This window comes from Brassica napus, unplaced genomic scaffold (assembly GCF_020379485.1).
Source record: "Brassica napus cultivar Da-Ae unplaced genomic scaffold, Da-Ae ScsIHWf_1459;HRSCAF=2050, whole genome shotgun sequence".
Lineage (NCBI taxonomy): Eukaryota > Viridiplantae > Streptophyta > Magnoliopsida > Brassicales > Brassicaceae > Brassica > Brassica napus.
Window position 1 is genome coordinate 301,430 of NW_026014872.1, and position 72,089 is coordinate 373,518.

Genomic DNA, 72,089 nt, shown 5'->3' on the forward strand with positions numbered 1-72,089 from the left:
ATCGTAATAGACAATGATTTCGTACATGACTCTATGTCTACGGATGATGTTTTTCCTTACAAAACTTTCGACTTGTGTGTCTTTAATGTTGGGGTAAGAATCCGCTTCAATCCACTTCGAGAAGAAGTATGTGAGGACCTGTAGAAACCTTTTCTGTTTTGATTTATGCAGAGATACGACAATATCCATTGACCAGCCCATATTGACGAAAGAACCTCTGCTGGTTGATGTATCGTTGGTGCGTGTCTTTGGCATTTTTCACATTTTTGTGCGAACTTCTGATCCTGTGGTTGCTAGTGCATGGAAAGACAAGTCTGACGCTTCTGGATCACTGGGTGAGCTTCCTGAATGTCTAGATTTATCTCACGGTCTCCAATGTCTGGTTTGAATCTGATTGAACCGGTTAGCTTCCAATTGCCAATTGAGGCAAGTGTAGAACTGGTCTGGCCGGTGTTGGAGAATGGATCATAAATTCATAATTCCGTGGACTTTTCTCCTTGTTCTTGGCTTATTGGAAATCTAAGAGATCCATCTTGATGACTGTGGTTGGGATTTGTGAATGCCGCTTCATGGATAGGCTTGAATCCTCTTCAACAGGTTGATACTAGCAGATGGACAGGCTGGGCAATCTCTGATTTGTAAAATTCATATCTTTCTGGTCCGGGTATCTTTTTTGGTACTTCCAAGCCTCGGTGATTCCTTGATAAGTTAGATTTCTTGTCAAATTGGTTTCCTACCAAAATATTTTCTGGTTGTTGAGATATTTGCCTTGGACTGAGCTTCTACCGCTGGTACCTCCTAGGTGGCTAGTGAGGGAGGTTTGATGAGGCTCTGGTCGAGCCACAGATTTAATGCCCACAACATGAACTGAACTTACGCGTTTGGTGGGGGACCGCTTAGACGAGCTGATGTCTCTGGTTGGCTTGGCAGGCCAAACCTTCTATTCTATGGGCCTTGCGGAGGGATGCAATCTATTTGCTACCCGAACTTGTATTTCTAGCTTCAGTCTTACATGTTCAGGGTCTCTTCGTCTCTGAACTTTCTCGATATGATAGCCATTACACTATCGCGAAAGGCGATCAGATTATAACTAAACCAGATATAATCCGAACATTATGCCACCATCTTACGGCTTCCTGGTCCATTATGAACAAAAAATCCTTGTGAGCGATTTTACATCTCTCGGTTTGAAGAAGAAACTACTACACCAACGAATGATGATCAAGTCTAGAGATCTAAAATAAAAACATTTCAAGTCCGTTGTACAAAGATGTTAGACGGCTCATAATAACCATAATCCAAATTATTTCACCCTTCTCCTCTCTTGTGCTCCTGCTTCTTATTTTGATCCTAGAAAAAAAAAAAGCTCTCAGTAACTAGCATTACTTTTTTTTATTCTTTCAGTAACCAGCTGCATTACGAAACAGCCATTCCTTTGTATCCTCTAAACTCTCTTAAAGATCCTTCAGTTGATAAACTCTTCTTCTCTTTGTTGAAACAATACACCGGCGCTTGCCATTTCTCATCCTCAAGAACCGCGCCAACCTCAAACGTCATCACATGAGCCTCCCTCCCTGCAAGTATTTATTCACACCGTTACAGAAGAATTTTGCTAGAACAAAAACAACCTAAAAAGTCGAACACAGTGGCATCGATCACCACCTGTATAGAAGATCCATTGAACGGGTCTCTTGGTTTCGACATCCTCATAGTACCATATAAAGTCTACTTTCTCCCATACATTGCAGTAAAACCCATTCACAAGTTGTTGGCCTAGATAGTTGGCTCCATCTAGCCAGTTTGGTCGCAGGATTCCAACCTTATTCAAACAAAAAAATAATTGTTAGCCTAGTTAATTATTACATGTTCATACAAGAACACTCTAGCCTCTGGGTGGGCTTGACTTGACTATAATCGAAATCAAACAACCAAGTCTAAGCAAGACACTGAGCTAACACAACAGTCTAGTCCTAGCAAATAATATAACCGTCAAAAAACTGGTTTTCTAACTTCATTTATGATGCAAAGTACAGAGATTAAGATACAAAAAAAAAAGGTTCAAACTCCAAATCTGCAAGAGTTTTTAATCTTCATCAAATAAACATTCTTAGTTTCGTTAGGGCCTAAGGAGTTTCAAATTCACACTCAAATCTTAATCATATTATAAGATCTGTGACAGAATAATGTCTAGAAGATAAAAACTGACCTCAAGTTGAGCTGAGCGGCACGATTTAGAGCTGTCGAGGGTGTAGAAGAAGGAGGTGCCGTTGTTCCATTCGAGGTCGTAGGTGATGCCACCGAGCTGCTCCTGGATGATATTGAAATTACGACCGTTGGGCCAGTCGTACCAAAGGTCAATCATCGAGAGGTCTCCGGAGTAATTCATGAACAGTAGTGCATGAAATTGGTGTGGCCATGGCGCAGGGACCGGCTCATCAGCGGTAGCGATTTGGGCGCCGGAGATAAAGACGAGGAAGATGAGGATTACCATCGGTGGTGGTCGTCTGATAGCCATTTCGATTTCTGGCCGCCTTGCCCATTCATCCGCATATTATCTTTTTCTTTTCATTTCTATTATCCTTTTTTTTTGTCAAAATTTCTTTTATTAAAGCATAACAAAAGTGTGAGTACAAATTAATAGGCTAGAAAACGCATGGATACAAAACACATGGAATATTACAAATTAAACCTAAACCACTGCGTTAAAATAGAAGCATGCAAATCGGATGACTCTTCAGCTCTACCGCCGGTGAAGATTTCGACCATGATCACCGACGAACCACTGCCGACTAATCTTCAATTAGATCACCAGCAAAATCTTCGTTCTGCTACGTTTCCATCCTCTTTAACTTGCACTCACTACAAGGGACTCTTCCACGCCGGTACATGGAAATCTTTAATCGCTGGTTGTTACTTCAGGGACTGCTCCATCAAACAGAATTAGATCCTTTATTGGATCGTTCATAAAAACGCCAAATTCTACTAAACCTTTTCTGCATCAACTTAGTTTCATCCATCATCCTCATCCTCCTTTCCGTAAGAAAGCTTTAGCCAAAAGCCGATTCACCGGCCAAGCTAAACTCGGGTGAAGACTGATTTCTAGTAGAAAGGACTTTGAGCCTAACCATGTATAGAAGCATATAATCCAAACACTCAACAATCGGGATTGTTTATAGACCCACAAAAGAGACACCCAAACTAAACTAGTTACGCGCCAGAGCGAAGAACAAAATCAGCTAAAACAGAAGGACTATTGATCAAAATCAAGTATTAAACAACAAAATAGAGATCTCACAAAATATTCTATTGCCTAGCTTAATCGTGATTGAATTGTGTTTATTATGTGCCCACGCTCCCTGATGGCTAAGTAATACAACCAAATCTTTTGTAAAGTATTGCTTTCTCACCCTCTAATTATATTTTTATTGGTATGCAGAATGTTTCTGCAGAAATACTACATCCTCAAACTTGGGTGAAGATTATAGAACCACTCATCACGTTTCATATGACATAAACATTTTTATCTCTTAGGCATCTCTTTCATGAGTCCAGTGAATCATCTGAATGGTTCTATCATCAAAATAAGTGGTGTTTTTTTGTTCAAATCAGTGAACATCTATCTCTCCAACATGTTTTTGACATTCCTGAATTTAAACTAAATCTTCTCAGCATCAATGACTTGACCTATGACATTGGATTTCGTGTTATTTCTGATCCGTTTTCTTTTCTGATTCAGGATAATACCAAGGCATTGACGATTGGTAAGGGTAGGAGAATAGGAAATATCTATGTGTTGGATACAAGTTCTTCTCAAATGTCAGTGAATGCAGTCATTGATGTTGGTGTATGGCACAAGAGACTTGGTCATCTTTTTTTCACCAGATTGGATTCCATCTCAGAATCTTTGGGAACTACAAGATACAAGAATAAAGGATCTTATTACTGTCATATTTTCCTTTTGGCTAAGAATAAGAAGTTGCCATACTCTTCCTTTAATAATATATATGTAATGAGTTTAATTGTTACACATCGACATTTGGGGTCCATTTTCAGTAGAAACAATGGAAGGTTTTCAATATTTCCTAACTTTGGATGATGATCATTCAATAGCCACTTGGATATGTTTACTCCGGAACAAAAATGAATTACTTAGTATATTTCTTCAATTCATTCAACAAGTTGAGACACAGTTTAACACAAGAGTGAATTATATGAAATCAGATAATCCACCCCGAATTGCGATTCACCTAGTACTTTCAGAAGAAAGTCATATCGTCTCTTTTCATTCATGTCCAGAAACGGAACAAAATTCTGTGGTAGAGCGGAAGCACCAACATATTCTCAATATTTCTCATGATCTCATGTTTCATTCAGGTGTTCTTTGCCCTTTTGGGGAGATTGTGTGTTGACTGCTGTTTTCTTGATCAACAAAAACCGCATCACATCTTATCTTGGACCAAAAAAACTTTTGTTAAGCTGACAATAAAACCTCCGGATTACTCTCAGTTAAGAATCTTTGGATGGTAATGTTAAGATTTTTTCTTCACCAAAATGGAAACATAAATTTCTTCCAAGAGCAAAGGAGTGTTTTTTGGGGCGTCCTTTGAATTATAAGGGATATAAGTTGATGGATTCGGAGAGTAACAACATTTTCATATCTCAGAATGTTGTTTTTCATGAATAAGTCTTTCCTTTGGCCAAGAAGAATCTATCAACAAAATTAGTTGATCTCTTCACACCATTGGATTCTGAGTATTCAGGTAATATTCATCCCTCGTATAATATTCCTTTTCAATCTATTCCCTCTAACATTCTTACTTCTCCACATATTCATACTTCTGCTTCTCACCCTCGTACAAAGAGAACCCCCATACAGTTACAAGAATATCATTGTTATTCCACAAACACGTACATATATCAGCATATTTCATCTTCTATTTCATACTCAAAACTATATCCTCATACCTTTCTTACATAAACATTACACAAATTTCTATTCCTACTTCTTTTTTTGAGGCTCAGAAATCCAACAAATGGCGTGAAGCAGCTGATGTTGAAATTGGAGCTATGGAATCAACAAAAATATGGGATGTTACTAGTCTTCCTCTTGTACGAAAATATGTAGGTTGTGTGTGTATTTATACTTTAATATTCAACGCTAATGGAGCTCTTGAGAGACACAAGAATATATGCAGAACGAGAGTCAAGATTACAATGAACTATTTTCCCATGTAGCTAAAATGGCAAAAGTCAAACTTCTTCTCAAAGTTTCCGCAACTAAGAAATGAGGATTTAGATGAAGAAATCTTCATGAAGATACCATAGGGATGCCGAGAGAAAAGGCATTACTCTACCACCAAGAGCTGTTTTACGATTCAAGAAATCTATATGTGGGTTAAAACAAGTTTTAAGACAGTGGTTTAGAAAGTTTTCTTCTGCTCTTTTTGGATTTGAAATTGACTAACGATCATGGTGATCATTCTTTGTTTGTACGCAGAAGAAAAGATGATTACGTTATGGTGCTTGTGTATGTAGATGACATCATTTTCACAAAAAGCTACAGATGAGTTTCCATCTTTTAAATTTAACATTCATTATAAAAAAAAGTATTACTGGGTAAAAAGCATTAAAAATGAAAGAAAACAAAATCATAACAAAGTGATATCTGAACCTGGTAATTTAAACAAACTTCAAACACAAAACTAAATAAAATATATTCGTAAAAAGATCATGTCCGCATTTGAGGGCAAAACACATAGTTCATAATAAAGGGCTTTGTTTTTCGACCCAGGGAGTCCCGTTCAGTTACGATTATATATAGGATTTTCATTAGTCTTCTCAACTCAATGTACAAAAAAGTATTTTATATAGTTGAAGCACTTTTCTAATCTACAGTCACCAATCTATTTTATACAAAACTCGCAACATGTAAAACGATGAAGTTATAAATCAGGGAGAAGAGTGTCGGTTCAATATGAACCATCTAACCAACAATCTTTAAAAATCATAGCACAAATGAATTATGATATATTTTCAAAAGAAACCAAAAGCCAAAAAAAAAAGCTACACTTGCATGACTCAATATAAATGTATTATCTTTACCCCACTAAACTTTCACCATACTCCTACTTAATACCTAGATGCATCATCTCCAATTTCATACCATTCCTACTCATAACACAATCTGATCACAATTAACACCTTGCGAACCAAACAAAAAAAGACATGCACTACAAGAAAACGTAAGTTTAACGAGGATAATTAACGAGGAAAAATAATCCTCGTAAAAGTACGTTGATTTTGCGAGGAAAGTACGTGAAAAAAGAGAAGCATCGTTATTTCGTCGTAAGGTAACGACAAAACAATTTCGTCGTAAAGACGATGTAAATTGACGTGGCTTTTACGAGGAAACACTATTTCCTCGTAAATACCACGTAAACTTTGCGAGTTCTTTACGACGAAATACTTTACGTGTACTTAACGAGGAAATTTTGAATCCACCAACTTGGTAGGTAGCTCACGTTTTTTTTGGCCATCCAATTAATTTTCGTCGTAATTTCACACGAGGCTATACTTTTCACACATATGAGTATGGTAGACAGCGGGCGACCAGTAACTATGGAATATGTGTGAAAGGGGAAATAGATTTCTACGGGATCTTGACGGAGATTATTGAAGTCGAATTTCCAGGGATATTGAAGCTGAAATGCGTCCTCTTCAAATGTGAATGGTTCGATCCCGTCGTCAACAGAGGTGTTCGGTCTAACAAATTCAGTGTAGTTGATGCCAACGGTGGACGAAGGTACAACAAATTCGAGCCTTTCATCTTAGCTTCACAAGCAGACCAAGTTAGCTTCCTTCCATACCCTCGAATGAGAGATTCGGGTATAAATTGGTTAGCTGTGATCAAAGTTACACCTCGAGGACGAATTATCAGTGGAGAAGAACCACCATTGCAAGAAGAACAGATAAATGAAGTCGAGGAACCTGAACAAGAAATTGATGACATCCTTCTCATTGATCCGCATAATCACGAGTACGAAGATCTTACCAACGATGCCACAGACGAAGCTGTTGAAGACGAGTTTAATGAAAATGATGATGTTTCTAGTGATGACGAGAATGTTGATGTATCCGATTGATGTATTTGATTTTATGTAGTTTGTTTTATGAATAAGATAATGTGGGAGTTTGATTTATGAATAAGGTAATGTGAAAGTTTATTTTAATTATGAATAAGGACTTGTGGTTTGGGGTTTGGAATATATTATAAATAAGGTTTGAGGTGAAAGAATAGATTGAGGTTCAAGGGTAGATGGGTTTGGGGTTTGGAATATATGAAGTAGAAGATAAGAAAGATGGGGTTTGGGGTTTCGGATTTTAGGGATTTAAACGTAATACTCGTTAATTCCTCGTAAGCCAAAATCGTCGTAAGGTTGTCGTAAGGCCACGAGGAGTTTACGACGAAATTAAAAAATAAAGAAAGCGGGCCACGCTAATTCCACGCAAGCCAAAATCGTCGTAAGGTTGTCGTAAGGCCACGAGGAGTTTACGACGAAATTAAAAAAATAAAGAAAGCGGGGCACGCTAATTCCACGTAAGACTCTCTGAGTGAATGAAAATAAGGAATTGTGGTTTGGAATGAAAATAAAGATAGGGTTTGGAATATATGAAGTAGAAGATAAGGAATATGGGGTTTGGGGTTTGGGGTTTCGGATTTTAGGGATTTAAACGGAATACTCGTTAATTCCTCGTATGTTAACGTCGAACTTACGACGAATTCCTCGTAAATACCACGTAGGACAGATTCGTCGTAAATACCACGTAGGAGAGATTCGTCGTAAATACCACGTAAAGTAAATGATGAACGCGGCCCACTTTAATTCCACGTAGGACGGAATCGTCGTAAACACCTCGTAACCAAAATCGTCGTAAACACCTCGTACCGTAAAAACTAGAAAAAAAAAAGAAAAAGAAGAAATATACTGGATTTACATGTGGCAAGACTTCCAGCAATTATATTACTTAAGTCTCACCAACATAAATTCCAATATCTTCTTCTCTTCCTTTTTTCTCTAATTTTTATAATTTGAATAGGATTGGATTTGAGAGTATGAAGTGAGATAGGGTGTGATTTGGGAGTTTGGGTGTGGGTTGAGAAGGAGAGTTACGGGTATATTTATAGGGAAGCTTTCCTCGGTAATTCCACGTAAGCAAAATCGTCGTAACGTCGTCGTACCTAAAAAATACGGGCCTTTGTAATTCCTCGTAACTTCCTCGTATAATAAAACGCGGGCTTTTGTAATATCTCGCTGTTTCGTCGTAAAAAAAACACGGGCCTCTGTAATTCGTCGTAAAATTACGAGGAATTTGCGACGGAATGTAATCTTATATATACACCCCGAGCGCTCACTCTTTCTTTCCTCTCTACTTCCTCTCCACTTCCTCCCTGTTTCGTTGCAATGGTAAGCCTCTCTAATTCCTCTCTAATTTGGTTAGTTTAGGTAGATTAGGTGGTTAGTATAGGGAATTTAGATAAGTTTACGGATCTTATGTTATTTAGTGTTGATTAGGTGGATAATGTTGGAAAATATACTGTTGACGGAAATTTAAAAAATTAAATTTTTTTTCTCAGGTTCGAAAAGGTAGACTTACTGCCCATTACAGAGAGATGTTCGGTGAGCCGGGTAGTCACCAACCAACGACTCACATGCCGAGGCGGATGTAACGGCGAGGAGTGATGAATTCTACCGGGCGATTAACGACCCTTAGTTCTTTTTAATTTCAGTTCTTGTATTATGAATTCAAAACTTATTTACATATAAAATATTTTGGTTTTGATTTTTTTAGAATTTTAATTTTATTAATAATTTAAATTATTTTTTTAATTATAATTTTTTTATTTCTGTAAAATAACGAAACGAAGTAAATTCGTAGTTATTTTGCGACTTCTTTAAGTGGAAGCTTAACGAGGTTTTTACGAGGAAATATTTACAAGGAAATGACGTGGAAAATTCACGTGGTCTTTACGAGGAAAGCTATCAAGGTATTTACGTTTACTTTACGAGTATTTACTTTCGAGTTATTTACGTGGCTTTAACGAGGAATGGCTTTCGAGGTATTTACGAGGAAATTTAGCGACGTCCTTACGTGGAAGCTTTACGTGGTCTTTACGACGAAATATTCTTCTTCGCTTTTACGACGAAATTATTTCCTCGCTACGTTACGACGAATTAGCGAGGATATATGCGTTACGACAAACGTATAACGACGAAACAGGTTTCCTCGCTAATTCCTCGTAACACTGCTTTTACGACGAAGTCACGAGGAAAACTGCCCTCGTAAAACTTGTGTTTTCTTGTAGTGATGGCTCTTCTTGCTTTCTTCCTCTTCACCCTCCTCGTCTTTTCAAGTAAGCCATCTTCTCCATCAGAGAATCATATGCATAGTGCACCATGATGCTTACATTTTCGATTCATATTGAACATAATTTTTTTTGATTTTACAGGTTCAAGTTGCTCAGCGATTTGGTTCCAACATCCGCACAGGTATATACAGAAAAAAACGATGCTGGAGTTAGCCAGCAAGATTGGTATTAATTATGGTAGACAAGGAAACAACCTACCATCTCCTTACCAATCCATCAATTTCATCAAACTCATCAAAGCCGGTCATGTCAAGCTCTACGACGCCGATCCTGAGAGTCTAACTCTCCTCTCTCAAACCAATCTCTACGTCACCATAGCGGTGCCAAACCACCAGATCACTTCCTTCAGCGCCAACCAAACTACAGCTGACGATTGGGTCAGAACCAATATCCTCCCTTACTACCCACAAACGCAAATACGATTTGTCCTTGTTGGAAACGAAATCCTCTCCGTCCAAGATAGGAACATAACCGCCAATGTCGTACCGGCAATGCGAAAAATAGTGAACTCTCTCAGAGCCCATGGGATTCACAACATCAAAGTCGGTACACCTTTAGCTATGGATTCTCTTCGATCAACGTTTCCGCCGTCAAACTCAACATTCCGGGAAGATATTGCCTTACCGTTAATGTTACCGTTGCTCAAGTTTCTCAACGGAACAAACTCTTACTTCTTTATCAATCTTCAACCTTACTTCCGTTGGTCAAGAAACACTAATCACACCACGTTGGATTTCGCTCTGTTTCAAGGAAATTCAACTTATACCGATCCTCATACCGGTTTGGTTTACCATAATCTTGTAGACCAAATGTTGGATTCGGTTATCTTCGCCATGACCAAGCTCGGTTATCCATACATCCGTATCGCAATCTCTGAAACCGGATGGCCTCACTCCGGCGACATCGACGAAACCGGAGCTAACGTTTTCAACGCCGCGACGTATAACCGGAATTTGATCAAGAAAATGACCGCAATTCCACCAATCGGTACACCAGCTAGACCCGGTTCACCTATACCGACATTTGTTTTCTCCTTATTTAACGAAAACAAGAAACCCGGTTCGGGAACACAAAGACATTGGGGAATCTTGCATCCGGACGGTACACCAATCTACGACATTGATTTTACCGGTCAAAAACCCTTAACCGGTTTTAACCCTCTGCCTAAACCGACCAATAACGTTCCTTACAAGGGTCAAGTGTGGTGCGTACTGGTCGAAGGAGCCAACGAGGCTGAGCTTGAGGAAGCTTTGAGGATGGCTTGTGCCCGAAGCAACACGACGTGTGCGGCTTTGGCTCCTGGCAGAGAATGTTACGAGCCGGTCTCTGTTTATTCGCACGCAAGCTACGCGCTTAACTCGTACTGGGCTCAGTTCCGTAGCCAAAACGTCCAATGTTACTTTAATGGATTGGCTCATGAGACCACGACTAACCCTGGTGAGTCATTTATTTATTTTTCTCCAAAATTGGATATAAATAAACCTTTGTATAGTCACGGATCATGTGACAGTGTAAGGGTATTTGTGGAATATATTGTAAATAATAAAGCCTTTTCACAGGAAATGATCGCTGCAAGTTCCCGAGCGTTACTCTGTGAGCAAGAACGCCTGAAAGAGATTTAAGATGATCAAAGCTGGATTATTCGTATTTACTCACTCTAGATTTTCTGGTTTCTGTTTCGTGTGGCTTAATGTTGAGAAAAACATCAAATAACTATTAAATATATAATTTTTTTTTGTTTACAAAACATGAAGATTACATTCTCTAGCAGTTATATGACGAGAAAATTTGCAAAGTGGATCGTGGTCAAGTTGCCAATTTGGGCTTTGGGTCGTGGCGAGTTGTAATTTGCAAAATGGGTCGCGATTCTTTTTGTCTCTGTGTAAGAGTCACTTCACACCCTTTGCGGTTTACAAATTCACTGAAATTTCATTCCCTCGTTAGATGGTCTTTGCACGTGAGTCTCTCTCTCTTCCTGAGATCAATGGCCCAATAACTTGCAGTAATAATCCCCTATATATTATTTGAGAAGCATTGCAACATTTTTTGTAGCCACATGTCATCACTATAATAATTCTTAGAATCCTTAGAGAAATAGGTTGGTCCATCTAAATATATAATAAACTTTTTATTAAACCATAATAAATACATTATTAATGTATTTCATTATTTCCTTAAATAAGATTACGGAATTGCCTAATGTGGCTAAAATATATATGACAATTAATGATTTTGAATAATAAAGATTTGATAAAAATAAGTGTTTATTATAATTATATTTGTTTAATTTTAAACTATTAAAATCAATTAAACAATCATAGTAACCTTATAATAAAAATTTAAAAAATTATTTATATATTATATTTTGAATTTTTAAAAACGAGTATAAATTACTAAAACTGTTAAAAGTTTTACATTCAAATTTTGTTGAAAGATTTCGTTGAAATTGTTCGTTTGGAAATTTCATATATGATTTAAAACTTTTGTTATGACATGATACAAATAATTAAAAAATAATATAAGTTGAAAGTCTCATTTAATAAGTATCAAAAATAAAAGATATATAAATATATGTATCATTTTAAATTAAACTATATGCCATATAAAAATACATAAATATCTTAATTTTGAAATTTACTTTGAACATTATTTTGATAAAAAAATTTGAAAAAATATTGACAACTTAATTTTTTAAAATATTATAAATTACTTAAACCATTAGTCCCACACTGAAAATTTTGTTATCACTAATTTAGACTTTTTGTTATAGCAGATACAAATGATAAAAAAAAATATGAGCAAAAAGCATAATCTAATAAATATTAATATTAAAATATATCATATATATGTTACTATCATTTAAATTTAATTATATATCATATCAAATAGAAAAAATATTTTTTTAATTTATAAAATTTATTTATATGCTCGCACCAATTTAATTATATAAGTAGTAGGTAATGACCTTTTAATTATTCAATATATATTTAATATTTCATAATGTGTTATAAACATACAATATATAAAATAATTTATATATATAATGTTCATCCCGCGCAAGGCGCGGATCTTAACTAGTTATGGAGAAAATTGGGGAAGTTCTAAGACTTCTCGGGGCAAGTTAACACGAAAATTGTAACCTTAAATTGGTTTTCAATTGTAAACAATTCTCTCTAATTTCGCATCAGAACTTAACAAGAGTCCCGATATTGGAATCGCGAAGACTCGATAATGGTTTGTCAATTGCGTAGTCAAAAGGCGACGAGAGGGTAACCCGTAGTCAAGCTCGCGTTGCAAAACCCGCAAAACCTGCAATAACTCCCAAACCTCCACATGGATGTGCATGTATAGCTTTCTTCTAATCATCTAATGAAATATAATGTAGGGCTATGCTTCCTTGTTGATTTGGAGAGTTTTCATGGTTACTGTAGGGGCAGGGCCGGCCCTGGGCTAAAGCCCATAAAGCTAAGGCTTTGGGCGCCATAAATAATAGATAATTTAAGGGCACCGAAATTGTAAATGTTGCTTCTAGTCTAGTGGTTGTAGAGTTCTCCCTATGTCCTTCACCTCACAGGTTCTATTTGTGCCCTTTTAGAACTTCTACACTTTTTTTATAGTAAAAGCATTTTCCTTTTCTGAAGATAACTACAAAAGAATTCTTCATTCAATGACATGAAATGTTTGGTTACATGTTCCAACGACCCATATGTTATTAGATAAATAATTTAATCAACAAAACTTAATTATATCTTTTATTTTTTTAAAACAATTATTCGTCTCTGCTTCTTTTTTTTTCTGTTTTGCTAGACTACCTTTGTAACCAAAAAAAATATCATAAAAGATAATATTAACTTAAAATATCAGTTGCTCATGTTTCACTCTTCCATTGTGATTAAATTTGAAATATCTCAATGGGAATCTCAATAGGTCTTTTTCTTTATTTCTTTTTTTTTCAAGTGTTTGTAATTTTCTTAGAAACTTTTGAATTTTTAAAAAAAATCTTAACATCATAGGGTTTCATTATTATGTGAAAACAATAAAATTTGTGAAGTTGATGTTAGCATACTTTATTATATGTTTTATTTATCTATAAATTATATTTTTGTTCTTTTTGAATTTGTAAAAAATGCTGCTGAAATAATATTAAAAATTAACCAAATAATAAAAAACAGACTTGAAATGTTTATTCAAAAATAAGGAAAAAACAGACAATATAAATTAAAAATAATGTTTTAATGTTTTTTTTTGAAAAAAAATTCTAATTTTAACACTATCTAGCATTATTTTAATTATATACATAAAAGTATAATAAATGTAGTTATAATAAAAGGGCAACATTTTTTTGATCCGCTTTAGGCGGCCGACAAGTCCGGACCGGCACTGTGTAGGGGCAGTGTGTGACATGGAGACAAACAAGCTGTGTATGTCATTCGTAGATAAGGGTGTTTTCTATGGCTCTGTCCAACTGTTCATAGGGCACACATCCTATGTTGGGTTTCATATTTTTTGTTTCAAAGTTTCCTTCTTACTCATTGGCCTCTTTTTCTCACAGGGCATTAATGTGATGAACGAGGCCCTTGAAGCGAGTTGTTCAAAAATTCAGATTTCCCTTGCGAGAGCCCATGAAGCTGGGAAGGAAATCACCTGTTTGAAGAGCGAGGCTGAAGCTGAGAAGAATGTGTGCTCTGTTCGTGAGGCTAATATGGCGAAGAAGCATGACTCGAGAAAGGCGGGAGGTGGACTCGATTTGCCAGAACCACTCGGTTCTGATCGCGACAGAGTTGGAAGAGATGATTCGAGTTCAAACAACTTCCGGAGATTTCCACGAGGCAAATTTGCCGTCAGTGCTTTGAAGTTTATGAAGACCACGAGGTTCAAATACAACAAAGAATTAGAAATGTACTATGGTTTTCAAGGCAAGTATGCCTACACGGATACTTTTCTGCCTCAGGTTGAGGGAAGGCTTCAAGAGAGATTGTCCCGATTCGGTTTCTCCCTATTCCGAGGATGTCGTGACTGGAACTCCGCATGAGGAGGGTGAGGTCGATCATCCTCAGGCTATGCCTAGTGACAGCGATCATGGGTTTGCAAACTTGTGCACCGATTTTTATTACTACTTTCATGAAGAGTTTCATATTTGAAGGGAGTATGTTCCCTGTTTAAAATAAATGTGTTTTGAGTTTGCGATGTACTAGCCCCTTATTTTTGAATATATCTCTGTTTCAGAGCTTTTCTTTACGAAGAATAAAGCGTCAACGAGGTGGAGAGAGTGTGAGTAAGCTTCTCATTTCTTACGCCCTGGCGGATCGTAATACTCGGAGTTTCATTAAGATAAGAATACTCGAGGGCTAACACTTGCGGAGACTCATAAACGTCTAAGTATTAACGAAGAGACAAATTTTTGTATCTCGTATCAATGATACTATGCATTTGAGAGATGAGAGTGAAGTTAGGGAAAGACCTAGGTTTACTTTCATGTTTTGAGTATGTGGGGTTGACCTCAGCTTACTTAAATTGTTGTGATTTCTTCCTGATTTCATCTGATATTGAAATCTGCAAAAAGTTCTCTGCTTATGTGACTTGCATCGATTGGGAACCAAGCATCTCTCTGAAGACAAATCCCAGACCCGAGACAAGTTCCCAGAAGATACTGACCAAAATTTTGGATTTCTATAACGGGCTTATCCTTGTGTCTGATGTATGAGAACCAATTCTATGACAAGAGCAGGTTACGCTAAGTGTTAGTTTTGAAAACAGTTCTTTTGTCCGTCGGGGCCAGTCGACGAACGTAATGTAAGAGCAAGTACTTGTTTTTTCTAACTTGAGTTAGTTGTTGATTTATTGTCGTGACTGTTTTCAGAAGTTTTTGAGTCTGAAAGTATACTTTCAAAAGTCTGCGAGGTCTTGCTTATTTTTGAAAATATGTTTTTGCTTAAAGTAAAAGTGATTTTACGTAGTAAGAATATGTTGGGAGACTTTTTCCGCGTTTTGGTCGAAGGTCTTGTTTGACCTTGCGACCGGGAAATGTTTGTTTGTAGCAGTTTTCTCAAAAGTGTTTTTCTTGTTTAGATGTTTTTCTTTTGTATACCGCGTTTCTGTCTGAAACGTTTGCGGGTTTCAGAGATGTTTAGCGTTCAAAATTTGATAAACTTATGATAAGTTGATTTTTTCGTTAACCATTTGGTTGTTAGGACTTATATTTGTTATGAAACTTTTTCGTATGATTTCCTTTTTTGGGTTATATGATGATTGTTTGTTTTTACCAGGGCATTTTTAAGCGAATCGTGGATTGCTGTTTCAGCTGTAAAGTAATTTTACGATATCAGGTGTTTCTATGACAAAAGAGATTGGCACGACGTTTATAAGTCATATTGCAATTTTTATTGCCGACATTTTAAAAAAAATATCGAACACAAGAAAATGAATATGTTAAAATGCGGGAATATAAAAAATACGTACCCACTCGCCCCTCCCTTTTAGAGAATGGGGGCAGCTGAATTCGTCCTGCGATGAGTTACCTACATACCCATTTCGAAGATCAAGCCGTCTCATAGTTCAGTTTGTTGTTGTAAGTGTTTTACTCGCTTGGCACAGTTGCGTTGAATATCTTAGTCGCGATGACCGTTCCTGGACCGATGGATTTTTCCGAGTTGTCTGAAGCGTTGGGCTCAGAAGCTTTCTTGCTTTCTTCGTTTGAAATCATTGCTTCAGTGGAAAATACTTGGTCGTCTATTTCTGAAGCTTCTTCAGTCAAGAGCTGTGTTTTCTTCGTATGCTTGGGTTTTACCATGGAGGTTGTCGTGATTTTCCGCAGCTTATGTCTAGCTAGGAAATAGAGTCGCGACTGTTTTTGGTATCTCAAGATTATAGCAGTTCCGTTGGGAGTTGGGAACTTGATGCATAAGTGATAGGTTGACGGAATGGCCTTCATGGATTTTATCCAAGGCATTCCCATGATTACGTTGAATATAGCTGGGTGGTCTACGACGGAAAAGTTGGCGATCTTTGTAACACCTTTAGCCAGAACATGAAGCTTAATCGATCCAAGAGTGACATTGTGCTGGAGAAACCAATAAGTGGTTTCGGAGTTGGTGTTCGAGCAAATCGAAGTTCATCCTTTGGAGAGTTTCGCGGAAGATAATGTGTGTGGTACTCCTTGTATCTATGAGAATCTTGTAAACTTCGAGATTGCTGATCACGAGCTCGATCACGAGTGGATCGCTATGAGGTTTGTCAATTCTAACGGTTTCATATTCCTCGAATGTGATCATATTGTTTGGGAGGTTGAGAGGTGGAGACCAGTTTGGGCTTTTATCAGCCTTACGCAAATAAGCTTTTATCGATGAAACGGTGTCGTGGCATTACTGCGATCCTCCGATGATCATGTTGACCCACCGGCTTGGTTTCCTTGAGGAACGTTTTCCATTGGTGGCATTTGATCAGGATTTCCTTGGACGGTCCCAAATGAGATCCTTTATACTTGTCACATCAGAGATTTTGCATGCGAGTTGTTTTGCTGTTAGCCTTGCGCCAAGAAATTTTTAGTTTGTGGTGGAGTGGCCTCTGGTTTGGTGGAACTTGCAGAAGGTGTTCTCGTTGTAAGGTATTTTTCGGGTCCATGTATTTCCTGACGTTTTTCCTTGTTCTGATCTGGAATCGATGGCATAGTTATGTGTTCCTTGAACATCTTCACACTCGTGATGGACGTACTTGTCGTTACGAGGAGCCTTTTTAGGAAAGATTTATGTATCCTCAAAACTCTTTCTTAATTGAAATGAAGTCTTACTAGAAAATATATACTACAAGAAATCCAGCAATACACATATACACAAACTTACTAGGTATGAGCATAATCTCAAATTGATGCTTGTTCTATTAACTTAATGTCTTTTGCCACCAAGGTCATCTTCGGCCTGTCTTCATTCCTCTCCTCACAGCATCTAAGTGCCAGGTCGAGACACATTCTCATCTGACCAGGCCTCATGTCGTTCGAACCACCCCTGAACTCAACAGGTTCTCCTCTCTCCTGCAGATCCTTCACATGTTTACTAGTACAAAAACCTCTGATAGGGTTTGACATGCCGTTACAGTCGGCTATAAGTTGCTCAAGAAACATGCTTCCATTTCTTAGAAACCACTTTCTCGCCTTGCCCTTCTCCTTCTTCCTTCTCCAGAATTCCATCGCCGTTGTGAGTGAGAGAGAGACGATCTTACAGTTTCCTTTTTCTTGATGAGATTGTTCAAATGACAAAGGGAAAGTGTTGTGGGAAATAATAAACATATGTTAAAACGAAATATCTAATATTTTATATTTCAGTTATTATTCCTTATGACTCTCAACTTGTGTTCCGACAGCACTTTCCCTTTGAACCATCCTCTTTTTCTCCGAAAGAAGTCATCTCCAGTTAAGTTATTTTTAATTGTACTCATGGTATTGATCATAAGATGAATTGCTTGATAAACAAGACAAAGAAAAAGAACTCAGAAGCAAATCAACCGCTAAGATCGTTTCAAGAGACTGGAAATGTCTCCTTGGAAGATCTCATCGAGCTTTGCAATGACAAATCAAAATCTGCTAACCAGATCATATAATCCACCAACAAACTTCAGCAATCACATGTTTCTCGTGGAGTTTATGTACAAAACAGAAATATGCTCAAAAACCACCTTTGATATATTAGTAAAGATCTGATGACAGAGCGGTTTCAATAAATGGTGAATTACAAGAACTTCCTCAAATTGTAAGGATGTTGTCTTTAGTTTGAGAATATCCGGTTTAGTTTTGTGAGTATGCTGAAGTAAGATGGCAAAAGAGATAGCTATAGCGATTTCTTAGCTCCAAACCGTCTTCTCATGAACTACAACCTTCTGAAATTTTCTTGGATTCAAATGGGAACACTACAAAGCTAAGCGATGTTTATGTGTGTTAAGAATTGAACTGTTTTTGGCGGGTTGAGCCAGGCCCGTGCAGTAGTGCAACGCATGGGCGACTCATGAAGGTTCAGATAGCAAGCTATTTTAGTGGGCTTTCTCCCTTAGAAAAAATAGAGTTAATATCATGTGGACCGATGGCCCACATATCAGATATTAAACTGATAAGAACAGATACTACACTTGATCTTAGCCAAAAGGCCGAGAAAGGTATGATTAGGAAGTGGGGTTAGGCTTTCTTTTTATAGTGTGAAGTATATGACTAATGACTTTCTGTCTTACGATGTGGGACTTTTATAAATATCCTTTTTCTATCTTATGACCAATGTCTCTCTAGTCTACAGGTTATTTTTCAACTGTCGGTTCTTTCCCATTAGTCACAGAAGCTTCACAAACCTAGAAGAACGATGGAAACTTCACAAAAGTTATTCATACGCAGAAACAGATGAACTTGGTTTGTTCAGGAAACTCACGCTGGTTACATTGAGTTCATACAAAAGTATAAAACACTAAAACAGTCAGAAATATTCAAATTTAAGTTCATTCTTCCTCCTCCAATGGTTCTCCATCTTTGTTTTCTACTTTTTGGCGTTTCTGTATCAGACTGTTGTTAAAAGAGTTTATTTCTTCAGACGCTGAATACAGTTTTTCTCTAAGAGCATATTCATTAAAATCCTTACAGCTACATATAATAACTTGAAAAGAGTTTGTTTGTTTTGTTTGTTTCAGAAGTAACAAGAGCTTCACTAAAAATCTCAACATGTTATGCTTCAAATCACTCCCATAGACCACACTTCCCTACGACGATTTATGTCTTACATTTTCTACAACTTCACCTACTTTTCTCATCTTGCTGCTTCACCTTTCTATTGTGTCCCGAACTTAGTGATGCAGACACTTTGTCAATAACAAAGGTAAGAAGAGAATCCAATCAGTCACCTTCACCTCCTCTTTTTGCCTCAGTAAAGAAATGCTTTTGCAGTCTTAAAAATGTTAATGGCAGTCAAATTTGCCTCCTCGTGAAGATATTGTTGAATCTGAAGCCATCAGAGTTTCAGAAAGTCAACGCTTGTCCGAAAATGAAAACCATCTCACATGTTCTGCTTGCTTTTAGAACCCAAAGATAGATGTATGTACCCTCAAAACTCTTTTTTAAACAGAATGAAAGTTTTACTCAGAAAATTAAACCTTACAAAATATTAATGGTCAGAAATGGGAGAGCAATACACAATACACAACCCAACTAGGTATAAGCAATCGCAAATCTTAAATCTGACTATCCTAGAGTGATGCTTGTTCTATAAGCTTAATCTCTTTTGCAACCAAGATCATCTTTGGCCTGTCTTCATTCCTCACCTCGCAGCATCTAAGTGCCAGGTCGAGAAACATATTCATCTGACCAGGCCTCATGTCTTTCGAATCACCCCCGAATTCAACAGGTTCTCCTCTCTCTCGCAGATCCTTCACATAATCAAGAAGCCTAGTACGAAAATCCGAGTCCCCATAAGGATTCCAAAACTGAACACATCTGAATATTCTGTCACTATGCCCGTGGCCAAATAATAAGAATCTACGTATCACATAGTTCCCAACACAATCCCTTGAATCCACGACTTGCCCTCAGGGAGTGTCACGGCGCTAGAGAAATCTGTGAGGCTAGCTTTCCAGTTCTTGTCCAAGAAAACATTAGTTGCCTTGATATCTCTATGTAGAATGATTCTAGAGAAAGCAGTGTGAAGATAAGTTATAGCAGTCACAACCTCCTTTGCAATCTTCAATCGTACATTCCAAGGCAGCAACGGCCCGTCCTCGGAACCAACACTTCCTCGAATGTTCAAAGCTCTATATTCTAGGTCTTCAAAATACCAGCACCGGAAGAGGAAATTCGAGACAAGAACCAATGAGTTCGAGGAAACCACTGTGATTATTACTTACCCTAGCAGACAAGGCAATATCACTGTAAGCTCTCTCTTCTTCTCCAACCACTGGATCTATAAATCTCTTGATCACGTAAGATCTGCCCTCGATGATCCCCTTGTACCAGGTGAAGTATGACGAAATATGCTGGAGAGAACACATGGGATCGAACTGATTCGTGGCTTCGGAAATTTGGTCGGAAGAGAACATTCGGATAGGGTTTGATATGCCGTTACAGTCGGCGATAAGTTGCTCGAGAAACATGCTTCTGTTTTCTAGGAAGCATTTTCTCGCCTTGTCCTTGTCCTTCTCTCTTCTCCAGCATTTCATCGCCGAATGATGACGACTCTGATAACGTTGTGAGGGAGAGAGAGAAGATCGTACAGTTTCCTTTTCTTGACAAGAGAAATAAAGATCAGATGGTTCAAAGGGAAAGTTTTGTCGGAAATATAATAATCAACATATTTTGATAGAATATCGAATTTTATATTCAATTATTCTTCCTTTTGACTCAACTTGTGTTCCGACAACACTTTCCCTTTGAACCATCCTCGTCTTTTCTCCGAAAGAAGTGATCTCCTGTCAAGTTTTTTTTGTACTGAAATCAGAAGATAGATTGCTTGATGAACAAGACAAAGAAGAAGAAAACTCAGAAACAAATCAACGGCTATTGTACCATCTTAGAAAATCTCATCTAACTTTCTCTGCTTACCAAATCATCTTATCATAGTCCACCAACTACTTCAGCTAGAGCGGTCACATGTTTCTCTTGGAGTGTTTATGTACAAAACAGAGGTGTGCTCGAAAACCTGCATGTCCTAATCAAAAGATCCATAAGGAATTTATACACATCTGTTCCGACAGAGCGCTCTCATCAATGGTGAGATAAGAACTTCCTCAAACTGTGAGTATGCTGAACGCGTACATTACAACAGTTCAAGTTTGGGAATGTTACAGCCTTCTCAAGAACTACAACTTCTACAAAGCTAAGTGGGTTTGTCTATCTCTGTCTCACTTCCACACACCAATTGACAAAAGGTATCAGTTAAGAGTTGAACTTTGTTTGGTGGGTTGAGCCAAGCCCGTGCAGTAGTGCAAGGCATGGGAGACTCTTGAAAACTCAGATAGCAAGATATCTTAGTGGACTTACTTCCTTAAAAAATAGAATTAATATCGAGCGGGCCGATGGCCCACATATCAGATATTAAACTGATAAGAACAGATACTACACTTGATCTTAGCCAAAAGGCCGAGAAAGGTATGATTTGGAACAAAGGCTCAGCTTCCTTTTTATATGTGAAGTTTATGACTAATGCATATCTATCTTACCGATGTGGGACGTTAGAAGTATCCTTCTGTAGTGTCCAAGCCATAAGCAAAGAGCCAAAGACGCTAAATACAGTTCTCTTGTGACGATGTTGTTAAATAGAGTTTTATTGCCTCTTAAGACGCTAAATACAGTTTTCTCTAACAACATATTCATTAAAATCCTTACAGCTAATATAATCACTTCTGACAAGACTTGGTTGTTTCAGTAGTAACAAGAGCCTCACCAAAGTCCCAACATGTTTGGCTTCAGATCACTCACATAGACCACACTTCCCTAAGAAGCTCATATCTTACATTCTCTACCACTTCACCTACTTGCTCGTCTTGCTGCTTCACCTTCCCATTGTGTCCTGAATTTAGTGATACATAGACTTTGTCAATAACAAACGTAAGAGGAGAATCCAGCTCATCAAGCTCCTCGTCGCTCGTGTATCCTTTCCTTTGTATCACAGACGCGTTCCTAGACATGTCTCCTCCTACCTCTGAAATTTGCTACATTGGTTGATGTTGGAGGAATGTATGTAACAGGTGGAGCTGCATAAGGGAAGGTAACTCCTGATAACTTCTGATCCGAAATGCTCTGATGAAAACCAAACAACAAAGATTATAGTGTCACCTGTAAGGAATTTATATGTCAAAAAAACTTCCTCAAATTAGTGAATATCAGGTCTTTAGTTTGTGAATATGCAGAACGTATATTTACTATATTCCAAATTTGTGAATGTTTTGTAAATTAAGATTGTGAAATAGATTTCTATAGCGGTTTCTTACCTTCACAACAGCTGTTGCTCGAGCTACAACCTTCAAACAATTTATTGAATTCAAACGGAACTGCAAAGCTAAGTGGATTGTCTATGTGTTTCATACATTTCCCCACAGCGTTTGGCAAGAGCTACTGGGTAAGAGATAAACTGTGATTGGCGCCAGCCCGTGCAGTAGTGCAACGCATGGGCGACTCGCGAAAGCCCAGATACAAGCTATCTTGGTGGACTTTCTCCCTTAATAAATAGAGTTAATATCGAGCGGGCCGATGACCCACATATCAAATATTAAACTGATAAGAACAGATATTAAACTGATAAGAACAGATACTACACTTGATCTTAGCCAAAAGCGGAGAAAGGTATGATTTGGAAGTGACGCTCGACTTTCTTTTTTACCATCTAGCTTATGACCCATGCCTCTCTATCTTACCTATGTGGGAATTAATATCGTTTTCTATCCTATGACCAATGCCTCTCTACTAGTTAATTCATTACTCAAGCAAAAAAATTATATAAAGATATTTTCTAAACTATTTCTAAGATATGAGTGTTTTAAAAAAAATTAACACAATAATAAGTATATATTTTGATAAAAAATATTTGACATATATAAATACTTTGATGTTTGATTTAACTATTTAAAACCATAAATAATAACTTATTATATTAGTTTTAGATTAATAAAACATAAACTAATAAGTATTTATAAGAAGTTTATGCCCGCATATGCGGGCAAAACACCTAGTTCAAATAAAGAAAGTAACTTTTGGAGCTTCAAGGATGCTACTGGATCACAAATATATCACTTACTAAGAAATAAAGGGGTTCATTCAATTAGGAGTTATTAACCTGCAATATTCGAAGCTAACGCAAACTAATAGAAAAGGCCGTATTTAGATGCACTTTAGTGGGGGCGACAAAGTATCAATCCAAGACGTTAATCGAAAAAACGATGAATGGCTAACGAGGTTCAAGTTGTAACACAAGATTCAATCAAAGAAACCCAACTAAACAAAAACCATCAAATCTTTTCACAAGAAACTCTTCTCTGTTTAGTAACCGCCACCATCACCACCACCTGCTCCATAGCTACCTCCACCGTAGCCACCACCACCGTAGCCACCACCACCACCGTAGCCACCACCTCCGCCATACCGGGGAGTACTTGGTCTTTCGTTAGCAACATTCACCCGAATGCTCCGTCCATTCAGATCCTGAAATTACAAAACCAAAAGGCATCAAAGACACAAACAAAAAGGATTTTAAAAGAATGAATACTAACAGAAGACTCAAATACTAACCTTTCCATCCATCTCTGAAATGGCAGTATTAGCAGCGGTCTCATCAGTAAAGTTGACAAATCCAAAACCTCTTGACCTTCCTGTTTCTCTATCAACAATGACTTTAGCTGCACATCAATAAAAACAATCAACTTTTGTTATCACCAAAACCACAATGTCATAAACTCTCATCAATGTAACAAAAGTTTAACTTTAACTTACCATCGACCACTTCACCAAAGTTTGCAAAAGCCTCCCTCAAGGACTGGTCATCAGTTCCCCATGACAGACCTGAAAAAAATGAATCAATACCATACATTTTAAAGCACTAAGAAACCCAATCTCTTAAGAAACGAACGCAACATTATTACCTCCAACGAAAAGCTTGGTAGACATGTACCGGAGAGAACCGAGCACAGACGTAACCGGAATATTTCCGGTCTGAGAAACCACACCTTGTCTGAGTAGACCACCGAGACTTTTGCAGAAAGCCATTTCTAGATCAAAACCAACCGTAATAAAAACAATAAGCAACAAGAACAATCATCTGTTTGAATAGATCCTAAACTAGTAGATCTGGATTTAATTTAAACGAAAAACTCTATAATCAAACTCTAAGATACAGATCAAAAGAACTCTAACGCGAACGAAGATCAACAAAAAGAATGGAGAAAATTGATACCTGTTGTGGTTAAAGATTCGAAACTAGGGTTTTGCGAGCCGGGAGGAAAGAGGCAGAGGAGAATAAAACCAAGGAGAAGGGTTTAAGGGGTATATAAAGGTCCTAGCGAAAAGTATCTTATTTTTCTTTTATACATTATTTTCTCACCATCCCTTGTATACTGGACGAAACTAGAATCAAAGTCTAGTAGGCTCTAGCAGGACAAAAAAATTTCCATATGCTCTTTTTTTTTTTCGAGTTAATTTTTTATTTAATTAATTATTAAAAAATAATAAAAGACCACAAAACTAAAACAGTTTAAAGAATTCCAATTTATCCATACAGGCTATCCAACTTGGTATAGTCCACCCGTTAAATCCGAAGTTATTCCTCATTAAATCGACTAAGTACATTCAAAGATTCGGACACATTCATTCAAATTAGCTTGTTTTTTGAATTCACATTTAGATCATATCATCTGACTGTTGTCAACGGACCAAACAAGAACGAAACCGTTGATTTCAAACATGGCGCCACCGAACAAAACTGAGGGTTGGAGAACCCATTCGAATTAGTCTCTGGTTGCCGGAATTTTAGTGAACTGAGGTCGTCTTGTGGCTGCCTATTTTGAAGTTTTGGTGTTGCTTTCTTGTTATTGTTTTTTTTTGTGTTGGAGATAGCTTAGTTAGAGTCTTATGTTGTTCTAATGGAAGACGTTGTTGTTGTTCTAATACTGTTCTGTTATTTTTTTTTTTCTCACAACGAAGAGGTTTCCAACATAAAAAATACTTGTCTTCATTTTATTTTAATATCATCGAAGTATTTTTTCACATAATGTCAGGGAAACACGATTCCGCTGCGACTGTTTTTCCCAACGTTGAGTTTGTTAAATATTTAAAGACAATTTTAACATGAGCACCAAAAAAATATGTAGAGACGAAGTCTCGTATTTGATAGCGAATAAAATTCGGACTCGAGAGAAACTATAAATGATATTTTTTGTAATAAGCGTGATATATTTACACATACACAATGCCTTTTAGAAGATTTTTTGTAGTTATATCTTACCGTTCATCACATTTTCGTAACCATCAAACCATTCCATCCAATTTGTACATCAAACAGGTAATATTTATATACACACACACGGTACAAACTTAGAAGCATATTTTGTATGTTTTGTACCATTTTGAAACTTGTCACATAACACAATCATATGACACATGCCAACCACATCAATCATTTATCTTGCATATATATGCATTATATTTCACCTTAAACTCATCATAGACCACTGGTTCATACCCACCACCGATGATGGGAGTGCTGGCCTGATTATGGGCACACGTTTCACCAATGAGATTGCTGCTTCATTCAACCGAGCAGCATGACTCGCCACCTTCTGAGAAACAAAAGAAGAAGAATCAGATGGTGTGGATAAAATATTCCAAATTGCGTTCTGAAATAGTCACGACTTCTGTTCTTTATTTGATAAGTGAAAAGATGAGTAGTAAGCTCAAGAAAGAACATGAAAGTCAGCAGCAAAAGACATGACACATATAATCCGCCATATTATTTGCAACCGTAAGCAGCAGGACTCAAATTTAGGTTCTTATTGATGGTTTGTAATACCTCAAGACCGGTTAAGCCTACTATTGTGGTTTAACACACCTTTTATCACGTTCTCATCGATATAATATGTAAAATCCGAAAAAAATAGGATAACTTCCATCTCCGACAAAAAAAAAACAAGAAAATGTTACAATGAAGAACCAAAAAGATGAATCAAAAGAAGACAACAAAGTAAGAACTAGTCTAAGGAACTTTCAAATGAACATGCAAAAGAAAATGTAACCAGTAACCACAGAAAAGAAGCACATAGAAATGGATCACTCAGGTGGCTTTTGAAAGATTATCTCATTACTCTCTCGCCAACTACACTTTTGATTATCCACTCCAATAGAATTTATTAAGAGTTAACCAAGGGGGTTACAAAAACACTTTCTTCATCAACATTTTGTAGTAGAGTCAGGGAAAAAATAGCTGTTGGTGAATACTATGACAATGGGCCACTAGCTGGTTTTAACTAAACAAAACAAACAGTTGTAGCTGGTAATCTGATTTCCCCACCAAATCAACAATTAAATTTTAAGTAAACAAACATCTAATTAAACAGGAACAGAAAAAAACGGCCTCAAGAAGTAGACAGACTTAAAGAAAATAGACAATCAGAGTTACCTTATCATCAAGGAGGACCTTAAGCTGCAAGGTAGAGCTCTTGCTCTTCTTCATATGATACAACCTGCGCCCTAACATAACAAAACCAACCACTGCTGCTGCCATGGAGAAAGACCAAAGAGGATTAACTCTGAAAACACAATACTTCAAAACGTCAATCGGAATCTTCCACCACACAAACACCCTTTCTTCTCCTCCACCACCAGAAACAGACTTTCCTTGTACTGAAACTGGAGATTCCTCCTCTCTCTCCGTATGTTTATCCAAGTGCTTCTCTTTCGCTGTACTTTTGCTGTATTCCTCTGATTTCTCCAAACCCAACTCGTCGTTGTTCACATCATCGAGCCGATCGCTGCTAGAGTCCGACCACAACTCGCTAAAAAGCTTAGGGCCAAAAGGAGCGTCGGAGGTAGGTTCGATCCAGCCTGGACTACCCGATTGGACAGACCCATCTTCATCAATCGCATCAACGCGACCCACACAGTTTGAGTTTGAGTTTGAGTTTGAGTTCTCGATAGAGAAGTAATCGAAGGTAACCATACCTTGCGTGCCATCTTCAATCTCCTCCAAGCTCTTCGGATTCTCCTCCTCCTCCTCCTCCTGAGTAGTTCCAGAGCTCTCGATCACCACTTCCCAGTCTTCCATGACAGAGTTAGGGTTTGTTTCTTTGGACGAGAGATAAACTAAAAGGTGTGTGCGCGAGAGATCACCGATCAGAGAAACACCACATTCGGTCTTGGCTGATGATGACCTGGCGTCGTGTAATTGGATAAAAGGATAAAATGGGGAAGAGAAGTTTGCTGCGTGTACTGGATTGAGAGTGTATATTATTACGGTGGGGTGAGATGTAGGTTAATAATACCTGCTTTTGCTTGCTTGATTGATTGATCGCTTATGAGATGTGCTGAAGTTGAATAAATTGGAAAGGAGAGGAAATGGCCACGTAGATGGATGCAGATCTTTAACCTAAATAGGAGTCAATAGATCTTGTAGATTTTAAACTAATTTTTTGTTTAGTAGATCACCTATCAAATTAATCATCCAGTTACTATGCTACATGTCATCAGGAGCTTATTGGATTAGAAGTTTTACAAATTTAAAAAAAATTGTAACAAACAAAGCACTGATTACTTCTAGGAGAAGCTCTTGTAATAGATGTACTCATCATTTTCCTGAGTTGTCCAGTGTTCCTTTGCGAGGCAAGTAAGGACAGTTCATAAGTTACTTCACCCAGTGAACCCCAGGCTTAGGAAGCTGAGAATCGAAGAACCCAGCTCTAGATTCCAAGAGACTTCCGTGTTTCAGCTTCAAATTAATGGGTGTTTCTCAACGTGCTGGCAAAGAACTCGTGACGCATAGATAGAAAAAGAAGAATGTAACTTCTGTATATTATATTGTCATGAGTTTGTTCTTCATCAAGCATGGATTGCTCTTCTTCCCAAGAGTGATCTTCCTCGTCCATGGTACCTGATATAAAACACACAAAGTAGTTAAGTGCTTATAAGGGGCAGTGGTGGAATTTTTATGCAAACAAAATATCAAAATGCTTTGGACCCACTTTCCAAAAACTATGAGGCAAAAAATATTTTATTTTTGCTTTTGAATGCGACAATGATATGAACAAAATATATCAAAATGCTATAGAAATATAAAATCAACTAGATGAAGACATGCGCTTTGTACGGGATGAAGACGTGGAATGAATAGTATATATGCAAATTAATTTTACGTATTATTATTTATTTTGTGTTTTTTACACATTATAAAATAATAAAAATATTGAATAACTGAGAAGCGAGTAAATATTATGTGTATAATTAAATTAGAGTAATCACATAAATGAAAATAATCCCTTTTGTTCACTTACAATATTTTTATTTATAAATAAATAAAAACAATTATTTTATTTTTATATGTTATATAATCATATTTAAATGATATTGACATAGATATATAGTATTTTAATATGGATATTTATTAATTGAGGCTTCATACTCATATAATTTTATTAACCTTTTTATATTTTTGTAGCAAAAAAATAAACCATTACCCACAAGATTTCTAGTGTGAGTTTTTAATAATTTTAATAATTTATAACTGTTTCTAAAAATTTAATAAATTTCAAAATAAATATTAAGGTATCAGTACTTTTGCAATAGAAATTTTGAATATGGTACATAGTTTAATTTTCATAATATTGATATATATACATTATATATATATTTAATCTGAATATCTATTAAATGAAACTTATTATTCATATGATTTTTTGATCATTTGTATCTTATTATAACCAAAAGTTAAACTATTGACCACAAATTTTTTAAGTGAGACTTTTGACAATATTAGTAATTTATAGTCATTTTGAAAAATTTAAATATAACATATAAGAAAAAAATCTGAATTTTTGATTATATGATTAATGTGATTGTTTATTTTCTTTTAAGAACATCAAATTAAGCAAAAATGATGAAGTATACAAAAATTGTTATCAAATCTTTATTATTCAAAATCATTAATTATCATATATATGTTAATCATATTAGGTAATTCTGTAACTTTTATTTTTAAAAAAAAAAGAAATTTTTTTTGTATACTACTAATCAATTTTATATTTAATTTAATAAAAAGTATAATATATGTTTAGATGGACCAACTAATTTTTCTTAGGATTCTAAGAATCATCCTGGGGATGACACGTGGTTACAAAATAATGTTGTAATGCTTCTCAATTAATATATAAAAGATATTTAACAAGAATAACAAGTAACAAATGCAATTAATTTTTTTTGAATTTTTTTAGTGCACAAATGAAAAGAAAGGAAACTAAGCAATGAACTAATGCAAAATTAAAATATGGTAAGCGGAGCTGGGAGAACTAAATGCAAACAACTCGAGTAATATGTCAAAGAAATTTTGTGGATCAAACTACCCAAAAGCTTTCTTTTTGTTTTTCTTCTTTAATAAGAACACAAAAATGGCAGAAATTAAAACTATAAACAAATAACAATTTCTATGGATTTTTGGTTTTATAAATGAAAACTAACAAGGAATGAAACAAGAACAGATATAGAGATGGTTTGATATCACCTGATATAGGAGCTTTAAGCTCTGATACCAAATGTTACATGCACGGAATCTGAGTCGATAAGATTGATGGGCGATGGGTTGATCTTATCGATGGAGATGAAGATCAGATGGAAAGATGGTGAAGATGGCCGACTAGCTGTACTTTCAAGTCCAAAATATCCTGAAAATAAAGGAAGAATAATGAGTCTATAAATAATGAAAACAAGAACAAAAACTAAAGATAGGATGTAATGGTTTGATCAAGTGAAGATAGATGATGGATGGATGGATGGATGGATGGATGGATGGAAGATGATGTTGGATAGATAATGATTGACTCTCTCAATCTGGGATAACAATGGCTGTTGAATCTCACAAACAACTTATGCTAACAAATCAATAGAACACAAGGATCCTTCAAAATATTCTAAAGACAAATTTCTATTCAAAAACTCTCTTTGATAAAAATTGGAAGGTGATCTTTACATTGTCGATCTAAGAGCTAATATAATGCTCTGGAATCTAAGCCTAATGTTCATAAGAAGAAAAGAAGGAAACAAATCAAGCAAAGTAACAAAATCAGAAACTAGCCGTTGGAGCCTTTTATGGGTTTTTGGCTCCAAGTGAGAAACTTGATTCTTCTTGCAGCTGGATGGTTTTAGGGGATAATAGAGCTTCCTTGAGATATTAATGATAGCTTTATAAATGCTGATGTCGTCCATAACTTGATAGGAAAAAGAGCTGTTGGACATTAATGTCGATTGGCTCCATATAAGGCAAGTTGGAGTGCAAAAAGATTCTCTTAATCCCCTAAATGCTGGAACATGGTAGGACGCATAGGATACCTTCTGGATGATATAGCGTATCTCCTGGCTTCCATGAATAGGTTTGGACCGAACCAAACTTAAGGAGTAGAAGTCCTTCCTCAGATAATGTCGTTTTGGCCAAATTAAGAAAATCGGGTCTATTTTCTAGTCTGATTGGGATCCGCCTGATCCAGTGTGTTCTGGTGCATCTGGTGGCTCCTGGATAAACTGTAAATGACTCCAAAAAGTTGTAGCTTTGATGGCTGAGTCGTGGATGACTTATGGCTCCAAATGTGAATGCATCCCGATAAGGAAATTGTTGTTAATGAAGATCCTCCTTATCATGTGGTTGCTGGTGCATGAAACTGGCTTTTCTGACTCTTCTGGATCATTGGATGAGCCTCCTGAATGCCTAGATTTATCTCCTGGCGACCAATGTTTTGTTTGAAGCTAATTGAACCGGTTAACTTCCAATTGAGGCAAGTGTAGAACTGGTTTGGGCGGTTTTGAAGATTGGGCCATAATTTTATATATCCGTGGCCATTTCTCCTCATTATGGGTTTGTTGGAAAGATAAGAGATCCATATTTAAGTCCATGAGTTTTTTGGGTCGGAACGTTTCTTCATTGACCTTGAAACAACTTCTAAATTCAGATACTTGCAGATAGACGGGTTGGAGAACCTCCGGTTTGTAAAATTTTATCTTCCTGGTCCGAGTAGCTTTGAAGATTCTTCTAATTGGTCTTGACTCCTTGTTGAGTTTACAATTCATGAAAATTGGTTTCATGGCAAATTTTTTTTCTGGTTGGTGAAATATGTCGTCTTTACTGAACACATATCCTAGTGGGTCCTTTGGTTGGCTGAATGGTACATCTGGTTGTCCTCTGGTTCAGGTGTCTTTTCTATGCCCACAACATCAATGTTGTTATTTCTCCACAAAAGATAATACATATTAGCATAAACACTCGATATCAGAAAGATGTCCGCACTAGATGGAGTTGCTGATAAAGACCATGCATATAAAGCTGGTGGGTATTCGAAGATTGCGTGAGTAACAGTTTCTTCAAGTTCTACACATCTTGAAAAATTAATTATCGCATCGCATATTGCAACGTGCCTTGTTCCTTGTTATCGCCACATGTTATGTTGTTATCAGTGTCCAAATAAGATGACATATCTTCTTAGGTTCCTTTATTTTCCAAGCAAAGGCTTGAAACTTTGTTATACTTGGGTCCAGGATCTTTGTCTCTTCATCTTCTTCCAGTAAGTTACGTGATATCCAATATCTAGATTTAATAGTGTACTGTCCACTCTTTGTATAATTCCAGCAAAAGTGTCCGGGCGATAGGTTAGGATGATGGCCAAAATTCTTGTTAGAGGTATGTTCTTGTGGTGAACATAATTTTCCAGTAGCCCAACATCCCACTCTTTTAATTTTCCATTAATTAGATCATTGACTGTCATTTTGGGGTGTATAATTGAGGCAGACGGTCTAGGCGGCCTGGCTGGAATTGTAAGGATCCAAAGATTTTTCCACACATTGACTTTTTATTTTGAATTGAACTTTTTCTAATCCCCAATAGTAATAGTTTATGTGCTGAGATACTAGTCCATATGAGATTCACTAAGCATAATCGCAAAGACAAATTCAGTCGGTAAATCATCCTCTACGGAATTCGAACTACTAGTGAATCAGGGAATTGGACTAATCACCATAGAAATGTGTTTTTAAAAAATATGATTTTGGTTACTACAAAAAAGAATGATAAACGCTATTACGTTACGTACATTGGTAGGTTGCTTCACAGTAAATGACGGTGTTGGCTTTTACTTTTTAGAAATTTAGTTAATGTATGTGATAATGTGGGATCATCTTCTTGTCTGGATATCATATGTGAATACATTTATAGTTCACCGAACACAATAATATAAAATTTAGACTTTTAAAAGCTGAACACGTTAAATAGTTTCACACCAAAAAAAAGGAAGTATCACACCCATTCAGGTAAGTTATATACACAAGTAACATTTAGAGGACTCCGGTTTACAGAAAATAAAAGGCTATCATCGCCAAATTTCTTCAACCAACTACTTACGTAGAATCAATTGTTACACCGTATTATTCTAGTTGAAGTCAAAAGGAATTTATTTCATACTATATTAAAAGATTGGAATATTGAAAGTTTGAAACGATACAGCTTTTCTAAGCAAGAAGTTTGAAACAATACAGCTTTTCTAAGCAAGAACCACTTAAATTATTGATATTAGAAAAAGTCAAATCAACAAAGAAAATGCAATTTCATAGGAAATTCTTCTGAGGTTTACTTTTAGCTTCTTCGTTTTTTTGATAAAAGGTTTGCTTTTAGCTGTACGATAGCCTATATATTTATTAATGACTAGCCACCAATATTGACTATGTATTATTTTTTGTTTCCCCAACTTTTTGAACTCCATAAATGGCGCAAATAATGTGTGTGCAGACGCTTTTTCTACAACAAATGTAATCTCAACTTTCGTACAGTGATTTCTATGTATATAAAGTTGCCCGAGCATTTGTATAATTGGCATTATACATAATTCTCGACTAGGTGATTTTCCCGTGCTATATTATAATAATTGATTATTATTTATTTTTAATTTTAAATTAATTTATATTTTTTTGCATAATCTATATTATTACTATTATATTACTTTAATTAGACATATTATTTTAGATATATTATATCTACTCTGTTTTTTTTACAGTTGATTTAGTTATCATTTAGATATTTTCGATCGCATATATTTTTTTGAATTCAACTATTAAATATTTTATTTTAAATATATTAATTTTTTTCATTAATTTTCTTATGTGTATTGAGGTTGGTTGTTATCTTAAATATGTAAATATATTTTAGAAAAATTATGTATACCTTAAGATATATTGTGATTAAAATAAAATAAAAAATAAATTAAACTATCTAATTCTAAATTACATAAATTAATATAACGATAATACTCTAAAGTCCCATGCATATATATAAGTACAAAATAATTAACTCATACATTTTTGGAAGTTCATGAACACATATCAATATTTATGCCTTAGACTTATTGAATGTAAATTGAAATTTATGTTAAATAATCTTGAAATGAGAATTCCGATTTGCTTTGGTATCTTGATTATATATTAAGCCCGAGAAACATAAAAAATTTAAAAGAAAATTATATATTGAGAAAATATATAATTTTAGTAATAGTAAAATATAATATATCTCCCTCGTTAAAGTATATAGTGTTATGCTATCTCTACAATATTATGTCATTATTTGATTTGCTTTGGTATTCACATTATATACAAATATATATTTTTCATATAAGAAAATATAGATATAAAGAAACTATTTTATTACTTCAAAATTATATTTTATATTATTTATAAATATTTTTTAAATGCAATATTACTATTTTCTGAACTTTCCTTTTTAATGAAATCATAATATATATACATATATTTTCGTTTTTAAATTTGCTTTTTAAACTTTATAAATATTTACTTTATTATATATGTTATTTGGAAATTATAAAAAGGAAACTAATTTAAAAGTAAATAATAGTATTTAAATGTAATATTTTTAATTCATTAAGGGTATCTCAACTGTCATGAAACTTAACGTCAGCGCGACACATAGGAAACTGACTTTTCAAATAATATTATAGAGATATTAAACTGAAAAAGAAAGTAGACCGTTTTTAATGAGTAATTAACAAAAAGATCATAAGAAACTCAAAAACTATATATCTTTTATAAATGGTATAATCTTCTTAAAATGTAGTTAATTAAATTATATGTATTCTCAGATTTCTTACGAATAAAAATACTCTTTTTTCTTGCACAGATTTGCACATGATGGACTTTTGAATCTCAAAACAGTATTTCACTTATTGTTTGAAAAAGTCCATATGTACTTTACACACGTCAAAGATTCTATAATTCCTTCTTATATTTAGAAATCTTCCATAAATCCAATGATTTCCAAATTCAGACAAATAGATTTGAGAATTATGGACATGAAATTCAAAATCAAAATACATGAATTGTTAAGTCAATTAAATGGATTTGTAACTAGACCTAAAAAAGACACTACGAGAGAACATCACGTCCTTTGACCAAAATTTCCGAGAACATGGGTCGTCAGAAAATTATCAATGGTATAATTAACGACAATGTAGCGAGGATAACAAACTTCTCAACTCATCGCTCCTTGTTATCGATTAAGCTAAGAACATCTGACTCATCTTTATTATATTCTTAATATAACCGACAAACTTCCTCTTACATACATAACATACAGATTTTATTATTTCACCTTATCTCTCATTAATTTCTCAGCTCATCACTCCTATGTTATATGATTAAGCTAAGAATATCTAACTGATTTTTATTATATTTTGATTGATATCTAACAAGTTCTTTGAGTCGGTTCAGAGCATCCTTCTTTAGGGATATGATCAAGAATCAGGTGCGTTGGGGTGTGTCTCATGCTCATCCTCCGACCAATCAAGACATGGACATGTTGCTTGCTAGGTTCTAAAGAAGAAAAAGGTTTGCTTCTTCTTCAGTACGTATTTACTAGTTTTCGTCAGTCGTTGATTAACAAGTGGCTAATAGAAACAATTCCGTGTTTTTGCAGGATGGAAAATGAATCATGGTATAATATGAATTTGTTTACAGTCGAAGAAGACATAATTGCTTATGGTAGTCTGCACTGTATGATATATTGACAAGTTGAATTTTGCGGTAATATTTGTGAACTTGTCCAACGTAGAATAAGCTGAAAAAGGTAATAATACAAATCCAGTCAAAATAACAAGTTTCAACTCAATATCTGTTCCTTTGTATTTTAACCTTATAAACACTTAAAAATCCACTCAAATCAAATTACAAATCAAATCAATAAGTAAATCTTTGCAATTGAATAACACTTGATTCTAAAATATGTTTAAAAATCAAAAAACCAATAACAGTGGATTTGAATATGGATTATTAAATCATAGAACCAATAACACTGAATTTTGCCTAGATTTTTAAATCCACTAAAATACATAAACCAATAACACCTCTTTATTGTTTGAAAAAATCCATATGTACTTTACACACGTCAAAGACTTGGAAACTATACTCTATATTTGTATTACAATCAAGGTTGTCATCTTAGACCGTTTCTTTGAAGTCAAAATTAAATACAATATCAAATCCAAACATATCAAATACAAATATATACTCAATAATATGAGATGTGGTGAACCAAAAATGAATGCCATATACGAACTTCCTCCAGCTCACAAACATAGTCCCTATTAGTAACACCATCTAATCCCATAATCTTTCTGCTATCGAGTATTTATAGCAATATAGACTATATTTTCTAGAGGAAAAATCGCATTGTTGAATCAGAACTAGACATGAACCCTTATTCCTAGATATTCTGGTATATATAGAAATCCTGAATAATAAACATTTTAGAAAGATAGATAAGGATCCTTTTGAGCTAGTCAGATATGCGGAAAGTGAATGACAAGCATGGTTAATGCAAATGAGATGGCAAACCCCATACCACAGGAGCATATGGTAGATGATTCACAAGTCATAAGCTTGGATAATGTCTGCATGGTGGATGGTTCATGGACTTCTACAACTCAATTTAGTGGTTGCGGTTGGGTTTGGATGGATGGCTTCAGCAAGATTTAATTTATGGGGACGCAGAATTTAAGAAGGCGAGAGACTACTTTACACTCTTAAGTGGAAGCACTGCGATAGGAAATGGAAAATATGCTTCACCATTTGTCATATCTTTGTTTTGGGACGGATTGCAAGGATCTGATCGCGATGATAAAAGAATTTCAAGCATGGCCAAGTTTTGCAACTGAATTGGAGGTGAAAAAGACGCTGCAAATTTGTTTCTCGGACTTCAAGATCTCTCATGTCTCTAGAACGCAAAATAGAATTTCAGATTATTTAGTTAAGGCTGTAAGATATTTTTATAGAATAACAGTTCGTTGTAAAAAAAAACTATGTTCACCTGTTTGATCACGGGAAATAAAACCAGCTTGAAAGACCAAAATCAATATAATACTAATAAGACTTCTCGATGAGGAGTCTTACAACACACATGATTAAAAAAGTTTAGGATTTAAATGGGTTAACCGTGATTGCTCTTATACGCGTCCTGGATTAATTATGAAATAGCATTTCATTCTGATATATAACATTGTAAAGCTCTAAATATTTAAATAGTAAATAAAAACAATTACACAAAATACACTATTAAGTATCAATTATATTTTTGTTAGGAATTAGGTGACATGACCATATGAAAGAAAGAAACTAAGGATCTTACTATAACATAAATTTGGCTATGATATTATATTTTATTTAACAACAATTGTCAAAATACCCCTACATGTGTGTGTGTAAACAGTAAAAGTTGTGTCTTCTCTTTCCCCTGTAAACTGAGAAGTCATTTTTAATTTTGAACCCTCTCCCCCACATACGAAAAAGAAGTTAGATTTTGAGAGAGAAATTGCAAGTATAATTTGGAGAATATAAAAGGTTAACTGTCACCCTCCCGATGGTAGCCGTCTGTTTATTGTGTGATGTAAAAAGTTAGGGTTACGGCAGCAGTTTGAAAGTGACGGTGGCATGGGCAATCGAAGAGCGAACGGCAGTGCGGGCGATCAAAGAGCAAATAGTGGCAATCAAGGGTAGTCCGGTTTGGATTTATAGTTCTAGTGTACATAACATCAGTGTCTAAGCAACCCGATCTATCTATGTTTTATCTGAAATCGAAACGGCCGTTTATTTTTAGATATGGTTGGAAGGGGATAACGGCGAAACGAGGCATGTACTTTCCGCGAAGATGAGTGCATGCTTAAATCTGAGGTTAGATTTTTTCTATAGAGAGCTGAATGGATTCAAAACCTTGGACACTCATTTCATGATGCTAGAAACCCAGGTTTTTCAGATTGCAGAAGCTATGCTGCAAGAGAAGCTCCAAGATGGGGACTTTCAAGTCGAAAGTTATATGTCAGTTGGCAGCTCACACTGCTGTCGGTCGACACCATCAACTGAGCACCGGTCAACACCCTTTGGAGAGTCTGTAGGCTCCTCTGAGAAGGTGAGATGCATAGGGGTAGGAAATATTTCTATGACCCCACTATTCTAATTCAAAAGAATGGTCACACATTGTAGGAAGCACAGGGTGGGAACATTTCCTATGACCCTACTATTCGCCTACATTTTGCTAAATAAAAAAAGTAGAAAAAGAAGATGAACAAGACGGACTGTAGCAGTTTCACTGTTCATCGGAAACAAATAAAAAGATTCAAAAAAGAGAGAAAAGAGAGGAAAGGGATCAGAAAACATTACATGTGTGTTCGGATACTTGATGCGGTAAGAGTCCATGTATCCTTTGATCTATACTCCAAAGATTTAGCCTACACATTTATTTGCATAAATGAGGGCAATAGAAGGGTATGTCAGTCGACATCAGTTGAGTTGTGGGCTGAATGGTTTGGTTGCTAAACCAAGATCTAGTATATGGAAGTGCCCCTAAGGATAGGCACCACTCTGATGTGGCTTGTAACATTTAAGAGGTGAAGGTAAAAGTTTTAAAAAAATTGTGTGAGTCCCTACTATTTCAAACCTCTTTCACAAGACTATTTTATGTTTTGCTTAATGGCAAGCAAAGAATAAGTCTGGAGGAATTCATATACCATGGATTTTACGCCATTTAGACCATGGCATAAGTCATTTTTAGAGTATATTATATGTGTTTGGACTCTGTCATAGAGTATTTTCAAGTTCATGTACGTTTTAAGCTACCTTAGAGATTCTAGAGATATTTAAAGTGCAGAACTGCGCTGACGCGTCAGAAGTTAGCTATATATAGAGACTTTACCACAGTACAATTGAGCTTATATTTTGATACAAAATAAAGTTTCGAGTTAGCTTTCCAATGCTACCAGTTTGAGATCAATTTTCTAGAGAAAACGTTATGAACGTTTTACTGATTAGTGATTTGTTTGATTCGTGAAAGGAAGTTGTCGAAGATATGAAGAAGAGTTGATCGACGCTCTACAATTAGTATCGCTCAAAACCAATACGAGTAGCTTTTGAAATATAACCTATTTTCCTAATCTGTGTTTTGTTTTGTTGTTCTGTTTGTTGATTTACACATGTAATCTAAGGCTAACGTTTCGTCCGGTTAACCGGATTTATGTAATTCACCAAATCCCTTTTTGGTAGAAGATAATATAAATATATTTTAAATTGGTGTTTCCGACAAATTCGTTCGGATTCACGCCTTTCATCTTTCGTGTAACACCCCAAAACCAGCCCATTTAAAATTTTAATGCTATTGGGTCCTCTGCAGCCCAAATTGGAAAACCCTAGGGTTTTCCCTATCTCTTCCCCTATAAAAGCAAGCCTCCACTTCTTCTTTTCTCTCATCAGAAATCTAGAAGCGAAGCCCTGCGGAGAATTCCCGGAGACTGGAAGCCCTAGCCATCGACTCTCTCTCTCTCCTCGCGCCGCCTCTCTCCTCCTTCTCTCTCTTCGCCGCGTCTCTTCTCTCTCTCTCTCCTCTCCGCGTTCCCTTCTCTCTCTCTCGGCCGCGTCTCTCTCTCCTCGCCGTGAGCAGCCGCGAGTGGTGGTGGTGGCCGCGTGGTGTCATAGATCGCAGATCCCGTTTTCTCTTACCTCCTAATATCAGATCCAGATCTAGGCTAAGGTGAGGTGTTCTACCCAGATCTCTTTCATGTTCTTCTATATTGTTGAATGTGGATCTAGGATTGAGTAGATCCTGGTTGTTGTTAGGTTGTTAGACCATATTGCATTAGAACTCTCGTACTGATTTAAGATTCTAAATAAACTGGTGTGTTGATGATTGATTGATTGTTTGATTGGTTGAAGATCTGTGGTTGTGTTTAAGAGCTAGGATGGTTATAAAGAAATGAACATAGGATAATAAGAGAACTGTTAACCGGTCTGTTAGATGAATGGTAGGATAACTATGAATGATTGTTAAATGGATTGAGTGTGACACCGAGAACGGGTGGCGTCTAAAAAGGAAAGTAATAAAGAGTCTAAGGGTTTAAGGAAAAGGAAATGATAAAAGAAAAAGGAAAAGTTAAGTGATTGAAATACGAACCACCGAGGAACTGGTGGTGAGTATGGAAACGAATAGAAATGGTATACGAACCACCGAGGGACTGGTGGGGAGTATGGGAAAACGCGGCGGCCGTAGCGTTCAAAAACGGCAGGTTAAGAATAGAGGCGCCGGTAAGATTGAGTCACGCCGAGTCTTGGCGGGAAGGGGCCGTAATACACTGCAAAGGGTATAGACTACATCCAAGGGAACCGGATGCCGAGTGTACCAGGACAGGCGGCTCCACAGGAACGCAGCAAGAAAGGGGAGGGTTGGTCCGCTTGAGCTGTGTAGGTCCTAGAGTTATAGGATGAATGGAGTCTTAAATAATCAACCGAATTGTGTGAATTGAGCGATGACTGAGTTCATTGCACTGCTTGTTTTTGTGAAATGAACTTTAATAGTTGGTTAAGAAATGTGTGTAGCGACTAGTCGGTTCTCGTTTCGCATTGAGCAGTATAAAGGCTCATGGGGGAGACTGGTCTAGAATCGCTTCAGTGAGTATTAATACTCACCCCTCTTTTCCCTCTCCCATTTTTGCAGAACTATAAATGGAAATATCGACGGTAAGGAAGGAAATGCACCTGAAACTCATGGGACCAGAAAAGGGACACACGGAGATGTCGGAAAAGTAGACATGTGTGTCCTAAACTCCGCGCCCTGGAACCCCGGTTGGAAATGGGGAGGGACGGGTGTTTCAATTGGTATCAGAGCCAGGTTAAGGTCCCTTAATACTAACTTAAGGGATCAGCATTTCTCACCATTGCCCATTTCCCTTATGGTTCTGTTCGACCGTCATAGCTAATGTTGAAGGAGAATTTGAACAGCTCAGAGTTTCGGCCGAGATCGGGTTAACAAAAAGTCTTCGTACTGCGGTGTAGTGGAGTTTCAGAGGTTCAGGAATGGGTAACAAGGAGTTGTAAGGCAAGTATACAGAGGGATTAGTCGCCTAGCACGCCAAGTCAAAGGGGTAATGGAAAGCCGGACATTCGAGCTGGAGGGAAGCGTCTCGCGGACGACACCGCCCCACACCGGGCCGGGGAGGCCTGAGAAGGAGAGACGGACGCAAGGCCGAGGCGTGCGCAGCTTCACGGAAGGATTAAACCCTGCAAAGAAATGGACTTCTGGCATTCAGATATCACAGTGAAGCTTGTTCCCAGTAAAAAAAAAAAAAAAAAAGAAGAAACATGGTCGTGGGCCCCACCACCAGGGCGTGGGCCGCCGACAAGGAAGGAGCAACACCGGGGCGGCCAAGGGACGGTCGGATGCACATTAGGAGAAAACTGATTCCAGAATTGGGGTAACTAAGCAAAGGATCATCTTGGGGTAAAAAGGACGATGGAGGATCATCTTGGAGTAAAAAGGATGAAGGAGGATCATCTTGGGGTAAAAAGGATGATGGAGAGTCATCTTGGAGCAGAATACAAAATGCTAATAAGGATATAAGATCTTCTTAGGGAAAAGGGTTGACTGTAAAAAGGATCATCTTGGGGCAAAAAGGGATGATAAGAACCACACCGGGGATATTGTCTGTTTAAACAGCTCTAGCTTGAGAATTGATTGAAAACTGCCATCTATGCATGACTACTACTATGTTCTGATCAGGACTTTGTTTTTACGCTGCAGGATGTCTTCACCAGTGTGTCACGAGCTCGGAGAAAGACGCATGCGCTATGGACCAAAAGGGACAAGGGCTTACGCCCGCAAGCCCTACCGTGACGCTTGGGGCGATGTGGTACCTGCACTCTTCCCAGACGAAGAGGAAGTGGAGTTCGCGGAGCCGCCGAACGCCCCCATCCAGGAGACGATAGTGAGGCGTCGGATTTTGATGCCCCATTTCCAGCGGGCAGCCGAGTACATGCGATTGTACCAAGGTCAGGGTACTTTCCAGTTTGCACCAGAAGTTGACACGACGCCGCCCACAAGGGGCCGAGGGCGCCCCAGGAAGACGGGGCCGACCAGGGAAGGTCCGGGACCGATCCGGATGGAGGACAGTGTACCAACGAGGAAGCGGGGACGCCCAAGGAAGATTCCGAGCATTGATGCAGAGAGTCTGAGGAGAATAACCGGAATATGTCGGTGTGGAACATTGACGCAGGCCAGGCAAGGACCGCGCTCAGTCCGGGAGTACACAGAGGAATTCCTGGAGTCAGCCAAAAGATGCAAGCCCAAGACAGCGGAGGATTGGTGCCGGTGGTATACGGCAGGACTCCGCGAGGAGATTCGGGGCAAGCTGATTGGTGTGTTGGAACCATGGGAATTCGCCTTGGTGAACCGGATGGCCGGTCAGGCAATGGAGGCTGAACGGACACTTGCTCGTCGGGTCGTCGCCATCTCGAGCTCTGAGGAGGACGTAGAGGTGGAGGAGGATCCATCGGAGGACTCAGCGTGGGAAGAGGAGCCGGCGTCGTCGACAGGGAGTGGCCGCGTGGCTGGTCCTAAGCCGGAAGGGGAGCAGAAGTCTCCAGTACGAAGTGGCTAGATGTGATTTCTGAGTCAGCTAGAAGGAGTAGGACACGGTTTTTCTTCCTTCCGTATTGGTTTTAGCTTTTCATTCTTGTTATAAGGTTATTCGCGGATTTTGGCGATACCTTGAGACCTAATTATTCGTTGTTGTCCTACTCCATTTCATTTATTAAATTCATTGTTGGTTTTAAATGATCTTGAGCAAGTAGGATGTCATTTCGTGCTTCCCTTGATTGTGTTTGGAAACTCACCCCAGTTTTGGGATGTTAAGTTCGAACTGAGGATTTGGAATTCGGGACGAATTCCGAATAAGAGGGGGAGAATTGTAACACCCCAAAACCAGCCCATTTAAAATTTTAATGCTATTGGGTCCTCTGCAGCCCAAATTGGAAAACCCTAGGGTTTTCCCTATCTCTTCCCCTATAAAAGCAAGCCTCCACTTCTTCTTTTCTCTCATCAGAAATCTAGAAGCGAAGCCCTGCGGAGAATTTCCGGAGACTGGAAGCCCTAGCCATCGACTCTCTCTCTCTCCTCGCGCCGCCTCTCTCCTCCTTCTCTCTCTTCGCCGCGTCTCTTCTCTCTCTCTCTCCTCTCCGCGTTCCCTTCTCTCTCTCGGCCGCGTCTCTCTCTCCTCGCCGTGAGCAGCCGCGAGTGGTGGTGGTGGCCGCGTGGTGTCATAGATCGCAGATCCCGTTTTCTCTTACCTCCTAATCTCAGATCCAAATCCAGATCTAGGCTAAGGTGAGGTGTTCTACCCAGATCTCTTTCATGTTCTTCTATATTGTTGAATGTGGATCTAGGATTGAGTAGATCCTGGTTGTTGTTAGGTTGTTAGACCATATTGCATTAGAACTCTCGTATTGATTTAAGATTCTAAATAAACTGGTGTGTTGATGATTGATTGATTGTTTGATTGGTTGAAGATCTGTGGTTGTGTTTAAGAGCTAGGATGGTTATAAAGAAATGAACATAGGATAATAAGAGAACTACTAACCGGTCTGTTAGATGAATGGTAGGATAACTATGAATGATTGTTAAATGGATTGAGTGTGACACCGAGAACGGGTGGCGTCTAAAAAGGAAAGTAATAAAGAGTCTAAGGGTTTAAGGAAAAGGAAATGATAAAAGAAAAAGGAAAAGTTAAGTGATTGAAATACGAACCACCGAGGAACTGGTGGTGAGTATGGAAACGAATAGAAATGGTATACGAACCACCGAGGGACTGGTGGGGAGTATGGGAAAACGCGGCGGCCGTAGCGTTCAAAAACGGCAGGTTAAGAATAGAGGCGCCGGTAAGATTGAGTCACGCCGAGTCTTGGCGGGAAGGGGCCGTAATACACTGCAAAGGGTATAGACTACATCCAAGGGAACCGGATGCCGAGTGTACCAGGGCAGGCGGCTCCACAGGAACGCAGCAAGAAAGGGGAGGGTTGGTCCGCTTGAGCTGTGTAGGTCCTAGAGTTATAGGATGAATGGAGTCTTAAATAATCAACCGAATTGTGTGAATTGAGCGATGACTGAGTTCATTGCACTGCTTGTTTTTGTGAAATGAACTTTAATAGTTGGTTAAGAAATGTGTGTAGCGACTAGTCGGTTCTCGTTTCGCATTGAGCAGTATAAAGGCTCATGGGGGAGACTGGTCTAGAATCGCTTCACTGAGTATTAATACTCACCCCCTCTTTTCCCTCTCCCATTTTTGCAGAACTATAAATGGAAATGTCGACGGTAAGGAAGGAAATGCACCTGAAACTCATGGGACCAGAAACGGGACACACGGAGATGTCGGAAAAGTAGACATGTGTGTCCTAAACTCCGCGCCCTGGAACCCCGGTTGGAAATGGGGAGGGACGGGTGTTTCATTTCGATTTGGAAATACCCACAGTAGCCCCATGTGATACCGACAACAGTTTCACGGACTCCAAAAATAGTAGCGTGTGATCTCTTTGTATTGAATACTGGATTCTGCTTTTTTTTTCTTCTAAATTACTTGTAATAAAATATCTCGAGAATCTTTTGATCAGAAAAAAAAATATCTCGAGAATCTTTTGGTGCGGAAAGGTACGCCTCTCCAAAGTTGTGGTGTTCGATAAATAATGATTTTTTCTTGGGTTCACCCCCTAACCAATAGAAAATTGTCATTTTAAATCTAGTATCTTTTAATTAAAGAAACAAAATAACTTGTCAAATTATATTATGCTTTTAAAATAAAAAATAAAAGATTAAATAAATAAAAATAACAATAATTCTAAATAAAGATTATTTAAAAAAAATATTTGTTTTTAAGATTTAGTGTTTAGTGTTTAAGATTTCTAATTTAAAAATTATCCAAATGTTTAGTGTTTTTTAAGGGTTTAGGGTTTACCTAAGGGTTTAGGGTTTACCCAAGGATTTAGAGTTTTTCCAAGGGTTTAGGATTGATGATTAGAGTTTAGGGTTTAGTGTTTTGTTGACAACATGTTTAGTGTTTTTTCAAGGGTTTAGGTTTTACCCAAGGGTTTAGGGTTTAGGATTTGAGTTTAGGGTTTAGTATTAAAGTTTAGGGTTTAGTGTTTTGTTGATAACATTATTTTTTTTTTAATTTGTTTTTATATATTATTTTTATTTATTTTTAAATTTTATTTTGAAAAGATAATATAATTTGCCAAGTTATTTGGTTTTCTTAATTAAAAGATGACTTTTTCTTGGATTCACCCCCTAAGGTGAACCTTTAGGTTCACCAACCAATAGAAGATTGTCATTTTAGATCTAGTATCTTTTAATTAAGGAAACAAAATAACTTACCAAATTATATTATGCTTTTAAACTAAAAAATAAAAGATTAAATAAATAAAAATAACAATAGTTCTAAAAAATATTATTTAAAAAAAATATTTGTTTTTAAGATTTAGAGTTTAGTGTTTAAGATTTATAATTTATAATTTAGAATTTATCCAAATATTTAGTGTTTTTCCAAGGTTTTAGGGTTTACCTAAGGGTTTACCCAAGAGTTTAGGGTTTTCTCAAAGGTTTAGGGTTTAGGATTAGAGTTTAGGGTTTAGTGTTTTGTTGACAACATGTTTAGTGTTTTTTCAAGAGTTTAGAGTTTACCCAAAGATTTTGGGTTTACCCAAGGGTTTAGGATTTAAGATTTGAGTTTAGGGTTTAGTATTAGAATTTAGGGTTTAGTGTTTTGTTGACAACATTATTTTTTTGAATTCGTTTTTTATATATTATTTTTATTTATTTTTAAATTTTATTTGAAAAGATAATATGATTTGCTAAGTTATTTGGTTTCATTAATTAAAAATTACTAGATCTAAAAGGATAATTTTCTATTGGTTGGTGAACCTAAAGATTCACTCTAGGGGGTGAATCCAAAAATAACTTTATATGTTAACAAAAGCATTGCATGTGGTGACAAAATTAAATTAGAGATTAAGAGTTTGCAAAACACTACAACCCAATAATCAATTAATTATTCGCGTATAGACATGGAAGGGAAAGGGCGTAGAAATACACTTAGGTCTGACCGGATGCGGTCAGGGGCGGACCCATAAAAAAAATTGTATGTGGCACAAATAAAATTTCTGATGAAATTTTTTTTTAAACTAATAGTTGTAATATGTTTTAGAATTTTTTTTGAAATAAAAATATATCTTTTAGAATTTGATTATGGAACAAGAGCTCAAGCACAAAAAGTATGGATTTAGAAACCATAACCTAGGTATTATTTGATTTTTTTGTTAGTCTACTGCTAATATTGTTCAAATATGATTGTCATTCAAGAATTCAAATATTTTTAATTATTATTTTGATTTTTAGCTCATTATTTGTTAATTCTAATTTTAAATTTGTTTGTGGCTTTCTGTTCTACAAAAAAGTAAAAAGTAATTGAATAAAATTTGTTTAAATAAAATTACAGACGCATAACATATAAATTATAATCGGTCAGAAAGAAAAACTAAATACACAACGTTACATAGAAAAGTAAAAAGGGAAATGATATAATTTGAAAAAAACATAAACGTTGAAAATAAAAGTAAAACTAAAAATTAAAATGAAAAAGGAAGGTGCAGAGAACATCAAGAACGTTACCAAGAATTATTAGTAAGTATAGACATATATATATATATACAAACAAAATTTAATATATTTATATATACACACACGCAACTCAACAAATAAATCAGTAAAGACAATAACAATTGATTTCTACGTTGCATGGGGCACGATCTATAGAAAACTCAACAAATAAATTAGTAAAACATCAACCAGTTATAAACTTTCTAACATAGTATGGGGGCACATGCCCTTTCCACCTTGACTGTACATCCGCCTTGGTTGCGGTTGCAAGAATTTACAAATGCAGATAGTTATAGTTTTAAGTGTTAGTAAACAATTGTATAACTAATAGATTAGTTAAAAATTGGTATATTTTCAAAACAATTATGACTGACTGATTACCAAATAAATTAGCATTTAACAATAAATGAAAATATTAACACTTTATAAAACTATATAAATATTAAAATCATACTATTTTGAGTAATATAAAAATTTATTTATAAAATTGTAATATTATTTTGAAAATTTATTTTTGGGTTTATATATATATATATACATATTTTCAATGTCAAAAAGTTATAGCAAATATTTCTGTATAACTGCAAAGTGCAAACACATCATTTACATATGGTATCAGTAAAACCAGTTGTGCCCCTAGTTAAAGCAAACCACATGAATAAGTCATCGTCATGCTGCCATCTCTTCTTTGATTATTCTAAATGTTCAAACTGTAAGTTTTTTTCATTTACTGTACACAAATCAAACGTTATAACCATGAAAAGATGGAATTGTTATTTTATGTTTTCTATTGTTGTAGAATTAAGATTATAGATTTTCTGTGGTTGTTTATTGTAATGTTAAGATTTTGGTTATAGTATGTTTGAGAAAATTTAATATCTTATTTCTAAATCATCCAAAAGCAAGCCAAGATACTTGTGCTCTATACATTTCGTTTTTACAACCAAAAATAAGAAGAACAAAAAATCTGTTATTTTAAAAATATGAATAAGGTATAATTGGAAAATAAATAAGTCTGAACAAACACTATTACTTTGTCATTCAAACGATATCTTTCATATAAAATAGTTTTTTCGGTTCTTAGTACAAACTAAAAAGGAAAAGGGTGAATTTAGAAGATAACCATAGTAGAAAAGAATTAGGAAAATAGTCATGTTCTGGAGAATGTGTCATTTTTTACATACACATTGTACTCATTCATAATGCGTGAACGTGTAAATTATTCTACTATAATCAAATACCATTCTACTATGTTAAGATTCGCGGCTTGCAGTGATGAACATTATAAATTATTTTTAAGTATTATATGTTCTTTTACATATTATTAAGTAATAAATATATATTGATGCCAAAATATATATATTAAAAAAAATTAAAAACACAGTAACTATTACACATATAGTTAAATTGGTGCCATCACATAAATAAATTATATTAATCCAAACAATCACTTTTTATATTTTATATTGTATATAATTAAATTTCAAATGATATTAATATAGATATATAGTATATTTTTAATATTGATATCTATTAAATGATACTTTCTACTCATGTGTTTTTGATCATTTGTATCTTTATAACAAAAACTTTAAATCACTGATAAAAATTTTCTTTGTAGGATATTTAATAGTTTTGATAATTTTAATTTTTAACAAATTCAGTGGAAAATTTTAAAACTTAAATATTAAAATTATAATATTGTTTTCAAAAAAATTTCAATTTTTTTTTTGTCCAAAGAAAATTTCAAAATTAAAATATTTATGCATTTTAAATGGTTTATATTTTAATTTAAACGATATTAATTTTTATATATATATATATATATCTTTTAATCTTAATATTTATTAAGTGAGACTTTCTAGTTATATGATTTTGTAATAATTTGTATTTTGTCATAACAAAAAACTTAAACTATGGATCACAAAAATTTTAATGTGAGACTTTTAACAGTTTTAGTAATTAATAGTCAATTTTAAAAATTCAAAATATTGCATAAATGGAAAATCAATAAATTTCTTATATGGTTAATGTAAGGGGACCCTTAACGTAATTGTTTGATTTATTTTAATAATTTAAAATTAAACAAAAATGATAAAGGATACACAATTTTTTTATCAAATCTTTATTATACATAATCATTAATTTTATATATACTTTAGCCACATTAGAAAATTCCATAATTTTTATTTAAGGAAAGAATGAAGAACATTAATAATTAATTTAAGGTTAGTTTAATAAAAATTATTATATATTTAGATGGACTAACATATTTCTCTAAAGATTCTAAGATTTATTGTGGCAATGACACATGACAACCTCAAATGTTGTAATACTTCTCAAATAATATAAAAATAATTTTTTATATCGATTCAAAATAGATCATTTCATATTGAAATATAATAATAGGAAAAGAATTGATTTCTTTAATATAACTATTTGTAGGATTCATTGCAATTTAATTAGTAGACAATATGGAAGATCATATGAATTCATAGAACAAATGTTTAGTGTAAACCATATTAGGAGGAGGTTGTAACATATTACTTTTTGTTTATAAAATTTAATTGTATATTGTAATATTTACAAAAGTACAAGACAAATATATATATATATATATATATATAAAGAAAAAATAAAATATAAAACAAAATTATGTTTGCGTCTTGTGATTTATATTTTAACAAATTTAAATAATCATATAAAGCTTAGTAAATATGTTTTGAAATGTTTTAGTAATTTATGGTCTTTTTTAAACCATGGAACACAAAATTTTAATGCGAGATTTTTTACAGTTTAAATAATTTATTATCGTTTTTAAAATTCAAAAGAACCATTGTGGTGATGACACATGGATATCTTAAATATTGTAATGTTTCTCAAATAATATACAAGGAATTTTTAATATCGATACAAATAGATTGTTTCAAACAGAAATATAATAATAGGAAAAACTATGACTTCTTTAATATATTTATTTGTAGTATTCAAGGCTGTTTCATATAAATTCGTGGAACACATGTTTAGTGTAAAGCATATTAGAACAAAGTTGTAATGCTTCTCAAATAATATACAATGTTTTTTTACTATCGATACAAATTGATCGTTCAAACATAAATATAATAATAGAAAAAAATTTGACTTCTTTAATATATTCATTTTTACTATCGTTACAAATTGATCGTTCAAACATAAACATAAATATACAAATTGATCGTTCAATCGTGAAACAAATGTTTAGTATAAAGCATATTAGGAAAAAGTTGTAACATACTGTATTACATTTAAAAAATTGAATTGTATACTGTAATATTTTAAAAAAGTACAACACAAAAAAAATATATATATATATATATATATATTAGCAGGAAAAAGTAAATATAAAAAAAATTATGCTTGTGTCCGATGGAAGGACTGAACGCCCATGTCTCGTTGGACGCACAAATACTGATCTCGTATTCTTTCATCCTTGAAAAGACCAAAATTACCCCTATATTTTTATATATATGTATGTAGTAGTAACCATTTGATTATACAAAGACAAAACCAGTACAAGCTCCGAGTTATTAGTGATACCCGTTGTGCGAATCATGATTGTTAATTTATTAGAGCAGGTACAATGGTGTACCTCTGAACTCGATAACCTAGGTATATTTTTAAAACTATTTTACTTTTTTTTTAATTAAAAAAAAAAAACTAACTGCGGAGTTCCACGTGGTGGTGGAATCCGCGCACAGTAAAAATATTTTGACAAAAATCCTTAAATTTAGTGGGTTCCACACGATATTATATTGATTAATCCCTAAGAATTTTTGGGTAAGTACCCCATTGGACCTGCCCTTAGTGGGATAGAATATTCTGAATCTTGATGTGCGGCTGCGGAAACAATGTACGAATCTCAAAAGTTGTTGTGTTAAATAATTATATTGACGTAATTAATCGTACTAATGTTTAATACAATAAAACAATGTTGAGTTATAAAAACACAAGTGATTTGGGAGAGACGTGATCGGTTATACTTTGAAAACACCACCTCAAGTTCTGCGGCAAGTTGCCAGCATAAAGTCCAATAAGTGATGTAAGCCATTGAATTTTGTTGATATATTTAATTAGTTTATTTGCATTAGTTCTCTATCTTAAATGGAAAAGAGGAGAAATAGAATAACTGAAGCTTACACATGGAATGCTTCTAGTAAATGGAATGCAACTTCAGAAGGAAAACATAATTAACAGAACATAAATAAACACATCGACAATAACACCACAACCCAGAAAAACTGTACAATGTAAAACATTATTGCAATGCAAAAATATCAAACATATATTAGAGTATCCCAGAGCATGATAAATACTCTTACAAAATAAAAATCTAAATCAAACAGAAGTGGTAGTAACACCCGAAGGTGAAGGAGATCTATGCTCAACTTTCCTTAGCTGAATGGCCTTGTGAGACTCATCATCATCATAGTACATGTAAGCAAAGCCACCATGCCTGGTCATATCCATACCGGCCATCTCATCCTCAGCAGATATACGCAACAGTTTCATTTTCTTGAGGATGAAGAAAAGCGTTCCCATGGTCGCACTTACCCAACCTGTGATAACAAGTATTTGAATAAGCTGAGCTCCAAGCAGTTTTCCTCCACCGCCCATGAACAAACCGTGGGGCCTTCCGGGCTTCTCGCCGTAGATCTGGTTCAAGTACTTTTCTCTAGCAAAAAGTGCAGTAAATATTAGCCCCCAGGCTCCGCACCCACCGTGTAACTGGGCTGCCTCGAGCGGGTCATCGTATTTGAGTTTCTCCGCGAGCTTGTTGCACCCGAGGAGTACCAGGGCCGCTACGAACCCGCAGATGATCGCCGCCCAAGGCTCTACGACCGAACAGCCACCGGTTATAGCTGCAAACCCTCCAAGGAGGCCGTTGCATACGTCAGTAACGTTCCAGTGTCCCGAGAGAAGACGTTTCCCGAAGAGGGTTGTGAGCGCCGCAGTGCAGCCAGCTAAAGTGGTTGTGACAGCAGTCCGTCCGACAGCGCTCCACTGCCCGTTGATCGTGCCTGATTCATAAGTGACGAGGATCTTGTTGAAGGAACCAGGGTTGAATCCATACCATCCAAACCAAAGGAGGAATGTTCCAAGGACAACTAGTGAGGCCGAGTGGCCACGTAGGGCTATAGCTCGTCCACCGTTATCAAACCGACCAAGTCGTGGACCTTCGATCAACGCACCCCATAGACCAGCGATGCCTCCAACCATGTGAACAACACCCGAGCCAGCGAAATCGATTGCTCCTGTGCTGAAAAGTAAATCTCCGTCGGTCCTAAAAGGACTAGCCCACCCATCAGCAGACCAGAACCAGTGAGAAACAACTGGGTAAACAAAGCCTGTTAAGAAGGATGAATAGATCAGGTATGCAACAAACTGAGTCCGTTCAGCGATGGAGCCGCTGGTGATTCCGGCAGCGGCGATGGCAAAAGCCCATTGGTATAGAAAGTTAGAGTAGTCGGCGGAGGCTGAAGGGAAGTCTTTGAGACCAAAGTTGTGTTTTCCGATGAAGCCGTTTGAGGGAGATCCAAAGGCAAAGGCGTAACCGAATAGATAATAGAAGAGACCTCCAGCTGCAGCGTCAAGGACGTTGGTAAGCATGATGTTCATCGTGTTCTTGGCTCTTACAGAGCCAGCGCAGAGCATAGCGAAGCCCAGTTGCATAGAGAAGACGAGGTAAGCGGAGAAGAGAAGGTATGTGTTGTCTACGGCGAAAGCAACGTCGGTAAATTTGTTGTTAACGGTGCTAAGTTGGCCGCAGATGTAGTCAGCTGCAGCCGTGGCATTAGGGCCTAACAAGACTGCGAGGTCGGCAGCAGAGCAAGATAAAGATCCCGACATGTTGGGAGAGATTGGTGAGAGAAGTGGGAAACAAAGATAGGAAGAGGACGAAAGTGTTTTGTTCTCTGTTTATAATAAAACTGAGGAAGCTTTAGGGTTGACTTTTATAATTACAGCCTCACGAATTTTATGCAAGTTGCAAAGTCTTTAAATTTTGTTTGCTAGTAGTACATGTGATTTTTTTTAAGGTGCAATAATTTTCATCTGCTAAATCGGTGTAGATAAGATTTGTGTGTTCAGAAAAAATATTCTATCACATCCAAATATATCACACGATAATCTCTCCGTACCTGAAAATCGGTATTGTTGAGATTTATCATTTTACTTTTGTTTTGAAACTAAATTTTAAGGTCAAAATAGATTTACATTTCTTATGAACATAAAAAGTCTCATTTTACCAGATTATTTTCTGAAGGTCTTGATCGTAATCGAGTTTCTTCTGAGAAATTTCTTTTTCATCAATACAGTTCCTAGGCCTGGGCATTCGGGGTCCCAATCGGGTTTCGGTTTTATCCAATCGGGTTTCGGTTTTTCGGGTTCATCAAAATCATGCCCATTCGGATTATATGAAAGTTCGGTTCGGGACCGGTTCGGGTTCTATCGGGTTCGGATCGGGGTTAGTGAATCTTCAAAGAACCAGTACAACCCAATATACTTTCGGGTTCGGGTCCCAATCGGTTTTTCGGTTTAAAAGTACCTGATTTTTACCTATTTTATAACCAAAACATGAGTAAAATCGGTTCTTCAGTTTTAAAATATCTGATTTGTACCTATTTTGTAACCAAAACTTAAGTAAAATCGATTCAAAAATAAGGAACATCAACCGTGATTATTCAAAATCAAACGAAAAGTAAACATATTTACTGATAAAAAGAAAACCAAATAAATAAAAGCATAAAACGAAAACCAAGTTCTCATGAAATGAGAAACATTGGTTAACGAAAACAAAATTAAAATCTAAATACTTCAAGATTCAACGTCCATCTTTAACCATCAACATTCATATAATAGAACCACCAACCTTCATGTAATAGATAAGTATTTTAGATTTTCAATATTTCTTAGTGTATTTTGGATACATATTATGAATTGAGATCATGTTTGGTACAAGATCTTTTCGAGGTTTTGAATGTTTCGGGTTCTATCGGATATCCATTTAGATTCGGGTTCGGTTCGGATAATACCCATAACCCGAAATACCACAAAACAAGACCCATTCGGTATTTACGTCGGGTTCGGATCGGTTCGGATTCATTTTTATCGGATCGGATTCGGTTCGGGTTTTCGGGTTCGGTTTATTTGCCCAGCCCTAACAGTTCCATTTCCAGTAAAAGAAGAATTAATCGAGTGTTTGGATTTTCAAAGCGAAAAGCTTGTTTCTAGTACCAATATAAGAAGTTTCCTATTTTATTTGTTAGCAGTTAACTATTTATTCACTCACCTAATAGTTATTTATATATTATATAATATAGAAATATAATATAGTACAATTATTTTTGAGATCACGAATTTATAGCATATTATATAATAAGAATATTCTACTAATTCTTTAAATACTGATTGATTTTCTGTATTATAACATCTAGAATCTGTCTTAGATTTGGAATTTTTGTTGTTTATATATCATATCACCTTTGACTATGCAAATATTCAGAAGCTGATATATATATCCTCCTATTTTGCTCACTCTACGATCACCTATATTAACAGTTCATATATATATACATTATAACATAAAGTTATAAAAGTAAAATTAAAAAAAAATTAAAATGAGACTACGATCCAATGTTGAAAAAAGAAATAAATTTGATTGATTCAAACATTTTATAATTTTGTCAGCAAATGTTGACCAAAGGAATCTGCATCTTTGGTTTCGACTTTTCACCTTTAACCGTGAAAAGGAAGATGATTGTGCATACTGGACTCACTGGTATATTCCTTTGATTCTTTTGAGTTTTTAACAAGAGACATGGGGGAAAACAACAATTGATGATGGGTGTTCACGAAAGCCATAAAAGCATCAACACTTAATATAGTTTTCTTAATTAAATATATCTTTTGAATCCAAAATACACTTATAAAAATATGTACAAGAAACAATAAAAACATGTGTAATATTATTACTAATATACATTATGCAGAGGAGAGTTAGCTGAAGCATGCCAAAAAATATTACTGTACCACCCGTCTCTCTCAACACATATCCGGAGTTTCCGAATGGAGAGTTAGAGACACATGTGTAGACAACCCAACATTTTCACTGTATCCTAACAATTGTTTCAAAATGTCCAGACGTGTTTCATTCTTAACAAACATACCATCTAACCATATCCGTCATTTCTATTTACAGTCTTACGCACAGGAAAAATGGAAAGAGATAGCACATGAATAAATGAGTTACTTAGTGAACCGGTTCTAAACCAGTTTTCCCGCATAAACCTCTATATTTAATGCAAAAAGAGAACTGACTAGCAACTGACTATCAAACAATCAGTGATAAGAAAAGATCAAGCAATGTACTGAATTCAATCATCACCACACATAAGATTAACACACCAATCAACCTAGACCTATATGATCTAGCACTCACACACAAGGCTCATCGTGGCATTTCTGCAAGGAGCCCTTCCTGGGCTACAATCCTGCAGCTCCTATATGACTACACACCCTGCGATCCATTGTCTTTCACGGCACAGTCCACCTTGCAGTACATATAGTTACTTATACCCAGACTCGACATAACTCGATCTTATCATGCACCGGTAACTTACCCCGTTTCCGCTGCGGTCAGCATTTCTTTTATAAACACACCTCGTTCTTGGCGCCACATACATCAATTATTTCAGTTCATTTCATTCCATTTGTTAAACACACAACTCAACTTGCAATCAACTTATTCTATTCTTATTCAGACGCCACCCATTCTCAGTTCCACAAACAACTCAACTTGCAGTAATTAAGTACACACGTACTTAACATTTATCTAATCCAGTTCAGATACCAAATTGTCTATTAACCTACTTTGAGAGAGTAAAGTCACTCCTTGGGGTAATTTGAGTGATATCACTAGACTTGAAACTATCTATTTTCCTGGTTTTGACATGTGTTTGGATTGTCTAACAGAGTTAACTCTGCTAACTCAAATCCGATGAGTTAGGCCACATGACATGTTACCTCAGGAGCAAAACAATTATGTCTCAGCATTGTGGATTGACACCAGGTTCACGGTGGCGATCGACGCTCGAGACAGAAAGGTACGAAATTTCAACTTATTCTCTAGCAATTATTTAGTACTTATGATTTATTTCTTAACCAATCTTAGACTGCTTAAGTCTGGGGGAGCTAGTTACTAAGATTGTGTTTTGTTTTGAATTTCCTTTTAAAAGTTTTGATTAAAGTTTTATTGAGTCAAGAAAAGGATAATGATTTATTACAATTTGATTGCTACTTTAACCACTCTCTAGAACCATTTAGATTTATCACTGCAAGATGTATTAGATGGAAACACCATAGTGTATCACGTGTTCCTTACATCAACACTGACTGAGAATGTGATAGAGAGCGGAAGCTAGGGTTTGAGAGATCAAGGGTTTGATCTTCAAACAGGTAACGTGTTCTCGAAGTAAATTCGAAAACAGGGAGATAAGGGCGCGAATACTCTTCGCAGTGCTCGAAAGCTCTTTAAAACTAAAACTCAATAATTCTTAGTAATCAAAAGCGTGTCTTACAAAGCTATAAGAGAGTTCATTATATAGAACTCTTAAACCGTCTTAAAAACCTATTTCTAATAGTAAAAGCTCAATAACTTAAAACCCAAGTAAAAAGGAAACATTCAAAAGGAAAGATGCCGTTTAAGCTTCTGCATCAAAAAGGAAATAACTCTAGACGGATGGGTCGTTGTGATCGTGCGCCAGTGTTCCAGCGATCATGGGTTGAGCTGCATCAGGTCCCGCCGGGTTGGAAGGATTCGACCACGAATCAGGCGAGTCATTATCCCCATGATAAGGAAAGATATGTTTGACGTTAAAGACGTCAGAAGTACGCAAATGAGAAGGTAATTGAATACGATAGGCATTTGGATTGATTCGCTCGAGGATTTGAACTGGTCCAATCTTGCGAGACTTGAGTTTTTTATACTCCCTTGCCGAAAAGCGTTCCTTTGTAAGGACAACCCAAACCAAATCACCCGGTTGAAATATCAGCTCCCGTCGTTTCTTGTCAGCATCCTGCTTATACCGTGCTGTTGAGGCGGCTAAATTGTCACGCGCGAGACGATGGACGTTATGGAGTTCGGTGACAAAGTCAATGGCCTCCCCATGCGTCCTAGTACGTTCCGGAAGGGTGGAAAGGTCGAGAGGAGCACGAGGGATTAACCCATACACTACTTGAAAGGGACAGAAACCTAAACTCCGGTTGAAAGCATGGTTATGAGCGAATTCTGCTTGACCAAGCTTACTATCCCAACTCTTTATGTTATCACCCACCAAACAACGAAGTAAATTTCCCAGAGACCTATTAGTAACCTCGGTTTGACCGTCTGTTTGTGGATGATATGCAGAACTCATATCCAAACTCGTACCTAGAAGTTTCCAAAGAGAGCGCCAAAAATGACCCAAAAACCGCGTATCACGATCCGAAACAATCGAAAGGGGCAAACCGTGCAACTTATATATCTCGCGGAAGAAGAGGACGGCAATGTTGACAGCGTCTGACGTCTTTTTACACGGAACAAAACGGGCCATCTTAGAGAACCTAACAACCACAACAAATATAGAGTCGTGACCCCGTTGAGTACGTGGTAAGCCTAGCACAAAATCCATGCTTATGTCCGTCCATGGTTGCGTAGGAAGGGGAAGAGGAAGATATAACCCTGCATTTGATGCTTTGCCTTTTGACAGCTGACAAACATGGCAACGTTCGACAAAACGTTCAACATCACGTCGCATCGAAGGCCAAAAATAGGACGTCGTAGCTAGCTGGAGGGTACGGTCGCGTCCAACATGACCCTCGTTGTGTAACTCGTGAATAATCTTTAAACGCAGGCTACAGTCCGGAATACAAAGGCGGAGGCCTTTGAACAAGAAGCCGTCATGAATCGTGTAGTCGCCTGTTACTCCGTTCGTTGCTTCCAAAAATATGCGTCCAAAGAACTTGTCAGTCGGGTATAAATCAGCCAATACCGAAAAGCCAGGTACCGAAGTATTCATTAAAGTAAGCACGCTGTGGCGATGGCTCAAAGCATCAGCTACCCGGTTTGATTTACCCGACTGATGTCGAATAGAGAAGGTGAACTGTTGGAGATAAGCAATCCAAGAAGCATGACGTGCAGACACCTTGGCTTGGCTATCGAGATGACGTAACGCATCATGATCCGTAAAGAGAATAAATTCTCTATGGACCAGGTAATGGCGCCAATGTTTAATGGCTTGTACGATTGCGTAAAATTCGACGTCGTAAGTACTATAACGAGACCTAGCACCAGCCAACTTCTCGCTGTAAAAAGCAATTGGTCGACCTCGTTGACTGAGTACTGCTCCAACGCCAAGTTTTGATGCGTCACAATGCAGCTCAAAGGTCTCGGAGAAGTCAGGGAGAACGAGAATGGGTGCCGTAGTGAGTTTCTTCTTGATCATCTCGAACGCCGTAGTTGCTTCTGGTGTCCAATGAAACCGACCCTCTTTCATACAACTTGTAATGGGTGCCATAATAGTGCTAAAGTGGCTTACAAACCGACGATAAAACGACGCTAAGCCATGGAAGCTGCGAATTTCTGTCACGGTCGTTGGTACCGGCCATGAGCGGACGGCTTCTACCTTAGATTGATCCATGGCGAGGCCTTGTCCTGACACCAAGTATCCAAGAAACAAAACCTCAGAAACGCCGAACTCGCACTTGTGTTTGGCCGCAAAAAGTTGATCTCGACGGAGGACGGCGAGGACATCACGTATGTGTGACAAGTGATCGGCCATGGAGGAGCTAAAGATAAGTATATCGTCAAAATAGACAACTACGAATTTCCCAATGAAAGGTCGAAGAGCCTGATTCATAATACGCATGAAGGTACTTGGTGCATTAGACAATCCGAAGGGCATAACGAGCCACTCAAAGAGTCCCTCTCGAGTTTTAAACGCTGTCTTCCACTCATCTCCTGGTCTGATCCGAATCTGATGGTAGCCACTTTTAAGATCAATTTTCGAAAAGATGGAAGCCTTTCCGATTTGGTCTAAGAGGTCATCTAGGCGCGGGATCGGGAAGCGGTAACGAACTGTAATTTTATTGATAGCCCTGCTGTCAACGCACATACGCCAAGTTCCATCATTCTTGGGAATAAGAAGAGCAGGAACGGCACATGGAGACAAACTCTCCCGAATATGTCCCTTGCGTAACAAGTCTTCTACTTGTCTGCGAAGTTCCTCATGTTCATCTGGACTCATTCTGTAATGAGGACGGTTCGGCAGTGTTGCACCCGGTACAAGATCAATTTGGTGTTGAATATCTCGTAGTGGAGGCAATGATGTTGGTAGGTCTACGGGGAAGACATCTTGGTACTCGTTGAGGACGGCAGCAATATCATCGTGTATAGGCGTGGAGAGGAGAGGAGTTGGTGGAGTTGCGACTAAGGCAAACGCCACCCCTTCTTCTTGGAGCTCTGATCTGAGCGCCTCGTACGAGCAGATCAATGATGCTTGTTTTGATGGTGACGCCTGTGTCGGAGTGGTAGGGACCGGCGGGGTTTTAAGAGGAGGTGACTCCTTAGATGGAAGAAGTAAGATCTTATGTGAATCCCAAGTGAACTGATACGTATTTTCGGCTCCGTAATGTATGATCTTGCGGTCATACTCCCATGGTCTTCCGAGCAATAAGTGGCTTATGTCCATTGGTGCAATATCGCAATAAATACGATCTTTGTAGTAAGGACCAATGGAGAAGGAGATGAGGGCGCGCTGTGTTACACGTAAATTGACACTGGAGTCAAGCCAGCCTAGAGTGTAAGGCGATGGGTGTGTTTCACGCGTGATACCAAGCTTGTTCACTGCTTCCTCTGAAATAACGTTTTTGCTACTACCGGAGTCGATGACAAACGTGCATATGCGATTGTTGATGGTACATGTGGATCGAAAGATATTCGTACGAAGCCACTTGTCGTCTTGACGTTGAGGAGTAAAACATGTTCGGCGAAGCACGAGTAGTTGGCCACTATCCCCACACGTCGGGAGGATCTCTTCGTCGTCAAGTTCTTCCTCTGCTTGTGAGTCATAAACATCGTGATCGTCAGTGGAATCATCGATGATCAGTCCCCGTCGCGGAGCATGCGGACAAGCTGTCTGACGGTGTCCTTGTTCTCCACACGATTAACAACGCAAAGCATTAGGTCGCGTGGATCGTCGCAATTGTTGTTCTTCCGGTGTGGCTGGTTTTGTTGAATTGGAGGCCTCAGTGGCGTCCTTTGACGCAGATGGTACATTGCTACTTGAAGAATCTTGGCTGCGAGCCCGATTAGAAGGTGACGTCCAATTTGACGACCGTGACTGTTGTTCAAACGAGGCAGCGCGACGATGAGCTTCTCCTACTGTGGATGGATCGAACTGAGCCATAGCTGTCTGTAGTTGAGAGCGTAAACCTCCTATGAAGCGAGAGACAAGTTGAATTTGACTGTCGTGTATCTCGTTGCGAGTTAACAACAATGCAAATTCTTCTGCGTATTCGTCAACGGTACGGGACCCTTGACGAAGGTTCTGTAACCTGGTGTACATGGTGCGTTTGTAGTTGTGAGGAAGGAAGGTTTGACGCAGATGCTTTGTCAATTTCTCCCATGTGTTAATAGGTTCTTTACCCGTCCGTGAACGTGTAGTTTTCAGTTGTTTCCACCATGTAGCAGCATGACCACGAAAACGCATCACTACAAGAGGAACACGACGATTTGGTGGGACTTGCTTGAACTCCAAGATTTCTTCGACGGATATTAACCAGTCGACGAGGTCATCGCCTTTGAGTCCTCCATGGAATTCAGGTATGTCTACTTTAAAACTCTGTTCCCAGCGATGATCAAAGTAATCCCTTTGCCTCAAGTCATCACGATAAACGCGACGATGATGCTCGTCCTCGTCTTCGGCGCCTAGAAGGTCGTGGGGTCGTGCATCAGCATGTTGTTGTGGTCGTTGAAAGCGTTGCTGCGGTTGGCGGTGAGGTATGATCGGCGGAAGTTGATGTTGTTGTTGATGGTGTTGAAGGTTCTGTTGTTGTGGTGGCGGTAGATGGAGCGGATGTTGTTGCTGGGGTGGAGCGTGGACAGCAGGTTGGGCTTGAGGGTCCACTCGAGCTGTTAATGCGGTGGTTAAGGCTTCAATGCGAGCTGCCAAGGTGCTCACTGTGTCGCCTAATTGTTGGATAGAAGTTTGAGTTGCCGTCTGCATCTCGACAAGAAGGGTTCGTATTTCAGTAGAATCCTCTAGGGTTCCTTCCGGGTGTTGATCCCGATTATCACCGCCAGAGCCTCCCGTTTTCTTTGTCATTGAAAACAAGAATTTCTTTCCCGAAACGTACTGATTCTGATACCAACTGATAGAGAGCGGAAGCTAGGGTTTGAGAGATCAAGGGTTTGATCTTCAAACAGGTAACGTGTTCTCGAAGTAAATTCGAAAACAGGGAGATAAGGGCGCGAATACTCTTCGCAGTGCTCGAAAGCTCTTTAAAACTAAAACTCAATAATTCTTATTAATCAAAAGCGTGTCTTACAAAGCTATAAGAGAGTTCATTATATAGAACTCTTAAACCGTCTTAAAAACCTATTCCTAATAGTAAAAGCTCAATAACTTAAAACCCAAGTAAAAAGGAAACATTCAAAAGGAAAGATGTCGTTTAAGCTTCTGCATCAAAAAGGAAATAACTCTAGACGGCTGGGTCGTTGTGATCGTGCGCCAGTGTTCCAGCGATCATGGGTTGAGCTGCATCAGAATGTCTGGAGAAACCAAAGTTGACTTCCAACCTTAATCTACTTAACTCGCTTGTTTTGCAGCTTGGTATACATTGAATCTGAATCCTTGTGCGAGTCTGGAAGGTATTAGACTTAGTGCCCATGGTTCCCCTTTCACCTCTCTTTGGCATCTATATTACAAAATATTGAAATGATTCCCTGAGATGCCGAGGGGTAGGTAAATTACCTATGACCCCACTATTCTAATTCAAAGGGATGATCGCTCATCGTTGGAAGCGAGGGGTAGGTACGTTTCCGATGACCCCACTATTCGCCTACACTTTTCCCAGTAAAAAAGTAAAAAATTGGATTCATAGAAGAGAGAAGAGAGAAGGAAGAACTAGAAAGGGTTACCTATTGATCCAGGTGCTTGCTTGATTTCATGTGTCTCTTTATTGATACTCTCATGATGTAGCCTACAAATCTTTATTTATGCAGAAATGAGGTCAGTATAGAGGTATGTCAGGCGCTATCAGTGGAGTTGTCAGTTTTATGGTATGGTGACTAAGCTAGAGTGTAGTACATTGAAAAAATTTGAAGGTTGGTATTGACTCACTTCCACCTATTCATATTTGCAAAAAGTGAGAGTAGTGATTTGAATTTTTTTGAGTCCTTGCTATTTTCAAACTTCTTTCATATGGCTGTCCTATGTTTTGCTTGAGGAGAAGCAAAAGGATAAATCTGGGAGAGTTGATATGTCATGGATTTTAACTATTTTCACCCATGATTTGTATATGTTTTATAGTCTTTTATATGCATTTGAAGTCTTTTTAGAGTCTTTACATGTTCAGGCACTCATTGGACACAATTGGAGCTTTTGGATCGTTCTGGAGGAAAGATCTCTTGAAAATATGCAGTCGGAATCGATGATTGTAACAAACATCGATCGATGTTTCGTTTATCGACATTTCGTCCACGTGCGAGTTTAATTATGATTTAAGGAAATTGCAAGTTTGGCCAGAAGTTCCAAGATTTGCGTCATAAGTCCATGGCCGCCTATTAGACTATTTATTAGGGTTTTCTATTGTTTTAGAGATATACTTCTTTTTACACTTTGTTTTCTAGGAGGCACATTTTGATACCTAGAGAAGAGAGAGAGAGAGAGCTTAGGATTGGAGAGAGAGATCTGAATATCATCTCAGAGAAGATCTCAAACTCCCTTTTGTTTTTTGACTCTACTTTGTTTGATTTTCATTTTATTCTATTATAGTATTATTTAAACCATCATACTTTTTCCTATGAATATGTCTGAGTAGTCTCACTGTTAAATTTAGGATTCTTCAAAGGATTATATATGGTTTGCTAATATGAACTGTTGTTAGGATGATTTAATCAGTTCTTCATCTAGTTCTTCTTACTGCTAAGTCTAGGATTGATCACCCTGAACTTAGATTTTAGGATTCATTGGCCAAAGTAGAAGCTTGGTCTGTTGCCTGAATTAAAACTAGTATGATCTAATTAACTAGGCGCACACAGAAGTTGGTCTAGGCAATTAGAGAACACATCAAACCCATTTACTAATGCTTGCTAGAAGAAACATCGATTGACACTCCGACATGAGTATCGATCGGCGTTTTGAAAGGTGCATCGATTGATACTTATAAAGTATATCGATTGACGCTTTTTAAGATTAACAAACGGAAGTTGAAATCATAGGTCTAGTCATTAGATAATCTCCACATACGAAAATTGATAGATTATAGCTTAAGTTTGAGTTAGAGAACATTAATATTAATAATGCCTAATAACCTTATGAGTTTGCATGCCTCCTGAAGCTAGCTATTTCCCTCATCTTGATAATTTACAGACAACTTCATTTAGTTATTGCATAATATCATTTATGTCCAGTTATACTTCCAAAACGATAAATCTATTGTGTAATCTTAGAGTCTTTGTGAATTCAATCTCTAAGTACTATAGTTGAACCTCTCACTTGAGAGAGTAACAGTAAATCAAGGGTAATTTGAGAACGTATCAATAAATTATATAAAATGATTATGGAATGCAATTTACATTTAAATATTTAAAACTATTAAAAATCATTTATTTCTGTATAAGTATACAACTTTATATGACATGTCATAGGTGTTTGCATATTTTATAAACATAAACAATCAATACAACTGTAATTAGCTTATATAATCTTATGTATAAATATATAATTTTATAAGTAACAAAAATAAATAGAAATTTAAAAGAAAAAATTTCGCACTTTGAAAGCGCGGATCAAAATCTAGTTACTATAAAACAAAATATTGACGTTTTATAAATTTTGATTATTTTAATAATTAACTGTAAATGATAAATTATGTGGAAGCCCCCTTAGTTCAATGGTTTGACTAAGGGTTCATTAACTTCTACACCAGCAATTCCAAATTTTAATTTCTGGAGAAAACGATTTGTTAAAAAATTATGGAAGCTACAGAGAAAAGGCTTACAAGGAATCTTCAACATGGTGCAAGTAAACTCGGACATGTGTGATCTTTGTAGGACATCTCAGGTGATTCAGTTAGGCATAGATACTTATAAGGCATGTAGTATTATCGGTTGTGGGATCGTCTATGTAATATTTTTCATAATTGTAATATCATAATAAGCGTTAAAAAATTAACTGTAAATGATAAACCAATTATCTTTAATTAAAAATAATATGTACTGAATTCAAATTTTATTTTACATAGATATCGTAAGTAAGACTAGTATCCTCTGTAAATATTTAATCTTAGTGCTTACTCATATTTATTACATTTGTTGAATTTAATTAATTAGTTGACTGAATAAATAGAATTTATAAAATTATATGTTTGATTTTAACTTTTTATGTTATAAAAATTTCTTCTTATCAATCCTATACACAAGAATTATATCTTCGTTATAGTATTTTAATTCTAGCTTTTCTCTCGTGTAACTCTCAATTAATCTTTATTGTGTTGTGCGTAATTTAGTTCAGTTGTGTAATCATACTATTAATTTGTTTTATGGAAATTTTATTTATTGATAAAATATTATTTTCTAAATTAAGTTTTAGTTACTTTTTAAAGATAATTAAAATTTATAAAAAGATAATGTTTTGCTTTAGCTTTTAAAATGTTTGTTGAATTCTTGGCATCCACATCATAAAAATTAGTTTCTGTAAAATTTAAACCATATATGTTTATTTCATATTTTTCAAAGTTTAAATATTACTTTCGCATGATGATATATTTAATTTATAAGTGAACAAATTGTTATACTGTGGCCATGCTTTGATCGTTTATGCCTATATTCAAACTATGAGTTTTTTAAAAGTATATTATTATGAAAAATATTTACCACCTTAATTTAAAGCTCTAAAAAAAATTTCTCCATGTTTTTTTGAACTAAAAACTCTAAGTTTATGTTTAAAAAAACTGATGAACAAAAATTTATAGCCTGGATTTATTTAAATTTATTCAACTTTAAAATAATAAAGTAATCATTTGACTTTAAAAATATTGTACTTTATTTTTGACGTAAAAAATATTGTACTTACTGTCATGATGAGACACTAGACCACGGAAAATTATTTCATAATTTGCGTGACATCATGGATTACCACATAATAAAGATTGAGTATTCTTTTAATTGATGATGATTCGATCAAATTGTATAGTTTACTAACTGATTATAAAGCCATATTTTATTTTTTATTTTTTAAACCAAGCCATAGTTTTTCTTGACTGACCAAAAAAAAAAAGATGAAACCAATATCAGATGCAAATTATACAGGGTTTTGCCTAAGTCAACTATAGCCAATCTGGTAGGCGAGCGAGAAACCGGTAATGGAAGTCAACTTGAAAATGACACCACAAGTTGACGGATGGCATATATATATATATATATATTTTTTTTTTCTAATTTTAATAAAGTATAAAATATAAATATGAGTTCATACCTTTTTTTATAACACAATAATGAATAAGAATCGTACAATCAGGTTCCTTGACTTTACTCTCAACTCTATGTTGCCTACATTGTAGAAGGTTCCTGCGTGGTGCAAGTTTACCGATTGGTGGGTCTGTTTTTGAAATTTCAATCTACATCCCATATTAGAAGTTAGAAGTTTAGACAAATAATATCTACTATATAAAAAAATATGATTTTAATTTGTATGATTTTTTTTTGGATAACCTCAAAACCAAATTTATGCGAGATTTGCCAATTAGACTCAAGTAGACAAGATCATGTTTAGTGATCGCCATAGAGTTGAACGTGAGATTAGAAAAAGCCTAACAAGTGATATCAAAGTCTATAGAAAACAACACTCCACTTCTATAAAAATTTTGGAGGTTTTGATGTAGAAGGTAGTCTCAAGGTAACTTAGGTAGTCTTGTGTCGAAAGTCTTCTCAACAGAAAAAGTGGAGTTAACCAGCGTGTTCCATTGGTAAAATATGATTGTATAAGATAGCTGTCTGGTTTTGGTAGAAGGTTGAAAAATCCATGGGTTGAGAAGAAAATTGTGATATCGATGTTGATCCAAGTTTCACATTCAAAGTTTAGATAAATAATGTTTAGTATATAAAGAGTGTCCAACTCTGAATAGTACGAAGCCTTTTGAAAAAAAATCCAAAAATAAATCCATGCGGCTTTGCCAATTAGATCTATAATGGACAATATCATACTAATAAATCACCGTAGAATAGGACATGGAAGTAGAAAAAGTCCACCATTATTTTTTAGTGTGGCCCATTTGTGATGAGTTCATAGGATTATATTGATATGCCTTTAAGAACTATTAAAGTGATCATAATGAGAATTATAATGGTTAAATGTTAGAAGTCACAGTAAAATAGACTTTACCAAAAACAATGAAATTAGGGGGGGGGATCGAATAAGAGGTTCAGTTGTATTACTTAGGGATCGAATCCACAAGGGGCAATGGCACACAATGGATCTAAAGAAGTAATAATTAAGCTAGGAAAATAGGTTTAAAAACATTAAGTAAATGAAAGCATGGTGAACAAGCAATTGTTCAGTTGATTGAGTTGAGGTTGTAACCAATTAAGAGAAATATCTAGATCTAGGGTTTCAGGTAATCTGGATTATGGTGATATAGTATCTAGCTTCCGCTGTGAATCAATTATATTGACTAAGTCCAATATCTCAGTTGTTGCTTGTTAATATGGATCGAGCGTCGATCGATGCTATTGAATTAGCGCCGATCGATGCTATTGAATTAGCATCGATCGATGCTTCCTTAAGCAAGCCTTAGCAAGTTGATCGATAGGTTCACTATTCTTAACTAAATCAGCTCCCGCTTATTTCTAACAATCCTAGCTCAAGAGAATCTATTCTGGTGCAAAATCTACCGTCGTAGTTGTCCACAATTCTAATATCAGGGTTCTAGTTAGCTACTCTAAAACACAAGCATTACGAGCAATTTCTTGAAGGATGTCTATCACCTTAGAAATTCTATGGTTTTGGCTAGTTCTTCATAATCCTAATTAAACCCTAAATCTAACGGGTGAATTACTCAGACATAGCAAAGCAGAACATAGCAAATATTCGAATAAACTACATAAATAGAATAAGTTAGAAAAACTAGAGTTCTAATACAAAGCTCTGAATGAATATTTATTACGTTTTTAAATCTGAATAAACGTTACGCTCAGTTTGTCCATTTAACATAAGACATTTGATACCTTTTTCCCTTATTAATAAACATATGAGTACAATTAATTACAGAATATATAAAAAAATATAACCAAAAACATCAAACAAGTGAAACAAAGAGAGGCAAAAAAAATTATTAATCTTTAGTCAATTCATGGTAATTAGTTATGTAACAATACATTCAGTAACCATAATAACCCATTATAATGGTACCATAATATAAAGCAAAATAAAAAACCCTCAAATATAACATTAATATCAAAAAACAACAACAACAGTTTTTAATAATAGCAATTACTCACATTGTCTAAAAATAACTATATAATATCTTTGACAGAGAATTCCTCTAAATCAAAACCTCATTCTCTACTATATTAAATACCCTCATAAAAAAAACAAATACAGTGGTATTTGAAAACCTAATCTCATTATTTTTTTTAAATCGATTTCGTCTGATTTAACTTATAATGCTCAAGGTTTAACTGTAGAGAAGTGTTATGAGTATTATAACAATATAAAATTTTGCAACTCTGAAACAAATTAACAACAATACTGAGAATGCTCTCATGTCCTTTTTATTATATAATTGCAATTTGGTGTAGACAACACTAATCGCTTAAGATAATCACCCCCACAACCAAATGAACCTAATGAAAATTTAAACAAAATTATTTTTTTCATAAAAGCCAATATATCAAATTTCGCGCGTAGTGCGGACCTGTCCTAGTTTTATAATATATATATTTTCCTAGTGGAATTTATGCCCGTACATATGTGTGCTTTATTATGATAAATTTACTAAGTTTTTCATATCATTTTTTCCTACACAACATATTTACCTTACAAACTAAAACAAAATTTGATAGAATTTTTTAAAATATTAACATTTTGAACATCAAAGTAACTAAACTGAATCAAACTGATTTCGTGATCTTGGATCCTAATGAACTGTACCGCATAAACCAATCTAAACAGTAAAAATTGAACAAGAATTTAAATTAAATAGATAATAAAATAAATACAGAATTTTGCTGATTTTGAATTAAAAAAAAAAACTTATCTACAGTCCCCTTAAAATAATTTTAGGCATGTTGTCCACTTAGTAATAATATTAGTGTTAACCAATTAAATCCCACTAATTATACAATTAATATATTTATTAAAAATTAATTTAACTATGATTTGAAAAATTTATTTTATTAATCTCACCAACATTACTTGTAGTTTTTTTAGGTGTGATTCCTCAAGGACAGTTACCCCCATGAGCTCTCCAAGTTGCGAAGCAAGCAGGAAAAGAACCGACTGCATTACTGGTTGAGTCAAAGTTTACTACTCGAGTGGCTTTAAGACATTATGATGCATCATGAAATGAATTTCTTTTTTTTGGTAAACATGTTAAAATCTATTACCATTTTCAGTTTTGACAGAAATGATAAAGCCTAACTAGTAACGGAAAAAGTACAAAAATCTAAACAGTAACAAAAGCAGAAAAAAGAAAAACACCACAACAAAACTATAGAAAATTAAACAACTAGGTAGCAAACTTAAAGCAACGTGACCATAGCGTAACATGGACAGACCTATAAACCAGAACCTTATAAGTACTGACCACTAGTTGCCGCGAGCTACCGATGTTCGGGCCACCCTCAAATCTTACTATCTCGGCTCCTACAACTTCCTCCAGACGAGCCCCAAGAAACCGAAAATAGAACCCAACCAGGAAGCTTCAAATTATCCAGTAGGAAACTCCCACCGGCGGCATGAATAAAAAAATATTGCCACGTCTCACTTATCTAACTGGGACTGTTACACCCATTTAACCATAAATCCCAAAATGAGAAGTCAGACCGGTCTGAGCATAATCCCCCGAGGAAATCCACCACATGATTCAGATCAAGACGATTGTTCAATTTTTTCCCCACCGACCAAACGTACTACCTAGAGATCTCCTCTGTCTTGGCCAGTAACTAAAGCTCTTATTTTTTTCAGAGGATGATGACTACGCTCACCACACCAATGAGAATTCACAAAGAGGAGATGCTTCCATCCAGCATCTCATAAAGCCCAAATAGGTCAATAACAACCTACCGCAAAAACTCCAATGACATGAGACCTGAAACACGCTGCCAATGAGGAATGATGATCAAAGTTGATAAGACTGAGACTAGGGATGTTGTCATGGGCAAAAAAACCCGGCCCGGCCCGAACCCAAACTAAACCCGCCCAGAAAATACCCTAAACTATAAAACCCGAAAAAAACCCGGTACTATTAGGGTAACTCGCGAAAAACCCTAGAACTTTAGGGTTACCCACGGGTACCCGAAAAAACCCTTTTTGAGTTTTGTGGTTTTTTAGTTAAAGTTTTATAGTTTTAACTTAAATTTATATGTATTGAATATTTAATTTTAATCATGTTTTGTATTAAATTTGATTAATTTTCAATTATCAAATTTATTTTCTGTATAAAGTAACAAATAAAATTTTCATCATTCATAATTTTCAATTTGCAAATTTATACTATATCCATAATGTAAGTAAATAAATAAGTTATAGAGAGTGCAAAATTTAATAGTGGGCATTGTATGTTTTGATTTATACATCTAATTTTTGATTTCAATCATTTAAATCCTTAAAAATTAGGGTAAAAGTCATCCTTTCAATTATATATATATTTTTTTAAAAACCCATAGGGTACCCGAAACCCGATAGGGCAAAACGCGAACGGGTAATTTATAAATCAAGATCCGCCCAAAATAAACCCGCGAATTTTGAAAACTGAATATACGGGTTTTGGTTTTTAAATTCCAACCGGGTTTAGGGTACCCTATGGGTAAAAACCCATTGTTAACATCCCTAACTGAGACCCATTCTCTCTACTCCCTACTAGAGCCTTAAACCAATAACTAATACCACACCAACTGGTAGATCTAAATAGAGAGATGCACGCAGTGGCCTAACTCATCAACACGTCCAAGGAACTGACCCGGATATAGCAAAATAATAAAGACCCGATTGAAATCTGAAAACTGCAACCCGTACAATGCCATCAACCAGCACCGTCAAAATATCTCTTAAAACTTGGTCTAAAAACCCTAGCCAAGACCTTTCAATCCGAGAAGAAGTGAGTGAAGACAACTACAAACCTGAGTTAGATGTCGTAGATTAGTGAGATACGCCTGCTATCACTCCCGGAAACAAAGATCTGGCCAGCGGAAACCATAGCCGTCATCACTAATGAACAAAACCCAACAGCTCTAACCGCACAAAACCAGCATCGCCGTCCCTCAGAGGAGACCGACGCTATCCAAACGGAGCCACCGCTAAGGAAACTCACAGGAGTCTGAGACAAACCTAGAACAACGAGCATACCAACCAGAGACGAAGTGAGAGAAGGGGCGAACAGAAGATACATAAGAAGGACACGAAGAACACAGGAAAAGGGGTGACCGGCGGTGTGCCCTTGGCTTCCCAGATCTGATTTTTTTTGTTCGTGAGGGAGAGAAACAAGCGCGGTGGAGATTTCCCATGAAATGACGTTTCATCTGTCATAGACACATAAACTAATGTAAAGCACTATATAGTTATGGTTCTCGGCTGAACGTAATTATTTTATCACTTTTGTATTTCAGTTTGCTTTAACTTTTTGAAGTGGTACTATAATGGTATTATAGACAAACCCAAAGCAAAGTCATCAAGCCCAATATAATGTCTTAAGCCCATGTGTTTAGGGTTTTCCTTACAAGCAGCTTCCTATAAGTACTCATGTTATCCCTTTAGCTTTGTAACTTTGGCTGCACAGTTGCAGCCTCTTCCTTGCTCATTTTAGATGAAATACAATCTTGTCTTTTAATTCGTTCAGCCAAGTTAATCTTCTTCCTCTCTTTAGTTTACTAGTCACTCAATAAAGCTCTATGAGCTATTAGTCTTTCAATAAAGCTCCATAAAGGCATAATATTTATGCATCTTATAACAAATGCTTACACACTAAGACGCTCCCGTGCACAGTAACTGAGCAAATACAAAAGCTCGCTCTCCTCGACGCCGGAGGTGCCTCTGGCCGCCAGCGCTGACCTTTCAGCCTCCTCTTTCGTTCTCTTCCAACTCACTCCGCAACTTCGTTTTGTGTTTCATAGTGTGCTCTGTCGCCATCTCTGCTCTCTGCTCCACTCACTCTGGTGTTCATCCGCTGAGAGCGCTTCTTGCTGAGAAGAGAAGCTCCAAATCCTCAGCCCTGCTTATCACCACCTACAACCGTCGTGACCCTCCAACGTCGAGTTCTTGCTTCGTCAACCTGCGTACCTTCGACTATCCATCCCAAATTGGGAAATTTAAAGCTCGGTCCTACGGATCTACGCTTCACCAGCCAGACATTCGACTCACTCTCCTCTACGAATATATGAGCTTTCTGATGGTCCCCCTCCTCCGGAAGGCGCTGGTATCAGAAGAACCACTCCGCCATGCTTCCACTCAACATCACCAGTACGGAGTGTTGAACTGTCTCTCCTCCTCTCATGTAGCTCAACCCGTCGTCCGCTCGCCTGGCCTCTCCTCACTGTCACTCCGCTGCGTCTGATTCCATCATCAATGGTCGAAGGTCCAAACCGGAAACTTTCCTCTCATAGGATCTATCATGTTCGCTCGCTCACCGTCTCCCTTCACCAGCCACAACAAGCCGCTCTGTCCATGGAGGTCCGATGTACAAAGATCCTTCCAACGAGAGTTACGTTATCGGCGGCCATTGCTTCGGTTTCACCAAAATCCTAATCCCTTGTTAGGTATGGGCTTTACTTGATGTTTTGGGCTTTGATCTAATTTTCAGAAGCAAATGTATTTTAGGTCTTGGGGTCTCCTACCCCTTAGCCCACTCTCTCCCACATCTAAGCTTCGCGAGCCATACGTTCATTCAACGACTCTATGTGTAGTACTACTCTGACAGCCTATCCACAGCTCACTGCAACGTCACCTAAACTCAGCATCTCCCGACTTTGTCAACTGCTATCTTTCAGGGACTGTACCGTGTCGACGGCTGTGTGTAGTCCTACTCCGGAAGCCTCTCCGCACCTTACTGCAACATCAGGAGATCCATACATCTTCAGAAACGGTTATCAACAGCAATCAAAACCCATTGGTTGGGTTCTTCAACGTCGATTTCAACTTCTTGGTGTTCTTTAGGATGCAGGCGTTAGGAATACAAATGAAGATTTTCTACGGGTTACTTCACTCTTTAGCCACCTCTGTCTTACATTATGGTTTAATTATGTTAGCTTATAAGTTTTACCGTCGAGTATCTCTCTGGTTGTAACCGATTTAGCCTATTGGCGTTTAATTTTAATATGAGCATTTGTTGTTCAAAAAAAAAAAACCAGCCATAATCTTTCTAGTTTCAAAAATGTTATCATGGTATCATAGCTTCAGTCGGTTCATGGGAGTCACTCTTGTCTTCTTGTAGCTGTCGCTCAC

General features: G+C 36.5%; 5 protein-coding genes, 2 non-coding genes and 2 pseudogenes across 8 annotated transcripts; 1 reads left to right on the top strand and 8 right to left on the bottom strand.

The window, feature by feature from the left end:
* Positions 1-1,215: 1,215 nt before the first annotated feature.
* Positions 1,216-2,585, bottom strand: LOC125597425 (uncharacterized protein At4g14100-like). Its single transcript, XM_048772167.1, has 3 exons — positions 2,207-2,585; positions 1,663-1,819; positions 1,216-1,574 (listed from the first exon to the last, which is right to left on the bottom strand). The coding sequence occupies exons 1-3, from the start codon at positions 2,513-2,515 to the stop codon at positions 1,417-1,419; spliced, it is 624 nt and encodes a 207-aa protein (XP_048628124.1). The 5' UTR covers positions 2,516-2,585; the 3' UTR covers positions 1,216-1,416.
* Positions 2,586-9,351: 6,766 nt separating this feature from the next.
* Positions 9,352-11,366, top strand: LOC125597440 (probable glucan endo-1,3-beta-glucosidase A6). Its single transcript, XM_048772187.1, has 3 exons — positions 9,352-9,412; positions 9,509-10,864; positions 10,987-11,366. Exons 1-3 carry the CDS (start codon positions 9,367-9,369, stop codon positions 11,022-11,024), a joined length of 1,440 nt encoding a protein of 479 aa, XP_048628144.1. The 5' UTR covers positions 9,352-9,366; the 3' UTR covers positions 11,025-11,366.
* A 4,954-nt stretch (positions 11,367-16,320) lies between these two features.
* Positions 16,321-21,450, bottom strand: LOC125597422 (annotated as a pseudogene).
* LOC125597443 lies at positions 18,375-18,572 on the bottom strand. The gene has a single exon (XR_007331703.1). It is a non-coding gene; the product is annotated as a U2 spliceosomal RNA (small nuclear RNA).
* On the bottom strand, positions 21,342-21,537 carry LOC125597444. The gene has a single exon (XR_007331704.1). It is a non-coding gene; the product is annotated as a U2 spliceosomal RNA (small nuclear RNA).
* Positions 21,538-22,517: 980 nt separating this feature from the next.
* Positions 22,518-22,731, bottom strand: LOC125597445 (annotated as a pseudogene).
* Positions 22,732-23,243: 512 nt separating this feature from the next.
* On the bottom strand, positions 23,244-24,504 carry LOC106384865 (glycine-rich RNA-binding protein 2, mitochondrial). The gene is made up of 5 exons (XM_013824777.3): positions 24,331-24,504; positions 24,020-24,145; positions 23,871-23,939; positions 23,670-23,776; positions 23,244-23,582 (listed from the first exon to the last, which is right to left on the bottom strand). The coding sequence occupies exons 2-5, from the start codon at positions 24,141-24,143 to the stop codon at positions 23,421-23,423; spliced, it is 462 nt and encodes a 153-aa protein (XP_013680231.1). The 5' UTR covers positions 24,144-24,145; positions 24,331-24,504; the 3' UTR covers positions 23,244-23,420.
* An 884-nt stretch (positions 24,505-25,388) lies between these two features.
* LOC125597423 lies at positions 25,389-27,334 on the bottom strand. 2 transcript variants are annotated; one of them, XM_048772163.1, is made up of 2 exons: positions 26,548-27,334; positions 25,389-25,708 (listed from the first exon to the last, which is right to left on the bottom strand). In XM_048772163.1, exons 1-2 carry the CDS (start codon positions 27,190-27,192, stop codon positions 25,580-25,582), a joined length of 774 nt encoding a protein of 257 aa, XP_048628120.1. In that variant the 5' UTR covers positions 27,193-27,334; the 3' UTR covers positions 25,389-25,579. The 2 variants fall into 2 exon arrangements, with proteins under 2 accessions (XP_048628120.1, XP_048628119.1); XM_048772162.1 differs by having other exon boundaries at positions 25,389-25,711; positions 26,548-27,308.
* Positions 27,335-50,345: 23,011 nt separating this feature from the next.
* Positions 50,346-52,112, bottom strand: LOC125597424 (ammonium transporter 1 member 1). The gene has a single exon (XM_048772166.1). The coding sequence runs from the start codon at positions 52,021-52,023 to the stop codon at positions 50,512-50,514; it is 1,512 nt and encodes a 503-aa protein (XP_048628123.1). The 5' UTR covers positions 52,024-52,112; the 3' UTR covers positions 50,346-50,511.
* Positions 52,113-72,089: the final 19,977 nt, after the last annotated feature.

Bases quoted from the DNA above. Each gene is read 5' to 3' on its own strand.
- LOC125597425 (XM_048772167.1), bottom strand. From the start codon at position 2,515: ATGGCTATCAGACGACCACCACCGATGGTAATCCTCATCTTCCTCGTC. The intron at 1,820-2,206 runs GTCAGTTTTTAT...TGTTTGAATAAG, and splicing joins GCCGCTCAGCTCAACTTGAG to GTTGGAATCCTGCGACCAAA. The intron at 1,575-1,662 runs GTGGTGATCGAT...AAATACTTGCAG, and splicing joins TCAATGGATCTTCTATACAG to GGAGGGAGGCTCATGTGATG.
- LOC125597440 (XM_048772187.1), top strand. From the start codon at position 9,367: ATGGCTCTTCTTGCTTTCTTCCTCTTCACCCTCCTCGTCTTTTCAA. The intron at 9,413-9,508 runs GTAAGCCATCTT...TTGATTTTACAG, and splicing joins CACCCTCCTCGTCTTTTCAA to GTTCAAGTTGCTCAGCGATT. The intron at 10,865-10,986 runs GTGAGTCATTTA...GCCTTTTCACAG, and splicing joins TGAGACCACGACTAACCCTG to GAAATGATCGCTGCAAGTTC.
- LOC106384865 (XM_013824777.3), bottom strand. From the start codon at position 24,143: ATGGCTTTCTGCAAAAGTCTCGGTGGTCTACTCAGACAAGGTGTGGTT. The intron at 23,940-24,019 runs GTAATAATGTTG...CATTTTTTTCAG, and splicing joins TACCAAGCTTTTCGTTGGAG to GTCTGTCATGGGGAACTGAT. The intron at 23,583-23,669 runs GTTAGTATTTGA...TTGTAATTTCAG, and splicing joins TTTCAGAGATGGATGGAAAG to GATCTGAATGGACGGAGCAT.
- LOC125597423 (XM_048772162.1), bottom strand. From the start codon at position 27,192: ATGGAAGACTGGGAAGTGGTGATCGAGAGCTCTGGAACTACTCAGGAG. The intron at 25,712-26,547 runs GTAACTCTGATT...TTTGTTTCTCAG, and splicing joins AGGTCCTCCTTGATGATAAG to AAGGTGGCGAGTCATGCTGC.
- LOC125597424 (XM_048772166.1), bottom strand. From the start codon at position 52,023: ATGTCGGGATCTTTATCTTGCTCTGCTGCCGACCTCGCAGTCTTGTTA.